The 70,133-nt window shown below is 32.5% G+C and overlaps 8 protein-coding genes and 1 long non-coding RNA gene across 12 annotated transcripts in view; 5 read left to right on the top strand and 4 right to left on the bottom strand.

Annotated features, from left to right (window-relative positions):
- Window positions 1-2,122: 2,122 nt before the first annotated feature.
- On the bottom strand, window positions 2,123-2,965 carry LOC118029956 (uncharacterized). The gene has a single exon (XM_035033957.1). The coding sequence runs from the start codon at window positions 2,963-2,965 to the stop codon at window positions 2,123-2,125; it is 843 nt and encodes a 280-aa protein (XP_034889848.1).
- Window positions 2,966-7,637: 4,672 nt separating this feature from the next.
- LOC118029957 (ubiquitin domain-containing protein DSK2a) lies at window positions 7,638-12,050 on the bottom strand. 3 transcript variants are annotated; one of them, XM_035033960.2, is made up of 8 exons: window positions 11,603-12,049; window positions 10,528-11,283; window positions 9,834-10,045; window positions 9,644-9,757; window positions 9,206-9,264; window positions 9,044-9,072; window positions 8,143-8,226; window positions 7,638-8,044 (listed from the first exon to the last, which is right to left on the bottom strand). In XM_035033960.2, the coding sequence occupies exons 1-8, from the start codon at window positions 11,841-11,843 to the stop codon at window positions 7,896-7,898; spliced, it is 1,644 nt and encodes a 547-aa protein (XP_034889851.1). In that variant the 5' UTR covers window positions 11,844-12,049; the 3' UTR covers window positions 7,638-7,895. The 3 variants fall into 3 exon arrangements, with proteins under 3 accessions (XP_034889851.1, XP_034889849.1, XP_034889852.1); XM_035033958.2 differs by having other exon boundaries at window positions 8,143-8,232; window positions 11,603-12,047; XM_035033961.2 differs by lacking the exon at window positions 8,143-8,226 and having other exon boundaries at window positions 11,603-12,050.
- Window positions 12,051-17,361: 5,311 nt separating this feature from the next.
- Window positions 17,362-25,124, top strand: LOC118029958 (uncharacterized). The gene is made up of 14 exons (XM_035033962.2): window positions 17,362-17,582; window positions 17,704-17,785; window positions 17,972-18,085; window positions 18,572-18,669; window positions 18,786-18,869; window positions 19,018-19,154; window positions 19,348-19,420; window positions 19,539-19,584; window positions 19,703-19,812; window positions 20,038-20,145; window positions 20,238-20,297; window positions 21,202-21,263; window positions 22,355-22,667; window positions 23,504-25,124. Exons 1-14 carry the CDS (start codon window positions 17,517-17,519, stop codon window positions 24,698-24,700), a joined length of 2,550 nt encoding a protein of 849 aa, XP_034889853.1. The 5' UTR covers window positions 17,362-17,516; the 3' UTR covers window positions 24,701-25,124.
- Window positions 25,125-26,441: 1,317 nt separating this feature from the next.
- LOC118029959 (G2/mitotic-specific cyclin-2) lies at window positions 26,442-29,992 on the top strand. 2 transcript variants are annotated; one of them, XM_035033964.2, is made up of 11 exons: window positions 26,442-26,741; window positions 26,843-26,978; window positions 27,090-27,128; window positions 27,477-27,522; window positions 27,612-27,767; window positions 27,856-27,981; window positions 28,772-28,861; window positions 28,946-29,167; window positions 29,255-29,353; window positions 29,462-29,640; window positions 29,773-29,992. In XM_035033964.2, exons 1-11 carry the CDS (start codon window positions 26,684-26,686, stop codon window positions 29,900-29,902), a joined length of 1,281 nt encoding a protein of 426 aa, XP_034889855.1. In that variant the 5' UTR covers window positions 26,442-26,683; the 3' UTR covers window positions 29,903-29,992. The 2 variants fall into 2 exon arrangements, with proteins under 2 accessions (XP_034889855.1, XP_034889854.1); XM_035033963.2 differs by having other exon boundaries at window positions 26,449-26,741; window positions 26,840-26,978.
- A 2,779-nt stretch (window positions 29,993-32,771) lies between these two features.
- LOC118029960 (phosphoserine aminotransferase 2, chloroplastic) lies at window positions 32,772-34,444 on the top strand. Its single transcript, XM_073409557.1, has one exon. The coding sequence runs from the start codon at window positions 32,906-32,908 to the stop codon at window positions 34,187-34,189; it is 1,284 nt and encodes a 427-aa protein (XP_073265658.1). The 5' UTR covers window positions 32,772-32,905; the 3' UTR covers window positions 34,190-34,444.
- Window positions 34,445-36,084: 1,640 nt separating this feature from the next.
- Window positions 36,085-45,868, bottom strand: LOC118029961 (protein GRIP). Its single transcript, XM_035033966.2, has 22 exons — window positions 45,583-45,868; window positions 44,636-45,159; window positions 44,144-44,259; window positions 43,546-43,715; window positions 42,543-42,636; window positions 42,369-42,455; window positions 42,163-42,243; window positions 41,811-41,936; window positions 41,091-41,199; window positions 40,934-41,013; window positions 40,541-40,669; window positions 40,347-40,447; window positions 39,929-40,062; window positions 39,705-39,802; window positions 39,466-39,585; window positions 39,343-39,370; window positions 39,151-39,209; window positions 38,126-38,197; window positions 38,005-38,052; window positions 37,329-37,434; window positions 37,128-37,186; window positions 36,085-36,615 (listed from the first exon to the last, which is right to left on the bottom strand). The coding sequence occupies exons 2-22, from the start codon at window positions 45,084-45,086 to the stop codon at window positions 36,508-36,510; spliced, it is 2,376 nt and encodes a 791-aa protein (XP_034889857.1). The 5' UTR covers window positions 45,087-45,159; window positions 45,583-45,868; the 3' UTR covers window positions 36,085-36,507.
- Window positions 45,869-47,219: 1,351 nt separating this feature from the next.
- On the bottom strand, window positions 47,220-51,393 carry LOC118029962 (serine acetyltransferase 2). Its single transcript, XM_035033967.2, has 10 exons — window positions 50,931-51,393; window positions 50,056-50,253; window positions 49,897-49,956; window positions 49,581-49,676; window positions 49,455-49,479; window positions 49,054-49,148; window positions 48,362-48,528; window positions 48,167-48,240; window positions 47,724-47,790; window positions 47,220-47,484 (listed from the first exon to the last, which is right to left on the bottom strand). Coding segments are annotated over exons 1-10 (1,041 nt in total). The 5' UTR covers window positions 51,189-51,393; the 3' UTR covers window positions 47,220-47,483.
- A 4,866-nt stretch (window positions 51,394-56,259) lies between these two features.
- Window positions 56,260-58,657, top strand: LOC118029964 (uncharacterized). The gene is made up of 3 exons (XR_004684245.1): window positions 56,260-56,513; window positions 56,619-56,700; window positions 58,551-58,657. It is a non-coding gene; the product is annotated as an uncharacterized lncRNA (long non-coding RNA).
- Window positions 58,658-65,473: 6,816 nt separating this feature from the next.
- The window catches only part of LOC118029965 (isocitrate dehydrogenase [NAD] regulatory subunit 1, mitochondrial), a 4,817-nt gene continuing 157 nt past the window's right edge, over window positions 65,474-70,133 (top strand). Inside the window, exons 1-4 of the mRNA XM_035033968.2 lie at window positions 65,474-66,188; window positions 67,569-67,808; window positions 68,319-68,397; window positions 69,589-70,133. The exon at window positions 69,589-70,133 is cut by the window's right edge and continues 157 nt beyond it. Coding sequence (XP_034889859.1) covers window positions 65,673-66,188; window positions 67,569-67,808; window positions 68,319-68,397; window positions 69,589-69,863 — 1,110 coding nt within the window. The 5' untranslated portion in view covers window positions 65,474-65,672 and the 3' untranslated portion in view covers window positions 69,864-70,133. The remainder of the gene's footprint in view (window positions 66,189-67,568; window positions 67,809-68,318; window positions 68,398-69,588) is intronic.

Genomic DNA, 70,133 nt, shown 5'->3' with positions numbered 1-70,133 from the left:
TGGGAATATTGAAGTGAATTCTTTCCAATAATTTGTAGTTAATTAAATGTGAGTAGAGTGTTTAATTATAGCTAAAATATGGGATTTAAATGAAATGAGTTTGAATGAAAAAAAGGGGTTCCTGATTTTTTTTCTCGGTTTCTTGGTTAGTTAAATCAATCACTCTTTTGATTAAAATACATATTTGCGATAAGATTATTATTAATATTTTAATATAATTAATTTAGTAGTATTTATAAATTCATATTGATGTTTCTCCACCTAATATAAATTGTTAAACAATTACATTATCATCCCAAAATAAAAGTATTTTCAATGCAGTTCATTGTGTAGCCAGGTGTGTTGATGTGCTTCAAGAGATTCTATGCTTAGAGCAACGAATACAATCAACTTTTTAATCAAGTATAGTTGATTATAATTTAGTAATATAGTATTAGAAGAGTAATATAAATTTATTTATTATATTTTACTTAAAAATTTAAGTTTTTTAAATTAAAATGATTTTTTACATGATATAAAAACTTAGTTGACCACACACGTAGAAAAGTTTGATAATCAATAAGTCAATAAATAAAAAGTAAAAGAATTAAAATTATGTTTCCATAATATAATCGAAAACTTAGATCGGGTTGTAAGATATCAACAAATATAGTGTATATGACCATGATAATCAATAAGTCAATAAATGATATACGTAAGAAATTAATATTTTCTTAAAACATCCTATTAATTTTTCTATAACTAGAATTTTTTTTATAATTTTAAAGTTAGAAATATGATAGTGATTGCTTTTTAAAATGTTAATATTTTTTTATTTTTAAAAGAAATATTTTTAACTTTAACACATCTAAATAATTCAAAAATATATATATAAAAAAAAATAGTTGGAAACGCAATTTGATGAAGTGATATTTATAAGAACTTCACAAAACAAAGGTGGCTAATCACGCAATCCCTTGCCATAGAAGTAATTTATAAATTTATGGCATTAAATTAATATTATTTCTAAAATAAGATTTTATTTATTTATCGTTTTCATTTCTATATACTTGTGTTTTAGGGTAAAAATGGATGCTAGGAAACAGTTTGAACGAATTTTACACGGAGAAACAAGTGACTTAAAATTATTACCCCAACCTTCGATGTATTACTTTGTTTCCAATTACATATATGCAACTTTCTTAATTTCAGAGGAAATAAAGAAAAGAACAGACAAATACAAAGCATGAAGAACGAAGATGAAGATTGTCATCAAAATCTTAACGTTAGCCGACAAATCAATGATCAGTACTGTCTTTTCAAAGTCTAAAAGGTCTGTGTATAATCAAGAACTGTGATTGAAATGTCCAGATGCTAATCTCTGCACCGCTCCTACCTATAGCACGAATCGAATCGAATGGAACACATTTCTACTCTGGCAAACAAGATGTTTTCGAATTAAAACCTATTCTGTTGATATTCCCGAGTCGTTCTACGTTCAAACACGCAGTTTATCCAGTTGGACTGGCATGGCATGCCGGTTTCAAGAATTTACAAGCAGAAGCTGAAATTAGTACTCTTCACAATTCTCTCAGAAAAAGTTAATTCCCTTAATTTGTAATGCGAGTAATCCATCCGGGACTTCTTTGTTTAGGCGTAAAATTATCATGGCATTTAGAGTATTGCTTATTGTATGGTGGACTGTGGAGTTATAAGAGAGCATGCAGTCACCAGGATGCTTCAAGAATTAACCCTAACATCTTTTACATGATGTCTCTCCTTAAATATCATCACGTACGTTGGACAGGAAGAACAGAAAAGAGAAATGCACGTAACATCTTTGTTACAAAAGCATGGAAGGGAAAATGAAACAAAGAGATAATTTGAAGGAAGCCATATCGAGTACAAACAAGTACCCACCATTCTTATTATCTATATAACAAGAGTTTCCTTCAAGCGTTAGTTAAAACAAAAAAAAGAGAGAAAAGAAAATGAAAATGAACATCTAAATGCGATCATATGTCCACTAAATGGACAAATAATTTATTACAACTCTAAATCTCTAATACTCAAATGAGCATGATTTAAAAGCAAGTAATAAAACATACGTAAAAGCAACATCTTTGAGCAGCCTCATTATAATTTATTTGGATGCTCCCTCGTTGCCATTGTTATGATCAGCTTTCGGAGGTTTATTAAGATCAAACCGGTTTCCACTGCTTGGAGGAGAAGAGGATCCAGAATTACTTTCTGATTCTCTCGGTGGTTCCGTATTCAAATCAAAGTTTCTCCGATTTGTCGAAGAACCAGCAGCCTCATGACCTCGATCCTGCTTCATCTGATTTAGAGTGTCTATTGCCAGATTTAGCAGCCTTGGTGCTAACTGGCTTCGTAAAGCACTTTGATCTCCCTGCTGGTCATTAGGCTTTTCTGGAGACCATTGCGGAGGGGGGAAGGCACCTCTCCAGCCGCGGTCGGGGTGTGCACGCATGTGACCGAATACAGCCTTCCAGGAGGCAAATGTTCGGCCACATGTGGAACACGTCGGTTCAGAGTCGGGATTAATGTCCATCTCTGCTTTAGCCTTCTTGGACACATGAGGACTGCTCTCTTCACCCTTTCCAGATCGTTTTCTCAAGGACGACCCCTCTCCAGCCACTCCAGTAGCAGCAACACTGGGATCAACAACAGTAGTACCACTCCCTCCAATACTAATTACAGGAGTTGATGGGCTAGCACCACCGGTTAAAGTCACGGCAGCAGGAGATGTACCAACTTCAGTTCCTGCCGGCCTGGCAGGACCAGAAACAGAAGAAGGTCCACCGGTTTCGACAGTAGACCGTTGGACTGCTGGCCTTGGTGGGGCGATAGCCTCCTCTTGATTGTTGAGGTTTCTTCTAGGACTGCTGGCTGCTTCTGAATGCTCATTGGCCTTATCAGGGATGACAGCAGCATCCTTGTTATTGTTGTTGTTGTTGTTAGTCATGGTGAATCAAGAAAAATGGGATTAAGAACAAAAGCAAAGAGATTAAAGGGCTAATGACTTGTGATTAATTGTTGTGCTAGGATCAAGCAAATCAAAGGCGTATTTAAAGAGTGGTGGAGGCAAAAAAATATTTAAAATGGCAGTTAGTTACAGTTACCTATGGTGTCTCTTCATGTTATGGTACTGTTTAGGTCTATGGCTAAATGATGTGATTCTTTATTTCTGGACGTACACGTGGCTTTATGTTAGTGTATTGGACGGTAATGATGTGGTGTATTCTTGGTTGTTAGGGGGTGGAAATTGGTGGCATTTCGAAGAGGAGGGAAACTATAACGTTGGTGCCTCATTGGTTTCTTAATTTACGAATGTGCCCTTGATGGTGGTGGTCATGAAAAGTTATATCATGCTGGTCATAGGTGTGCGAATTAATCAAAATAGGAAAAGTTTGATTTTTTAACTTTAATATTTTATGCCTATTTGGTAGTTCCAAACAAAAATTGTGAATAAAAATCTAGTATTTATATGAATTACCTTTTTCATCGTGATTATCTTATTAAAATGTTTGAACGACATTATTTTCCGATTATATTAATCATCGAATTTCGTTCATCAATAGAGAAGATTTCAAGATATGAATTCAGTAAAATTAGCAATACACTAAAGAATTCACTCATTTTAGATTTTTTATGAAACCATTTTAGAAAAAATAAAACTAGAAAATATAAATTTGGTATAGTTGTGAATTACCTTTTTAGTCATGCTAATCTTATCCAAAAATTTCCACAACAATATCTATCAAATATTTCAATATTGGATTTTATTAATGCTTTAATAAGTAATTTGGATATCTATTTAGAAAACACAAATCTAATATAGTTGTTAATTACCTTTTAAGCCATGTTAATCTTATCGAAACATTTTCACTACATCACCAATAGAATATTTCGATCATTAGATTTCATCAAGAATAGAAATTTGGTATAGTTGTGAATTACTTATTTAGTCATGCTAATCTTATCAAAAAATTTCACGACATCACTTACCAAATATTTCAATCATTGAATTTCATAAATCAAGTAATTCACAAGAAAATTTGAAAGATGGATTATATAATCCACCCGTTTCATATTTTTTTGAAAATATATATTTGACAATACATTATACAATCTAGTTATTGGATTTTATAAATCAAGTATTCATAAAAAAATATCTTCACAAGAAGTCTCAAACAAGTAGATTATATAATGTAGTGTCAAATATATATATTCGGCGATACATTATATGTATAACAAGTGCATTATCTCGTTATACATATAATGTACTGCCGAATATATACATAATGTACCGCATGTATATATTCGGCAATACATTATATGTATAACGAGATAATGCTCTTGTTATACATATAATGTACTACCGAATATGAACTGTCGAATATATATATTCGACATTACATTATATAATCCACTCATTTGAAACTTGTTATGAAGATATTTTAGGGAAAAAAAAACTATTTGGCCAAGTTATAAATATATCTTATAGATTGCTTGATATGGTTAATTAAACACATTACAATTTTAGTGCCACCAAGTTTACAAAGTAATAAGTCACATTTTATGATAGCATTAAGTAAAAACACTTTTTAGCTTAAACTTATATTTGTAATCACTTTCAAAAAATGACTCTTTTATAACTTAAATAAAAAAGTTATGAGACTAAGATTACCTCATACAAGACAAACACAGAAAAATCACAAAGTAAAATTCTTAATCAAAAACCCAAAATTAAAAAACAAAACAAATAACAATCAAATAAATGAGAATCAATTCTCATAAAAAATAATGAAAATAAAATAAAATAACTAGAAAAAAATGGAAGAATAAAATTATTCAAGAAAGGGATAAAAAAATAAAATATAAATAGCAATTAAAAAAATAATGACCAAATCTAGTATAAAAATTAAATCAAATAAAATAATGATGAATGAGATTTAAAAAATAAAACAAAGTAATTATAAAAACAATTAATTATTCAATAGTTTATATGGATTACAAAGGATGCTTGAGTGAAAATATTAAAGATAACAAACTTACATGGAAAAAATACACTAACATATAACCATATGATTTAAAGTTTTCTTTTTTATAAAATTTATTTTCAATTATTAAATTTAATAATCAAATAATTACAAATTTAAATTCTATCACCCCTAATTCTTCTCTAACTAAAAAATAAAAAGTCAACACAAGTTAATGTGGTGTTTTCAAGTTTCAAGTCAAGCAACAATCCACACTTATTTTTGCTGAAGGGATATATCTAGAAAAATTAACAGTAATACACTCTGAATTCCATTCGTATGAGATTTTTAATTAAATCACTTATACTGGGCAAAATTAGCAACACAACCCTATTGGTCCACTAATAAAAACATTCAACAAAAAAAAATAAAAAATAATAAAAATCATTATCAAATTGAATATATTTGATATCTCGTTTCCTCTCCTTTATTATGAATTCCTTACTTGTATATTACTCCATATAACCATTATGAAAACACAATTTATAGCAGCAGATTTGTGGTAATGTCTCCACAAAGTTTTGGTAACCATTGCAAATTTTCCATTCATACATCACTGCTTGATGATTAAAAAAAATAGCTGCTGCATAAATTTAGGGACGAAATTATTCCATGCAGGGAAACCATTAGAATCCCTAACTAGATTCACCACACGTACATGAGTGTAATTTGCCTTTCAAATTCGAATTATATACAATGATTCCATTTGTGTTCAATAGATACATCATGTTGTGAAAAACCTGCAGCAGTAATTATAGATAAATATTATAATAAAAAAAATTAAAAATAATACAAGACTTAACATGGTCCGACAATATAACTACATCTACAGAAACAAGGAGCTTTCACTTTTATTATGTTGAAACAGGGTTACATGATATATAGTAAACCATAAACCATAGTGACAAAACAGCACTGGATGTTAGGATCTCCGACCTCGTCACGACTTGTTCATACACATCTTCTGGGAAGACGACAATGGCGTTGCCATAATCATCTCAGCTCCAAGGAGAATAAAGGTCCATGGTGATTTCTTTTTCTCAAGACCTATACATATGATGACAACCGACAGAAATCCTTAAGAACTTAAAAACTATATGAACAGAAATTTCAAGCTATATCAACAGAAATGAAACATTTCTGAATCAATAAATGCGAAATATGATTTATCCTATTAATTAATTAATTATTCCAGACTCCAGGAAATGTTTATGATATCACACTTCCAAAGGACCAAAAGTTGATCTTGCAAACATGCATAATGAAATAATTTATTCTTCATTATGTAACTACAAATTACAATTACAAATAAAACTAAATTAATTCTTGGATTTTAATGTTCACTCGGGCATAAAATTATTGTGGATCGTAAGTGTGTTATAAGTTTTTTTTTTTCATCCTTTAATTTTTTTGGTCACTTTTTTTTACTATAGTTGATGCGTGTTTTTAGCATTTTTTGTCTAAAATTTTTTTTTCAATCCCTCTTTTATGAGTTTTTTACATTTTATTCTAATCTAAGACTTCATTTTTTTTCATGATAGAAGAGGGGGAGGAAAGAGAGTAGTCGTATTACGGTGGAGCAAAAAAAATGTTTAGAAACTAGCACTTTTCAGTGACAAGACTTGTCGTTTTTGTTATCAATAAATTTCATTTTATAAAGGGAGTTACATTCAAGTCTTCTTTGCCATTTATCTTGCCTTAAAATTCAGATCGGATTTTGGGTTTTGTTTTTTTATGGGTCATTTTTTTTTAACCAACTAAATGGTGATTTTATACCAATAATGGGTTTTTGAACTCCCTGTGATGTTTCTTAGGGTTTTTTTATGAAAAAAAAAGGGGTCAAAGTGGGTTTTTTTTACCTCTAGGAAATGAATATCTGATTATTTGACCACCTGTTATGGCTAGAAACTATTATAGCAGCTGATACGTTGTCTACTGTTATAAAAAAAAAAAAAAAAAAAAAAAAAAAAAAAAAAAACATGCCTATCCTTAAAAGAAAAATATAAAAAAGTCAAAGCAGGTTGGGGCCGTTGGGCCAAGCACGCTAGCTCACCTGAGCTTTTTGTTTTTTCATTTGAATTTTTTTTATTTGTAGATTTTTTTTCTAATTTAATTTTGATATTTTTAAATTTATCACAATTTAAAATAAACATGTAGTATTTATACCAAAAATTATAATCTTATAATTTTGGTTTCTATTTTTTTTTGGTAAAAAGAATTTGCTGCGGGAAAGACATTCTTTATATTTTCTTCAAAAATCTTGTTCAATTTTTTTTTAACAGGCCTGGGTGGGTTTTTTGTAGTTCAAAAAGTTTTTTGAGCAGGCCACCGCGTAACACGAGCTCCTAACCTAGTTCTATAATTTTGCGGCTTTCATTACTGTCACAGACGCAACAAGGGCCTCCTTCCTGCATTCACTTTCTTCTACCGTTGCCAAACTACCTTAGCAGTGTCTTTGTTGCACACCACGAGCCAAAATTAGGAAACACATGTAAAATTTAAACGGGCACTAAATACTTCCAACAAATGAGATTAATTGGGAAATTAGTGAAGAAAAGATAGAATTGGGGATGGTAGGGCTGTGAATTCTTCAAGTCCCGAGAAGATTTTCAAACAATTCATATGACAAAAAGTAATATAAGGTATGTACAATGACACATGCAGCCTGACACCTCACAAGAGACAGAGAAGAAATGAGATAATCCAACAATCATAGGCACACAGAGAACGTTCACAGCCCTTTACTACCATAATTGAACTTATTCATACTGAAAACTGCGGGCTTGAAGGTAACTCATGTCATAAACTGACCAACTCGACGCTAACCATGTAAAAAGATGGAGTATGAATCAACTATTGACCAGTGCTTCCCAAAAGTCGCTCCACTGCAGCATGGACATTCCCTGCAGTTGCAATTAGTGCTCGTATATTCTCTTGTGTGTCAAAGAAACCCATTTCTTGAAGCTGTGACAGCTGGGTCGCATATAGTTCTTCTGGGGGCACTGGGTATGCAGAATGTAATGAGTGCAAAGCAGGCAAAACTTAATAGCAGCATTACAAAACCCGAAAAGGAAAAGAAAAACACGGAAGGAATAGTAACCATTTGATCTGTTGGGAACAGCCAGGCTGCCAGCCCCAAGCCCACCAAACATATTCATTAACATCTCCAAACCAGCATTGCTGGCTGTTCCTGCAAATGCGGCAACAGTACAAACCCATAATTGAACAAATAATCTTCTCAAGACAAAAGGAGAGCTCCTTTTTTCTCCTTATTGGGAGGATCCTGGGAGGGAAATATGTGAAAGAAGAGTCCAATATAACCATGGACGCCCACAAATGAGGTTTAACATTTAAGCTACAGTTGTGGATCCAACATGGACCCCAGAGCAATCAAAGGCATTAACACAACACACGTATTAACCATTTATGGTGCAGCTATGAGCGAAAGATAGAATTCTAAAACCGCAGGTTCATTATGATAGACCTAATATATCCTTTTCACTGATAAAAACTAAAAAGTACATAAACTCAAAGGTTGCTCACTTGTGTTTTATCATATTTTTCTTTGTTAGAAAATAACCTGTGCTATCCATATTTATAACACCAGAAAAGCCACCACAAGTTCACAGAATCTTTCATGTACATCATATGCAAGCCCCGAATAGTTTGACATAGACACAGAGAAATGTTGAGACATATCATATACTAAAATTGTAATGCTGTCAATTTCCTTAAAAATAAGAAATAAAATCCTCTGCAGCCTAATATTTCAGAAATTAAAGATTTCAAGTGACGGAAAACTATGCTGTTAATGAAACAATGACAAAGATAATTAAACCAATTTTAAAAATTTATAAATTAAGGCCTGCCTACCAGACAATTTGCAGTTTGAATCATGTAAAAGACAGTTGAAAGGGGGGGAAACATATCAAAAGTAATAACAAGACATAGTTTCAACCAAAAGAAAAGACATGGTATATTATAGGTGATATCTTCAATACCTGTACCAGCACCAGTCTGACCTTGTGCCCTGCAATGGAGCATCGAGTTACCCAACCAAAAAAGAAGCTACTGATAGCTACTAATCAATATGAAATCTAAAACCATAGCTACCCCACACAACTTATAGACAAACTAAGAAAAGAAATTGCACCGTCACTTACTGGGTTGACTGTCGCTGACCAAGTTGAGACATAAGAGATTGCTGGAAAGTCAAAAGTTGCTGCAAGAAGAGAAATCAAATAATGGCTTAAGCTTATTTTTGAAAACTGTATGGGCACTCTTTTCCAGATTAAATATAATTCACAAAAAAAAAAATATTTGTTGCTATTAAGCTACTGGTTAAGGCTATTGACCAACAACAAAATGCAAATGCCCATGAACAGCATGAAGAAGCGAATAATACTCAATGTCTACTTGCTTCCAAGCCTATAGTTTGGTTGTGGTAGTGTCTGTGGCCGTGGCGCCGGCAGTGGTGTGTGTGTGTGTGTGTGTGTGTGGTGGGGGGGTGTTTTGTACAAGTGCTTTGCAGGCATCTACATGTGTTCATTAGAGAGGGGAGAATCTAAGGGCATGCACAAACAGCTATAAAGTTCTTATACCTGCAATGTCTCAGGAGATGTCAATTGACGAAGAAATTCTGGGTTTTGCATCATTTCTCTTAGTTGAGGATTGGAATCAAGCATGCTGCGGAGTTGGGGATTCATACCAATAATCTGAAACTTGATTGATATTGGTAAGAAGGAAATTTCACCCACAAGAATTTTACCAAGCAACATGATAAATTTATACCTGGTTCATGTACTGAGGGCTGGACATGAAGCTTTGCATCATTTGTGAAATAGCTGGATTTTGCATCAACTGGTTCACCATAGCAGCATCTGGCATAACACTAAACATGTTGTCAAGATCAGGGAGACCAAGTCCACCTAGCCCGGTAGGTGCCTGTGGCCTAGTATCACTGGTGGGATTCGACCTTGTGGTGTTAGTTTGGGCACCTCCACCTGTCAGATTTACATAGAGTGTGCAGTTATTTAAAACAAGCAATTAATATATAATCTGCATTATGAAAACAAAACATAAATGAAGCAAGAAAATATTTACTTTTAAGACCAAAAAAGTTGAAATTCCTCTTATCAAGCTGTTAAAAAAATCAACAAGTTATCTTGTAAATAGTTTTAGATTAACAAGAAAAGGATACATACAACACACTGACTAGCAACAAACAAGTTGTGCCTCTTGCATTGGTATGTAATTTTGCCATATACAAACTGAAATGTTACAGAAAAGTATCAGTAATTGCGATTTCCAACACAGTGAAATTCAAACGTTATCAGGTTAAAAAGAATACAAAAAGGGGAGATAGAGGTGAGCAAGGAGCAGAATAACATATACCGCACATAGGATTAAACTAAACTGCTCGATCTAACTCCTCCTAAATAGCTTCAATACGATAAGAAGAGAGAGAAAGGAAGAGAGAGCTTACTGCTCCAAGGGTTGGGAAGTGGGTTAGTATTTGGAGCAGGAGAGCCAGTGGTGGTTTCAGAACTAGTGGTTGACAAATTAGTTGATCCATCTCTGGCCTGGTTCTCAGTTTGGGTCCCTAAAAGCGCTGCAAATGGGTTTGCACTATCGCCTTCAGCATTTCCAGCCATTGTAGTTGCATTAAGAAATGGCTCTTGAACAGTTTCATACATGCGCCTCAGCATGTTGAATCCCTCAGGAGAAGATTCAATGTTGCTCATAGCTCTATCTGTGTTGCGCATCATCTCACGCATGAGCTCTGGGTTTCGTGCAGCTTCAAGTGTTTGACGAAGAGTGCTAGGATCATTAAGTATATGTGCCAGCTCAGGATTTCGGTCAATGATTTCACGCATTTGAGGGTTGTTCATTAGCAAGTTCCGCATGATTTCAGGGTTATTCATTAGGTTCTGAACAACAGGCGTGTTCATTATGTCTCTCATGATGTTGGGGTTCCGAGTCAGCTGTTGCTGCACTTGTTCAAACTCCGGAAGTCCAGCTCCAAGCAAACCACCACTGCCCCCCAAGCCATTTAAACCAAGTCCTGGAAACAGTGATCCAAAACCAGATCCTCCGAGTTCTCCATCATCAGTAGAGCCAGCAGCTCTGGTATTGGTCGGAGCAGTATTCAAACCTCCAGTATTGGTTGCAGCAGTTGCATTGACTGGTGCAGATGGTGCAAACCCACGAACCAAGTGGACAGCATGATCTGCCTCCAAGCCTATCAACCATTAAAGAGCAGCAACGTCAAGTTGCGTACCAGCATCCGCATCAAAAAACATTTTATTTACTAACACCAAAAACCCGTCAATAATTCCTATAAATAATGTCACCTCCGGCCAGCATCGTATTTCCGTACATCAACAACTACCAATCTGAAATGATAGCTACTTAATCCCATTAAACAGTTAATTAATCAATTAATTATCCAGATCAATAATTTTAGAGCACCAAAAAATTTAAGAAATTAATCAAAATAAAAAAGGAATTTAATTATAATAATAATAATGAAAATAATTATTGGCTTTTAATTTTATTACCATAGCTTTGTAGAGTTTGATCATCCTTTAAGATCCGACCCTTATAAATCAATCGCTGTTGATCAGACGGCACATCACACTGATTCGCGATAAGCTGCTTAAACGAATCAACGGTTGACGACAAGCTAATTTTGACAGTGAATTTTGAGCCGTTAGAACATCTGATGTTGACATTCACTTCGTCATCTCCACCGTTGGTATCGTTGCTGCCTCCTTCTACATCTCCATTACCGCCTCCCATATTCCCCTCTCCTTCAAGAAGGAGACGGCAAAGCAGGAGAGATATTATTCAATTTGGCTGTTTTGATAACCCTAACCCTAGAAATTGATTATTATTATTTTTTAATCGAAATAAGGATAAGAAATTGGGAGAATTTGTGTTTCTAGGGGGAGGAGGAGAGAGAGAGAGAGTAGAGAAGGGGAAAATGGAATTTATATATGGTGGAAATCGAGGGGGAGAGAGTGAATGTTGTTGCTTGTCCTGCTACCCCGGGGGAGGTCCTTTTGTTCTTTCGTGGTCAAACTACAAAATAGTCCCTTGAGAGCTTTTTAATCCTATGATAAAATAGGAATTTGGGAGAGAGGTAGCGATAATTTTTAAAATTAATTTTTTCTTTGAAATTTAATTTTTAAAATTTTAATATCATCACATCAATAAATCCAAAAAAACTAAAAAAATTAATTTCAAATAAAAAAATTTCAAATTTTCAGTAAACTTTAGTTGTGTTGCTGCCTCAAACAAACTCTAAGTATTTGTTTATCCGAGGTTTAACCCTAAATATAAACACTCTCTAAATCTTATTAGTAGTGTTTGGGTCATAAGAGATGAAGATACAAGAGACAAAAATATATTTAAATTGTTTCACATATACGCGCGGCGTTGTGGTGTCGAGATCAAAGAGTAGCTATCTAATTGTTTGATTCAGGGCCACTAAAAAACTTGAGTGGACTGGTCTTATCTAAAGTTCTAGGATAAGAGAATGATAGTGGCTAGAGAATATATTAGTACCTCTAGCATACCTTATCTAAGGTAAACCGCATTATGTGGTTTGATATGGTTTAAAGGTGTTGATGGATTTTTAATAAGTGGTTCATTTATGGATTAGAACAAAGATTTACGCTTATGAATAAATATTGCATTTTGAATTTATTATGGGCTCGTATGCCCAAGTAAATTCTTACAGAAAAAATCCATATAAGTGCATTGATATGATTTATCTATCCTAAAACACAAAAGTTTTTTCCATAACTCGTATATTATGATGAAAAATACTTTCAATTAAAATTGATAAATATCTAAAATAATTTTGAGAATTTTTTCGTCAATTCCTAGTATTTAAATGTCAACGTGCTGATATGTCTAACATTTATACTAGAATATTGACCATTACTTTTTAGGAATTGAAATTTTTAAGGTTATTGAAACATTGGCTAAATCCTTAAGGAAGTTTACAAACTTATTGTAAATTCCCAAAAAACACAAATTTTCTAAAACAATGCTAAAAATATTTCTCTCTCATTTTTATAAATAAAAGGTGATTTTTTGTAAGAATTGAGCCATATATAACGAGCAAAAATCATTTTTTAATTTTTTATATAAGGCCATATTTGGCAAAACTATATTTTCTTTCCCTTGAAAATTGGCCAAATAGATTTAAACGTGTGTTTGCTAAACACCCTATAAGCCAAAAAAAATCTTAAGAAAAAGTTGTCCAAACAAATAAAGTCATAAGTACTTAACCCAAAACAGAACCATATAGGTCAACTAAAAGACATTGATTTAACCATGAACTAAACCGAAAATCAAGGTTTGACCCAAAAACCAAACCAAAACAAAGGTTTAAACCAAAACAAAATCAAATTTGAAAATTAACACAAAACATAAATTTTTTGAAGAAAAACTAATCAAACACTCAAATCGTGAAGAACACGAAGAACATTCATCAAGAACCCAACAAACACAAATCTCAATCCAGACAAGTTTTTATGAAATCAAGGGCAAGGTTTTTTTCAAAATCATGCAGGGATCCATAATTTAACACCCATTCACTTCAATTATCAATAAATCATGATTTTATTAAAATAGGTTTCAGTTTAAAACTAAGACTTTAGAATTAAAACTCACATGAACTTGTTATTGATACAAATAAACCATTCATTATCTACTAGTCAAGTTTCCTGAATGATTTAGTGCACACAATTGGACTAAAGCTTGTCCAAATTATAGAATAAGTCAAAATAAACAATATCTTTGATATATTAAAGGATTCGCTTCAATACTTTGAAATGTGTTATAGTTAGTGTCTCCATGAATTTGCTCACAAGTTTTACTCCAAAGATAATATCTGGACAATTGCATGTCAAGTATCTCAAAGTCTCAACTAGACTCTTGAATGTTGTAGAGTTTATCTTTTCTCCTTTATCATTTTTTGACATCTTCACTCCACACTCAGTAGAAGTATTCACTTTTGCACAATCCTCCATTTTGAACTTTTAGAGAATTTGTTTTACAAACTTCTCTTGTTTCACAAAGATTTTATCTTTTCCTTACTTGATTTCAGTCCCTAAGTAATTTGTCATAACACCAATATCCGTCATCTCAAACTCTTTGATCATTGCTTGTTTAAACTTTCAAAATATCTTTGGATTATTTTCTATAAAAATCAAATCATCCACATACAAGCATACAATATGAGTATCACAAATCACTTTTATCTTTACATAAATAGCATATTCATGAAGGCATTTTACAAATTTATTCTTTAATGAAATAATCATCAATGCAACTATATCAAGCTCTTAGAGCTTGCTTCAATTCATACAAGGTTTTGTTTAACTTTAAAACCATGTTTTCATGTCCCTTCACTTCATAATCCACATGTTACTTAATGTAGATCTTTTTTTTTTCTTCAAGAAATCCATTTAAAAAAGCTGATTTGACATTCATTTAATAGATTTTTCCATCTACCTTTAATAAATGGAAAGAAATATGCTAAGTAAATATAATTTGCCTTAATATTTTTAAGCAGAAGTCATAAACACTTTTTGTTATGTTTCAAATCGGGTTTTCCTTTAACTTATTTTACATAAAACTCCATATAAGCTTTGGGTTAAAAGAAAACCTAATATCCCTTGTTTTCATATATTTGGATCAAAATATTTTATTTTGAATAACATAGACAGTTTTAGAAAGTTTGATACCAAATTTGATGAAGGTATATTTCTTGGTTATTCTTTTACTAGCAAAGCTTATAAAGTACATAATCATAAAACTCTAGTGGTTAAAGAATCTATACATGTTGTGTTTGATAAGTCTAACCCATTTGATCTTCAAAAAGTAAAAAAGGTTGGTATAGATATTATTCTTAACAGGTTAAAACTAAATGAAAGAGGACACTTCTAGAAAGAAAGATTAAAGAAACAAACCTTAAATGAATCCGTAATAACATGATCAAAGAAACAAACTTAAATGAATCCGTAATAACATGATCAACATAACAATTATCAACCTTTGCAAATTCTTCCCAAAGTAATTTAAAAACCAAATGGGCTTTCATAAGGTTCAATTATTGGTGACTTATTGAAGGCTTTTCCTCCATAACTAATCAAGTCAGTAATGTTTTTTTTCATATATAAGCTGAAACTAAAAATTATAATAAAGCCTTGTGTGATGATTATTAGATACTCTCAATGTAAGAAAAGCTTGATTAATCTGAAAGAAATCAAGTATGAGAATTAGTTTCTAAGTCCAAAGGTTATTTTATTATTTGAACTAAAAGGATATTTCTTAATAAACTTGATGAATCAATAGAAGTTGTTTGGAACAAAGATCATTTGGTTGCCCAAGGATACAATCAAGAGGAAGGAATAGATTATGATGAAATTATACCCCCGTGGAAATAATGGAACCTATTCATATGTTTCTTGCATTTGCATATTTGAAAATTTTCAAACCTTTTCAAATTGATATGAAAAAGTGCAACTTTTTTTAATGGTTATATATTTATGTTGATAAACCTTCAATTTTTAAAGCCACAAATTTTAAAACCATGTTTTTAAACTTAAAGAGGCTTTGTATGGTCTTAAACAAACTCTTAGAGCTTAGTATGATAAACTAAATAATTTTAATTTTTAATTTTTTTTTAACATGGGTAAAATTGATTTATAAAATATAAAAAAACATGATTTAATTATTGTACAAATTTGTGTTGATATTTTATTTGATGCTACTAATGAATCATTGTGCAAGAAATTTGAATATTATATGCATAAAGAATTTGAGATGAGTATTATAAAAGAGTTTACCTTCTTCCTTGTACGATCAAATCAAACTAGAAAAGGATGATATATTCATTAACCAAGCTAAATATACCATGGAGCTAATCAAGAAGTTTGATTTCGAATCCATATGTTTAAGCTAATATACTTAGTCTTAAGTTAAACCATAATATAATATTTTATGATAACATCAGTACTATAAATGTAGCCAAAAACCCCATCTAACACTTTTAGACCAAGTACATAGAAATTAGATATTATTTTATTTATGACAATGTTTAAAAAAATTGATATCTCCCTTAAATTTGTGTGGTTACAATAAGCAAATAGCGGACATCTTCACAAAGTCATTAAGTGAAGAAAGATTTTAAGTTTTACACATGCTAGAAAGTGGAAGGAGTCGTGCCTTTTGGGAGGCGCATGTGGACTCTTTTGGCAGCTAAACACTACTTTTCACGACAACGTTGTGAGTGGTGCATCAAGATCTTAACGATGGCAGGGCGCATGTCAACGGCTGAATGACGATGTGGATCTAGTGAACTATTTTTTTTTCCTATCCTCCCTATTTTCTCTCTCTTCTTCTTGGAAAAATATGAAAATATCTTTTCATTTGTTTTTTATATCCAATTTAGTCCTTATTCTTTTGATTGCTATTTTTATTTTTATTTTTATTTTATCTTCAATTTAGTCCTTTATCATTTAATTTCATTTCATTTTTATATCAAATTTAGTTATTATTTTTTTAATTGCCATTTATTTTTTTTTTTTCTAATTCAATTTTGTTTTCAATTTTATTCCTTAATTGGCATTTGAATTCTATTTATTTTAATATTAAATTTGATCCTTATTATTTTTATTGCTATTTTTTTTGTTTTAAATTGTTTTTTTTTCTATTTTTTTCTCTAATTTTATCCCTCAATATTTTATGATTGAGAATCTTACTTATTTATTTTTTAGGATTTTTCTTTTTGTGGTATTAGTCATGGGCTCATGATAAAGGTCACATGTTTCAAATATTAATATGGGTTGACTTTGATTTTTAAGGTTCTTTTTAATTTTTTTTTTTAATTATTAAGAATCAATCTTCATGTTTTTTTTTTTTTTTTTTTTCATCTATAAGGTTATCACAATCATATGCTCATATGGTCACAAACGAGCTAACCCGAGTTCATTTATATTTCTTTACTATTATTAATTTTTTATTTTTTTACCTTTAACATTGAATTATTAGATAATTATGTTTTATTTAATTTATTTTTAATAGGGTTATCTTAATATAAGTTTAACATGCTAGTTTGATGGGCTCAAATCAATTTCTTTTTAAAATTTTTTGTGCTGTTAATTTTTTTTGGTTGTTATAATATTTTATTTGTATTATCAAAATTATATATATTTATTAAATCTAATCAAATTAATTACCTGAATCTCTTGTTTTTTTTTTTTTTTTTTTTTTCTTATTTGAAAACACTTGCATCGTCTAGCACTATTGGCGAAAAAAATTTGAGCCAGCCGCAGGCGGGCAACCTATACAGTGACTAACTGATAATTTACTCGAAATGTTTTATACCATCATCAAAATCAAATCAAAAGATAATACCATTACGAACACTGTGGCGCCATAATTTTCCATCTTTTAATGACAATACTCCAGAGAGGCAAAACACACTTAATTTCCCGTCTCAAATTTCTCACCCCTTTACAGGTCTCTCTCTGATCTCAAATCCCTTTATTTTTTGTATTTATTTCTATTGAGGCATTTTGTCGAACAATCTGTAAACAATGAATTTTCTTATTATTTTTTCTTTTGAAACTCGATGTTACAGAGATTCAACCATACTTTAACTAAAGAGGGATTAAAATCACCAGTCTGCCATGAAATGGGTCGTGATCTTCTCGCTCAACAGAGTAAAATTTTTCAATCTTTGTTACTATTTTATGCGTTAGTGTTTTAAAGTTGTTAACGTTTGAGCAAGTAAATGCGGTGGTGAAGGAGAGTTTATTAGTTTTTGTGTTAATTTATGTTGGTTTTTTTGGTGTTCTGTTTAAGATTTGGGGTTTTGAATAAGGTTTGATTTATGATGATGGGTGTAGGATATGATGTTGATAGATCAAAATGGAGAAAAGTGAATGCTAGGTATCATGGTATAACTCGTTCAATGATTCCTGATGCTCCATGGACGGTTTTGAAACTCTTGCGTGTTGGAGGTAATCCATGTTTCTTTAAGCTTTTGTCTAGCTTTAATGTTCTTATTTTGCCTCCAGTTCATGTTTAAGTAGTTTTTATGATGCTTGGACTGACTGATGTGGTTTGGTGGTTGGTAACTGAAAATGATCATTGTTGAAATAAATGGATTTTTGGGTTAATTACGCTGTTCAAAATTTACATTCTCAATGCTGAAGAACGCTCCATATTACTAGCTATGCCAAGGGAGATATTTTTCACTGCATAGGCTGTTGTGCTTGCCCTCTTGTTTTCTTGTTGGAATGAAGGTAGGTACTGTAAGCGTGCCTCATTTGAATGTAAGAGGAGTGAGCATTGCACTGGCTCTACAGAATAATTTTTCATGATGCTGGTGCTATTTGATTCTGGTTTTTGTTGTTTAGCCTGTGTCTTCATCATACTGATCTTGCTTCCTATGAATGTTATACATCCTTCATGAACATGTGGTTTGATTACCTTGTCATTTGCAGGATTTGAAGCTTACTTAGTGGGTGGATGTGTGAGAGATTTGCTTTTGAATAGAGTACCTAAAGATTTTGATGTGATCACCACAGCTAACCTTCAGCAGGTCATATATTGCTGTTTTAATTTTATTGTTTATTCTTCTTGTTTGGTGAATTTCTATGACTACATGGGTGATTATGTTCATATTTTTTCTGTTCTTTTTTTAATATCTTATTACAGATAAAGACGAAGTTTCATCGTGCTCATATTGTTGGACGGCGATTTCCTATATGCATAGTGCATGTCAAAGGATCAGTAATTGAGGTTTGTTAGCACCTTTAGTGATTACAATTGGTGTTTATTTAAGTCCTTCTTTAAGCCATGATGTAAGCCATTTTAAGCATTCTGCTATCTTTGCAGGTCATATATTATCTTGTTTTTTGCAGTAATTTTTTTATGATTTTGGCTATAGGTATCCAGTTTTGAGACAAATGCACAACAGTGTCAGGAAAAAGAAAAGGTTCTTTTATCTCAAATGCGAAGGAGTTGTGACGAAAAAGACTTCCTTCTCTGGAAAAATAGTATGCAGCGGGATTTCACAATTAATAGGTGTAGTTTATTTCTTTTGTTAATTGTTTAGGGAGAATCAAGTTTAAAATTAATTTAGCATGATGGTTTATTATTACAAGAACTAAAACTCTCCAACCACTCTATTTATTTGTTATAGAATGACATATAAGATCTGAATCTGAGTTTGGTTGATGCCAATAACTTGTTATATTTCATTAAATTGTGGATGCAGTTTGTTTTTTGACCCTTTCATGAATCGCATATATGATTACGCCAATGGAATGGAAGATGTAAGGTCACTAAAGGTGATTCTCTTTTCATTTACCAATGAAATCTGCTTTCAGATTACTTCTCTAATTCATCATGTTAACAGAAAATTTTCTCATTTATTTTTTTTTTTTCTCACATTTGATATTGTCTCAGCTACAAACATTAATCCCTGCTCGACTGTCATTCCAAGAGGACTGTGGTATTTGCTTTCACATTTTATATATTTGATCATTTAGGTCCATGGAATTTTCATCTTCATCACTGAATATGCTATCACTTCAACCTGACTGGACTTGTATATGCAAACTGTCATGCAGCAAGAATCTTGCGGGGCATAAGAATTGCAGGTCGTCTAGGCTTGTCAATTTCTAAGGATACTGAAACTGCAATATGTAAACTTCAATCTTCCGTCAAGAGTCTGAACAAGGTACTTCGAGTTTCAAACAAGACTTCTCTATGAAATCTTATTGTTTAGAGGCTAAGTTTTTCTTGGCCTCCGTGCTGAAGATATTTTCCTTATTTTCTTGGGCATTGTTACTCTTTTCTTATCCTGTCCTCAGTAGCTGCATCTTAGGTTTGCAGGCAGCAAGTGCCATTTAGTTTCATCAACGACATCATATTCTTACCAAGATGGCATTCTCTGTTTATTCAGGATAGGATAAAGATGGAACTGAACTACATGCTGTCCTATGGAGCTGCAGAGTCTACTATCCTTTTGCTCCAGAGATTCCACCTGCTTAAGATATTTCTTCCCTTTCATGTTTGTACCTTTTCAGTGTCCAACTTACTGCATTTTCTTCTTCTTATAGTCACTAATTTACCTTGTATCTGAAATGCAAGTTTTGATTGCAGGCAGCATACCTTCACGAACAGACTGATGAAGTATCTGCTCAGGGTTCCACAATGTTGATGGTAGGATTAGCTTAATGGGAAAGAAAAATTGACATTGCAATTTTGTCAGTGATAAATATGCTTCTAAGGTGCATGAATGTCTAGGATTTGATTAAAGTAATATTCTAGTAATTGATCGCAATAATATAGGAAAGTACTGAAAATAAGGTTAGTTACTATGGAAAAGAATGAAATTGCAATTTTATCACTGATAAACATGATTCTAAGGTATGTCTAGTATGGGCTTAGCTAGTATATGGTAAAAAAAAAAAAAAAAAAAAAAGAGTGGTAATTGATTACACATTAATGTAGGAAACTACTGGAAATATTAATGGACATTTTTTTAGTCATTGTTGGAGAATGCTATGTTGACTCTTGCTTGGAAAGACCGTAGCATTCATTATTGTTGGAAATATATTAACTATTATATAATGTTTTGAATAGAATTGATTGAGATTATTCACTATCTGCAAGAATAGTACCTGTACATATTGTGTTCTTTTGGAAGTCATCTGGTCTGCTAAACATGAAGTTGATAATAATTATTTAAGTGAAGTATTGTTTCTTTGGGTATGGCAACTCAAAGATGATTAAATGAAACAAGAGCAGCCAGAATTTACTAATGAGGGGAAGATTTGGTTCTGTGGAGATCAAACGGGCTGTGTCCATTTCATACATGGCATCCTCTACCGCATGCACGTGACTTGTTGATAGAGGAAGTGACAGGTAGTGGAGTTGATGCCTGTCACTTTCAACTATAACAATTTCCACAGCAGCAGCATCTAGCCTCTTGAAACTTTATGCTGCTTGTGTGTGCTTTATCAATTCTAGTTACTCCAAGCTTAAGACAAGTTCAACTGAAACCAGTACATTAACTAATTTTATCTAATCCTCTTCATTGCTTGAATTTGTTTCTTTTTGGCAGAAATTGTTATACAGTTTGGATAAAATGGTTAGCAGTGATCAACCTTGTGATTGCAGTCTATGGTAAGCCAGCTGTTTACCTTTTCTGATTAATTGTCTATCTAAATGTGACAGTATAATTGTTCTGCCTTCACCACCGCCACAAGATATGGTTATTGCACCGCCAATTTCACTCCCCTTGAATTTATCCAGATTTGGGAAAGTTCTATCCATCCTGTACAGAGAGAGAGAGAACATGATGGTGATAATAAAAAAAATATAATAAATAACCTGTCTGGATATTACCTCTTGAAGTCAATTGAAAGAACCTAAATGTCTTTGCAAGGTAATACTATTGAGATAGTCTTAAGGGGGACAGCGAACAAATAGATAAGCAGGCGAGAAGCTGCTCATGCCCTGTTATAGATTTTGTATGACCAATGGTTCTAGCTGTACTTTACTATCAAAGATGGATGAGCCTGCTATCAAACCTCAGAACTCAACAGCATTGCCAGTGGCTGAAATGTGATCTTACTTTGCAATTGGTTTGAGAAACCCCTCATCCAGTGTAAAAATCATCTTCATTTTAAATACTTTGCAAAAAACTGATCCCCTTTTACTTCTTGGACCTTAATTTGAAGGTTTATCAGGCCGCGCTCTTTCCTCAAAATTGCCACCTTATTTTGATATCATAAATTCTACTGATTCATGCTTAATCTGTACATGAGTTCAAGGCCTCGTGTCAATTTATAGTTTATTTTTTATTTTTATTCATCCTGTTCAGTAAGTAAAGAAATTATTATGTTAGCTCTGCTCTGGTGGGTCTAAGGTGGATTCTGGCCAGGGAAAAAGTGGTATGGTCATGCCAATATCATGTCTAGTTCAATTTTCACTCATGAAATACACATTTTCTTTAATGTTTGGGAATGTCTTTCACAAGTGAGTCCACTCCCATGCACCCTTGGTTTCATTCACACTCTAGGATTCACAATGTTAGTGATTGGTGGGTGATATTGGGTTCCATCCTGTCCAAATAGCACACCACTAATCTTATCTTTTCTTCTATGCTGAACTGCACTAATAGTATGTGTGGCAGTGCACATATTTGTATATGTTTCCAATTAAGGTTTTCTGCTGGGGACATGGCTGATGATCATGCTTTGTATATGTAACAGGGTTGGACTGCTAGCCTTTCACCAAGCATTAGTACTTAATCCACAAGATGCTTTTGTAATCTGGGCCTTTGCTTCTATACTATATTGTGGAACATGGCAGGAAGGTGTTAAATTTGCAAGAGAAAATGCAAAAGTGGAAGGGAGATTTGTACCAGAGATCTCTGGGTTCTCTGAAATTAAATCAGATGAAAAACTTGCTGAAGAAGTTTCTCAGTTAGCATCTTTAGTTCAAGATGCTGTAAATGCTTTTACAGATGAAATTAGTCTATCTGAATCCCTGTCCAGATACCTGGACCCCCCCTTCGATGCTTTTGTAAGTGTGCATATTATGATTTAGTGTGTGCGTGTGTTTTGCTAAAAACTTCATAAAGTTTGTAGCACTTAATAATCCTTGGGGTTTTTTCTTTTTTCCCTGAGGCCCTTTAAACCTTCCATCATACACTGCCCTTGCCACTCTTCTGAATTAATAGAAACTGGCAGAATAAGCTGATCTGCATAGTTGATGTCTTTTACCATCACAATCTTCATCTTGCTTTTAGTATCAGATGCAAATGATTAGAATTGATATGTGGACTATCATACTAATGCTTAAAATTAGTATCTTGTTTACCATAACATGCAAATGTGTTTAGCTTTACTAGCGCGGGCATGAATGTCAGACACTAATATATTTAGGAAATAACAATGTGCGTTGAACTTATGAATTGGATTAAAGTTGATACCTGACAGGACATGAAACAATTATCCTCTCTGAATTAGGTAACCAGATGTCCTACACTCGTAGTTGAATATTCAAGCCACTGGTATTTTCTTGGTTCATTGAATAAATCCACCCTTTATTGTTCCAAATACTGTATCTATGTTATATTTAATGTTAGGAACGCAGCATGTTTAGAATTTGGAGGAATTGATAAAGGGGGCTTTCTGACCTTGCCAACAACATAATGACACTAACTGCCATTTCTCAGCGTGGAGAGTTTTGCTACATGATTTAGTCCTGCCATTTTTTTCCTGCTTTGTGAGTCTCTGGATATGTATAATTTATGCAATGGTCACCTGAATGAAAACCTTTTCAACTAAGCAATTCCTCATTATATATAATCAGCATTGTTTTCTTTGTTGAGTAAAACTCTTTGTTTGGTGCTACAGGTGTTTGTATCAAAGAAAATAGGTGAACATGCCGCTCTTCTTTTTCATATGCAATCTTGTGAATATAGAAGAGAGAGTTTCAAGATTGACTATGATCTGCTTGTGAAAGGGGATCTGTATGAGACTAGATTTGTCCTGGGCAAGGTTATTTTGAAAACTTTGAGTGGCGGGCTTGTTCAAGGAGGAAAGAAGATTATCAAGGAGGAGTTAAAGTCCGTCAAGGAGAATCATGAGCCAACACTTTCTGATCTGGCAAAGGATGGACGTGTGGTCAAGAAGGTGAAAGAACATGTTCTATTATCATTTGATGAACAAAAGATAGAGAAAGTGAAGCAGAAGGAAAAGGTAAAGATGAAATGCTCTTCAGAACAGAACATAAATAGCATGAAGGAAAAGGTAGTTTTGAAAGATGCATCCATGGAGATAGCTAAGAAGCAGCGGAAGGTAGAGGAGAAATTTTGTTCACCACTGCAGGAGAGTGATAAAAAGGAAGTGGTTGTTGGCGATGAGGAGCACCAGCATAGGGCTAAGAAACATAGGAAGATGGTAGAGAAGGTGAAGCGCCACGAGTTATGTTATAAAGAAATGATAGATAGTATGAAGGAAGAGGTAGTTTTGCAAGATGCACCCATGGAGATAGCTAAGGAGCAGCGGAAGGTGGTTGACACAAGACAGGTTTCTGAGGAGAAATTTCATTCCCCACTTCAGGAGAGTGATAAAAAGCAAGTGGTTGTTGGCAATGAGGAGCACCAGCATAAGGCTAAGAAGCACAGGAAGATGGTAGAGAAGGTGAAGCACCACAAGTTATGTCATAAAGAAACAATAAATAGCATGAAGGAAGATTTAGTTTTGAAAGATGCACCCATGGAGAAAGCTAAGATGCAGAGGACAGTAGTTGACACAAGTCAGGTTTCCGAGGAGAAATTTCATTCACCGCCGAGTGATAAAAAGCAAGTGGCTGTTGGCAATGAGGAGCACCGGCATAGGGCTAAGAAACATAGGAAGATGGTAGAGAAGGTAAAGCACCAGGAGTTATGTTGTAAAGAAACGAAAGAGCCATTTAATGTAATTAGGAAGTGTAATCCAAGTGAGGATGAGAAAATTAAGGGGGGAGAGAAAAACGATAGGCCTCCTGTATTGCAGGAGATGGTCAAGGAAAAAAGTGTCCAGTCTTGTCTATCCAGTCTCTTCAGGTGATGGTTCCCGTTTTATTGCAAGATACATGTAGCACTGGGGGAAGGCATTGCCAAGTAACCAACAAATGACTGGCACAAGTTAGTGGATGTCTTTTGCTATCAGGCACAATTTCCTTGCCACTGCAGGTCTGCTGTAATAGGGGCTGGTGGTAGTTTGCCCCAGGTTACATTGGCTTATTGTCATTGTAACATCATCCAGTTTTGTAGTATTCTTTTGTTTCATAATTTAGAAAGAATTACAATTGTCGGCTTCAGCGGTCATCTTAACAGGCAAAGTATATCTATATGGTTTGTATTAGGTTATGTTTTGGGAAGGTGAAGAGCCAAAATGAGTAGCTCAAGCTAACCATGTAATTCTTTAGGTTTGGGAATTTCTGTTGTATACTTGGCTAGGAGTTGATGGCTATCAAAAGAATGTTGCTTCACTTGTTTGTCAATCCGTCTATTTGAGTATAATATGTGAGCAACCGTCACAAGAATGTAGCATAATCTTCTCGTCGTTTTAGGATGGTAAATGATTATTTGTTTTGTATTTTTTTAAAAAATTAAATTTTTTTTAAATTAATAATTTTTTGATATTTTTAAATCATTTTGATACTGAATATTAAAAATAATTTTTTAAAAAATATAAAAATATTATTTAATATATTTTCAAATAAAACATTAGTTAAAAAGTAATTGTACTACTACTGTATTTTCAATTATCTTTTTAATTCTCATGAAAATGAGATGTCATTATTGTCTCTTCACATAGGATATTTGAAAGAATAATAATAGTTATTTTTTAAAATATTTTTTATTTGAAAAATATATTAAAATAATAATTATTTTAGTTTTTAAAAATTATTTTTAAAATATGTGTATAAATATTTAATTTTTAAAAATATTAAAAAATATTAATTTATAAAATAAAATAAATTTAAATTTTTTAAAAATATTTTTTAAAACATACAATTACAAGCTCTAAAAAAACCTTTTAGGACACTAATGTGCTTTATTGGGAATCCAAATTTATAGCATATCGAAGATTGTCATTAATGATTGATGCATCTCACTTGATTATTTTGTTGTGGTTAGTTTATGGAGAGCCAAACTCTCCTAATATTTTTCACATGCGATTGAACTACTCAAACTACACAATCGATCATTGCTAACATATTTCTTATCTAATCCAAATTATCATCAATTTCGTATGAATGTTTGATATTTGATAATTATTATTGAACAATTTTACCAAATCCCATTTCAGAATCTCGAAAATTCCAGCTCCACCAGTCAAATGATGTAAAAACTTATTAGATACCGAATTGGATAAAATTAGCATTATCCCTCTTCACCTCCACCTCTCACCTTCCATAATTTTACATTTCGCAAGTAAAAATTGAAAGGCTCTAAAAGACATGCACAAATGATGACAAACACAAAAATCAAAAGGGTACTCATGGCTCCTCCGAGTGCTAAACTTGCGAGATCCTATGTGGGTGGGTGGGTGTGTATTAGCCCTACCATTAAAGGACCCAATTACCCAGGAGAGTCCCAAGTCAACTTGACCCTACAAGAAGCCCCAAGTGGGCTAGAGCCTAGAGGAGCCAGCAAACCGTACATACCCAACCACAATCAATCAATCCTAAGCCTAAAAAACTCCAATAATTTGAAATCAGATGTGGCAAACCCACATGTATTGACAACCAGAAAATGACCGTTGTTCAGACAAACAAAGAAAGAAAGCAAGCCCTTTTTTGCCTATCCCTAATCCAACGGTCATATTTCACTAGCCGTTAGTTTTGAAAAAAAGGGTTGGCTACACAAACCTCTCTTCTTTTATTTCTCTATCTGAGGTTGAAGATTCCAGTGCATTATTCCAGCCTCTTCTTTTAAATGCACTTATTAGTGTCAAATCTTTAAAGGAGAAGGGAAGAGACGAGGGTTTGCTTTTGTTGGCTCTTAATAGTTTGGTGTGATTAATTGTTTTTTCATTAACAAAATGGATGTATCTAATGGGAACAGTCTTAATCTCACTATCAAACCCACAGATTTTCAAGGTAAAGTAGTGAGCTTTATTGGTTCTGAACATCAAAGATGGGATGTTTTTTCAAGATCTAACATGGGTTTTTGTTTTTTTCTTTTTAAATAATGTTAGAAGGATTAGAGATGGGTAACAGAAAGTTTGGACAGCAGATTAATAGGCAGAACAGGAGAGCTTTGAGTGTGTTGAATCAGAATTTTGTTGGAGGACAACAAGCATACCCTTGCGTTGTTAACAAGAGAGGATTGCAAGAGTAATTTCTCTTTTCTTGATATGAATTTTTAAGTTTCAGTATTGGTGTTCTGTTGATTTTTTTGTTCATTTTTCTTTTTGAAAAAAATGGGTTTTTTATTTTTGTGCGCAGAAACTATGGTGTTTGTGAAGAACATCGACCCGTTACAAGGTTAGAAACAACAACTCTTTTCGTTTAATTTTTTTCTGTGTTGTTTGGTTGGTGAGAAAATGTAGGAAAGAGAAAGGAAACACAAATTTGAATCCTGGATCTTATAAGAGAAAACAACACTGCACCTACAGTACGAGCTCTTTTTTTTAATAAGCTACTTACAGCTAGAGCTACTACTTTTTTTTGGGTTTAGTTTTAGACTAACAGTAACAGATTAACACAAAAAAAAAAAAAAAAAAAAAAAAAAAAAAAAAAACCCTTTTTGTTAGTTTTTCCAGAGTTTAGCAACCCAATAGATCTAATATTTACTCGGAAACTTTTGATCTTGACATTTTGACCACTTTACAGGAAGTTCGCTGCTCAATTGTCAGGTACACAGCAGTATTGCCAACAGGTAGAAAATGGATTTGCATTTATATGTGATGATCTTCTTTATTTTTTCAAAGATAACGATGCTAATTTCTTGCAACATAATATTAACAGGAACTTAAGAAGCAGAAGCCATCGGTTCAAAGAACAAATGACTTTGGAGATTGCATATTTGTTGATGTGGATGAAAACAAGGCATCTACCGCAGACCAACCAGTACCAATGTTCTTAGAGCAGACAGAAGCAAGGCCTGATGAAATGAACAAAATGGTATTCTATTCCTCTCTAACTATTTCAAGTCCCATTAGGAAAATGTCTTAATTCTAAAACCCATAATTGATTTGCTAAAATCTATCAGGAGGAGGTTGAAATGGAGGATATAATTGAAGAACCAATTTTGAATATTGATGATTGTGATGCAAAGAACCCACTTGCAGTTGTTGACTATGTTGAAGATTTGCACGCGTACTACAGAAAAATGGAGGTAAACTCAACTTGGAAAATAAGATTTTGGAATGTTTATGCTGTGTATATCAATTAGAAGATTAATTTTGATATGGAAGGTTGATAAAAGTACATTTCAAGCAGTTAAGCTCATCTATTTTCCAACGAAACATAGGTTTAGCGATGAAAGACTCAAAGGTTGAAGCCTTAAGGAGTTCCTAGATTTGAATATCGCTATCCTTGAAATATAGACTTCAAGAGTTCCTAGATTCAAATAATAGGTTAAGGATTGAGATGTTTTTTGGTAGCTAATGCTTCCGAATTCAGTGATATGATCTTAGGGTTTCTAGACTTGAATCTAGGAATTTGGTCTAGTGGTTAAAAACTAGAAGTATTTCTATGTACCTTAAATAATAGGGGTAAGGAATGAGAGTGATAGAATGTGCACAATTGGTCTAAATAATAAAATGACTTAATCAAGAATTCATTGGAGATATTATTTGCGGTAGCTAAAGCTTCTGAATTGAAGACTTTATCTAACACATTAATTACTTAGCTTCTTTGTGATCTACCTTAAATGGCAGGTTTAAAGATTGAGAGAGATAGAATGTGCACAATTGTTCTAAAATATAAAAATGCTTTGGTCGTGAATTGATCAGAGTTGTTTTCCGTAGCTAATGCTTCTGAATTCAATTTTTGATCTAACACGTTAGTTACTTAGCTTTTTTTGTGAAGTCTTGTTAAGTGGTTGACATATATCTTTAATTGTTCAAAAAAATCTTCAATTTCTGTTTAAATTTGATTACTAAACACAACTTAAATCTGTGCAGAATTGTAGCTGTGTATCGCCGAACTATATGATGCAACAAGCTGACATTAATGAGAAGATGAGAGCCATCCTAATTGACTGGCTGATTGAGGTATATATATAAAGTTTTACCAAGTTGGTAATGTGCTGTACTTGGATCAAATGTTTGTGAATGACCATGTTTTTTAATCAACAGGTGCATGACAAGTTTGACCTAATGAAGGAGACATTGTTTCTAACTGTTAATCTGATCGATAGATTTCTATCCCAGCAAACGGTGATGAGAAAAAAGCTTCAGTTGGTTGGCTTAGTTGCTATGCTCTTAGCATGCAAATACGAGGAGGTTTCTGTTCCAGTAGTGGGAGATTTAATTCTTATATCTGATAAGGCGTATGCTAGGAAAGAAGTCCTCGAAATGGTAAGTGTTGTTCCCTGTAAAAATGCCATTGTTTTTAAAGTTTTACAAGCTCTCGAAAGTGGGTGGCAATAATCTCTTCTTTTGCAGGAAAATTTGATGCTTAACAAATTGCAATTTAACATGTCATTTCCCACACCATATGTTTTCATGCAAAGGTTCCTCAAGGCTGCCCAGTGTGATAAGAAGGTTAGCACATTTCACCTGTAATTTACTAGTGAAAGATCGGTACTTGAAAGAACATGAAATTATACATGTTTTGCCCTGACAATTGTGTCATTTATGACTTGAGAACAGCTTGAGCTGCTGTCCTTCTTCTTGATTGAGCTTTCACTTGTGGAGTATGAGATGCTTAAGTTCCCGCCATCATTGTTAGCAGCCTCAGCCATCTACACCGCTCAGTGCACCATCTATGGTTTCAAAGAGTGGAATAGAACCTGTGAATGGCATAGCAACTACTCAGAAGAGCAGCTCCTGTGAGTTTCTGCTCTCTCTCTCATGATACATACACATAGCAACTACTCAGTGATCTACCGTTAATTTCTTTATTGAGGTCGTTTATCTCATCCTTGGCTTCCTAATGACTTTAGTTTCATGCATGCTGACAGAGAATGTTCAAGGTTAATGGCTGGTTTCCACCAGAGGGCAGGGACAGGGAAACTCACCGGAGTATACAGGAAATACAACACGTCGAAGTTTGGATTTACTTCAAAATGTGAAGCAGCACAGTTTCTATAACAAGGAATATGTGTACAGCTAGCTACTAACTTTACTTGATTGGGGGCGGTGGGCATTGCACACAGTAATGAGCAACTTGGGTTGCTGCTGCGCTTGCTGCTTGGGAATTGAGAATATTTTGCGTTCTACAGCCATAGTTGGTTTTTATTATGTTCTAATTGAACATATTTCTGTTTCATTAAAAGCAATAATTGATGACAGTTCATAATTATTGACAGAAGTTTCAAATTCTTGATTGCTGCTTTAGCAATATGAGAATTTGTGTATTATTTAATTTAATAAAAGGATGGATCTTTAAAATTAAACAGTTTTTAGGTAGTCATTCTACAACATAATTTAAAGTGTCATTTACTTGAATTATTAAATGGCGATTCCATCGCGTGATAACATCATTTTATTTTTGTGACGAAACATATTCATAATGATTTGTGAAAAAATTATTGATTGACTAATAATCTTATATGATAAATTAAATTCATCTAAAGTTCTATCTCATGTTCTTAAAATTTAAAATTTAGATTTTTGAATAGAAATTTAAAGTACATGTTACGAGTTGAATTAATTTTGTTTTTAATGTAAAAAATAATATTTAGACATTGTTAATTTATTTTTTAGTTGAAAGTTTGTTTTAAATATATAAAAAAAATATGTTCTAATCAACTTAGCAAGTTCATACAACCCCAAATAAACTGCAAAAATAAAAAAATCCTTTTTAATATGAAAAAACTTAGGTTAATTAAAAAGAGCTAAGATACTCATGGATACATGACTAGTTTTTTTAAATATTTTTTTTTATCAAAAGTGAATGAATTTTTTTTTTAAATATACGATAGGTTGCCTATTGTAATAATATTTTCCAATTGTCAAAAAATTATAGTCCAAGTGTTTTACCCCTAAAACTCAAGTTTCAAGTAAATTTTATATGAAAACAACTTTAAAACACCATAAAAACTGTCACTTAAAAAAATGAAAATCAACTAAATAAAAAAAAATCTAAATAGATCTTGATATGCTTTTGGGCTTGTGTTTAGAAAAAAACATTCAACTATCAAGTTTTTCAAATAAAAATCATTGATATAAAAATTAATTATTTTGATTGTTGAATTGTATCTAGCCAACAATTTTCTTTGATCTATATACCATTCATTATTTTCAATGACTTTTTATTTCTTCTCCCAAATTAAAAAACTTAAAAACAAACAAAATAAGTTTTTAAACTAAAATTACACTTCAAAAAACTATAGTACTTTGAGAACAAAACTACAACTCCAAAACCAAGAAAGATAAAGGAACTAAAAAAACACTTTTTTTATATGAATTTAAAATTAGTCACATGGTTTTTCTTTTGTTGAATTTGTTCTGCTCTCTAATAAATCATATCAAGATGGTCAATAACTTGCGTTCCAGTATATCTCTTAATTGTAAATAGTATTAAATTATCCTAACATTTTTTTTTAATAAAGAAAGAAAGAAAAAGGACTCTCTATAGTTAAGTCCTTCAAGTAGACAAAGAAAAGGACTAAATTAGGGTTCATAAACATGGAAATAAATCCAATCAAAGTTGAATCTACCAACTTAATGCATGAACATGACACGAAATCCATCATCAAAGTCCAAAGTTATTTTGGCAACTTCAATAAGAAATTAATAAATAAAAAAAACAAATTAAAAGAACATTTATATTATTGCAAAATAGAAAATCCTAGAGAAGTTGTAACAACTTTTGCCTCTTCCCATGTCAACATCAAACACCAACTCTCTCACACTCTTACTGGATCTAAGAAAGGGCAACTTGTTAGCCCCTAGTAAGTGACCAAAAGATAGATCTGGAACCTTCCCGCCCACCTACCCCCGTCCGTAAAATACATGCAAAAAGACAACTAGACAAGTACACCATCATGCCAAATCTCTCAGAAGATTTGTACATTTCCCCTTCAACACCCTCACCAACTCCATGAAAATTTGTACATTTAGACCCAAAAAACAAAAAAACTTTTTTTTTGGGTCTATTTTCAAGGAATATTCAAATCCCATCAACCCGTAAATTATTAACAAATATTAAAAGATACAGTTAAATTATTGAAATCACACTCATAAAATATTATTTATTATAATAATATTTTGTATCTTCTTTTAATCTAACCCTTCATCATTTATTTTTCTGATTAAATCAATAAATACAGCCACATCACACCCCATGAAATACAATTAATTAGAATAGTATTTTATGTTTTTTATTTTTTTTTTTCCATTTAACTCTTTAATAACCTGATTTTTTTATTTGATTTTTTTATTTTATCATTTATATTGTTTTATAAACTATGCTTTGCAAATTTTTTATTTTTTGTTGTTGGTTTATATATCAATCTCATAATTTTATTTATCTTTAACGTTAAATAAAAATATATTAGATCAACTTAAATTAACTATCAAATTTATTATCCTCTAGTCAAGACCGTGATAATCTCATAAAAAAATTTAAATAAATTACAAATTTCAATCTCAATAAATTACATGTTAAATAATAAAATAAAAATAATTAAAACAATGACTCAAGTGAACTTGGACTAACATATTAAGTCTGTAATTCAAATCATGAGATAGAAATAATTCTAAAAAAAATTAAAATAAATTATAAAATATAATTTTTAATAAAAAAAAAAATAAATCCTAATTAAATAAATAAAATAAATAACTCAAATCAATCTAAATTAACATATTAACTCCAGAATTATAAAATCAAGATAAGTATTTAGGTAACTAATAACCAAAATTCAATCAATAAAATACAAATACAATAACAATTTAGCTGATAGATAATAATTATTCTATAAACATAATAAGTCAATCTAGGATTCACATGGTCATCCCTGCTCGTAACCCTTTTCCCTTCTCATATATATAAAACTCTTCTCAAAGATTCAGATCTTGTACTGCAGCTAGCCACCACCAACCCCTGAAAAACAAAGTTCCCCTCTTTCTTGCAAAAGCTCATTCACCACCATGGCATCAAAACTAATCTTGTCATCACCAAACTCTCTCCTTCTCCAAAATCCTAATCTCCAACACCACAACCATCATCTCCTCCTCAAACCCGCCACCAATATGGCATCTTTCCCAAATTTAACCAATAAAGTTAAGGCCTTAACAATCAAATGTGCAGCAACTACAGCAACCCCGCTTTCTCAAAGTCAAGATCTTGAAGAGAGAGTCTTTAATTTTGCTGCAGGGCCTGCTACTTTACCTGAGAAAGTCTTAAAAAAGGCTCAATCTGAGCTTTATAATTGGCATGGATCTGGGATGAGTGTAATGGAAATGAGCCATAGAGGGAAAGAATTTCTTTCTATTATTCAAAAGGCCGAGGCTGATCTCAGGGCCTTATTGAATATTAGTGAAGATTACGCTGTTTTGTTTCTTCAAGGTGGTGCCACTACACAATTTGCAGCCATTCCATTGAATCTGGTGAAACCTGAAGATTCTGTTGATTATGTTGTTACTGGATCATGGGGAGATAAGGCCTTTAAGGAAGCCCAAAAGTACTCTAAACCAAAGGTGATCTGGTCAGGTAAATCTGAAAAGTATACAAAGATTCCATCTTTTGATAGTTTGGAGCAAACCCCAGATTCTAAATATTTGCATATTTGCGCTAATGAGACAATTCATGGTGTTGAATTTAAGGATTACCCAGATCCTAAAAATGGGATCCTGGTAGCTGATATGTCTTCAAACTTTTGTTCAAAACCTGTTGATGTTTCTAAGTTTGGTGTGATTTATGCTGGAGCTCAAAAGAATGTAGGCCCATCTGGGGTTACTATTGTGATAATTAGGAAAGATTTGATTGGTAATGCACAAGGGATTACTCCTGTGATGTTGGATTATAAGATCCATGCAGAGAATAATTCACTTTACAATACACCACCTTGTTTTGGTATTTACATGTGTGGTCTAGTTTTTGACGATCTTTTGGCACAAGGTGGATTAAAGGAGGTTGAAAAGAAGAATAAGAAGAAAGGTGATTTGCTTTATAATGCTATCGATGAGAGCAAGGGGTTCTATAGGTGTCCTGTTGACAAATCTGTGAGGTCATTGATGAATGTGCCTTTTACACTTGAGAAGTCTGAATTGGAGGCCGAGTTCATCAAAGAAGCTGCCAAGGAGAAGATGATTCAGCTCAAAGGGCATAGGTCAGTGGGAGGAATGAGAGCTAGCATTTATAATGCAATGCCTTTGGCTGGTGTTGAAAAGCTGGTTGCTTTCATGAAGGATTTCCAGGCAAGGCATGCTTGAGTCCTCATTGATTGGATGATTGAACCCCAACATGGTGTTTTCAAGTTTTGAGACTTTGAATGCCTCCTATGAATGATTATTCTCAGAGATATGTAACAAAATGGTCGTGTTGTTTCCTTTATGTTTGGTTTGATCTCAGTGGTTGTTACAGTTGGGAATTGATGCAGTTTTATAGGCTGCTCTTATGGTCATGTTAGTCAGTGTCAAGCTCAATTTAGCGAGATCATATAGTATCTTTTTCGTGTTTTCATTTCATTCCCCAGATTATTTTTTAATGCAATGCAATGGAGCCTAATAAATTATGATATTACATGGCTTTCGACATTTGAGTGCACATCTACCAAACCTATTTTGGTAAAATGGAAATAAAGAACGAAAACATGATGTCTTAACCTTCTGCAAAAGATAATTGTTCAAAATGCAATTCGATGTTTGAGTGTCTGAATTGGAGCCTGGAGGAGATAATGACCTGGAACAGTGGAACTTGAGCACAGCATGCACCCATTGAACGAGTCACATGTTCGGTTTGATATCTGTGCTATCATTCATCATTGAGGCCAGTTCCGCAATTAAAACTAGATCCTCTAATCGTGTAGAGACAAGATCACATGTTGAATTGCATCTTCACAATCCGAGGGTGAGTTATTTTAATTTTGTTTTGGAAGCTTGACGAAGTCCCTCTTCCGTTGTATCTCGAACAATTGCTCCACCCTCAAATTGGTATTCACAAAAATTGTGTCTCTGTGATTTTGAACCGAGCTCCTTAGCACCCAGAATTGACATATCCATGGATTCGAACCATGGATAATAGATATGAAAGTGGCCCGGTTGTCACTCGGACTGTGCCTCCATAGAGGAGAAGTACACGGTCACGCTGCTAAGAGATGAAATGGAGGTCCACAGCTTGAATCTTAACCTTGAACCGGCTTATTTCGATTGGTGTTTCCCCATTGAAGTGGAGAATGACATCTTGCCTAATGCCCACTGAAGTGCATAATTATCTCCAGTCCACCAACTCAATGACCGACAGCCCTCAGTCGCACCTCGAAAACAATGTATAAACTATAAACTAAGAATCTCTTCAGAGTTTATTTTTGTATTTAAAAAAAAATAAAAAAATATTTTATTTTATTTTTTAAATCATTTTAATATGTTGTTAAAAATAATTTTTAAAAATTAAAAAATATATATTTTTTTAATATATTTTTAAATAAAAAAACTTAAAAAAATAATTATTACTATAATTTCTAACATCTCTTTAGAAAAACATCTTACACTGTAAATGTTACATTGGGTAAGCTCAATTTTAAAAAAAAAAATATCCACGTAAATGATTAAAAATTGTTATTCATGGAAAAAAAATTCCAATCAATCAAAATCTAATTTATTTCTAATTCCCTCTTCTTTTTCAATCAATCTCCAGCTAGTCCACACCAAATTTCACACGAAAATCACTAGCCACCATGGTGAACCTTTGATTTCATGTACGAGAAAGAGTGGGAAGAATAGCAATTGTGGCATCATCCTCTCAATCTTGACAGATTCATCAAATCCCAAATGCAAATCGCCGCTATTTCAAACCAGTTCTTCATAGCAGATCTTGTTGCTTTAACAATCAAATCCTATTATCTTGACTAACCCACTTCCCAATTTTTGTTGTCCTCTAAAAAAACAATCATAGACGAGGAAATTTGAATGCGTGTACGAGGCATGATTATATTGGGATAAGAAAGAGAAAATGCAGAAGATCCTTTCAAGTTTGAAAAATTAACAACGAAAAGGAATGAAGTTTTTCAAGAAAGTGCAGCGGAACCTTTTTTCAAAACAGTGCAAAAGATGACAGCCAAGAATCTGTGTATCAAACACATTCTCCAAATAGTTGCAGAATCTCTGTATTGAAACAAAAACGTGTTCCTCAATTACTGTTCTTGCATATTAGTTTCGAAACATGCTTTCACCTATACAATGAATAATAAAAAATGGAAGAAGAAAAGTATAGCAGAGGGGAGTTTTTAGCCTGCCTAGCTTCATGACAGGCCATCCGGAAAGCATAACTGGGTACTGACAGTGACAGGATGTGGTTCCTTTCCTCCCTCTCTTGATACTTAACGCGCGTCATTTTCTTGTAGCTGTTCTTTTACAATATCTAAACAGTATTGTTGCAAAAACAATTGCTGTGCACAAAAAGAATACATGATCCAGCCACGGCAACATCTCTGCTATGAATTGAATCTGCTGGCGAGCAGCCGCCGCCACTTCACTTTGATAGCAGTTGTGGACGGTTCAGTAGAAGAACTGTGTGGGTGTCATTTCAGCTGTCATGAAAAGGAGAATCTCGAGAAAAGAGACAGACCGGATCCTGGAGTGTCACTTGCTGGGCTTGGTGGAACATCAGTAGATGCACGGTATGCTTGACATTTTTGCACCTGATTTTGCAATCAAAAGTAGAGAGCGAAATTTGATAAATTTGTCCTTGGGAGTGAAGAAACCCATGCTTTTATTTGATTGAACACAACATCATTGCCCAGAAAATGGACTTTCCTTGACACAAGGACCATGTGAGCAATGACTTGATTTGGTCAGCAAATGGCCTATGTAGTACTTGCACATCTAAATTCTAATATGGACGGTTTTCAACTACCGTAAAGCTTTCCCTTTTTTCATCAAAGAGAAACAGCGAACCAAAAGGTTTGCTTCTGGAGTAAAGTAAATACACAACACACACAAACTTCACACACACACACACACACACATATAAGGCAGCTAGGAATAAGCACTATTTATGGTGATTCTTACGTAACCATGTGCATTAAAAAAAACAAGAAGAAACTGGGTAGCTAGTTTATGTTCTTCACACAGGTGTCAAGACATCACAACATTACGCTTACTAATTCCTGGACCAAAACAGCATAACAATAAGCAGAAAGAGAAATTTCACCTCTTCAGGACTAAATTGAAGAAGCATTGCCACAACAGGCAGGAGAGCTTCCACTTCTCCTGTTCAAATAAATTTAATAAAACTAAATCAATACCATTAAAACTTCCTAACACCACTTGTGTCTCAATCATTCCATCAAAAGGAGAGAAGAAAATGAACAAATTTAGAATTTTGTGATTGATGACAATTCAGCCCAGGTACCTGTTTCAAGAAGCTTCAAGATGACATTTTTTAGATATGTCAAATCTACACCGTCTCTTTTCTGCGTTCTTTCCATGTTGCGAAGCTCAGTCTTCAACATTGCTTCCTGCGCATCAAGTTAATAACATTCCATTATAGTAGCAGTAACAACAAACAGTTATCACAACAAGAAACAAAATCATGAACCAGCATATCTTAGCATGGTACCCAAGTATTTTCACTACACATATTCTCCTTTTCACTAATCATTTTGGCTTATCCAATCAACAAGGTTTAAGTGCAACTTACTAAGAATTGAGTGACAAACACTTCCTACTTAACATTCAGTTTTATTTGGGGTTGCATTCACTGTATATCATAAGCTATATAATCTTGTCTTTCTGACAATAAGAAACAACTTAGTTTTGGTATCTTTCCAAGTAACTTTTGCTTGTAGTCAGATTGCTCATTTGATGTGGCAGGCAAAATCTCACCACTGATTGAATTTTCAGCATACCAAGAACCTTAGCAAGCTCCGTAAATCTTTTCTAGTGTAACTTCTCATAAATGCTTTAAATTATTCTTGTCACCAGACCATTCACCATCTCAATACTTTCACCTTGACCATACAAATTTGATAAAGAAATCTATCAGCACATGTACCCAGTTAAATGAGCAAAATCAGACTTTTCAATACCTGTTGGCTGTGTAGACGATTCTCCCGTTCAAGTTCCTCAATCTCCTCCTAAATAGAAACAACTATCAGAAACTTCACCATATGATAATAATTGAAAAAATCCAGATTGGATATAACATACTTGAAGTGCCAAAATATGCCGCTGAGATTGTGCAAACTCTTCCTCTCTCTGAGCTTGTTGCCTTGCCAATAGCTGAAATTTAATAAGAGATTATTACAAAGATATTTAATGGGCACATTGAGTCCTGACAAGGGAAATGGGTGGAAAAAAAGGGCAAATGGCACATTGAATTGAACAAGAAGTGAATAATGGTATATGAAGAATAACATGACAATTCAAATATCTTGTTTAATCATCAACAAAATCATTACTACAAGTTATAGCTTATATTTTCCAGTCCTTCACACTTATTAACTGCGTAAATGACAAGAACAGGAAGATTGCTTTCCAGGTACCAGAAGTATACAAAATACATCACAACTATGCAAATTTCATATCCAAAGAAACAAAATAGTTAGAACTTTAAATGAGTTTCCACGGGAAGTGTTCATTTTCATGGATAACTTGTGTGTTCACACTCGTGCTTTGAATAATCAAGGATATCAAACAGTATCCACAGAAGTTGCACAAAAGAATGCAAGCACCAGGTTCCATCTAAGAAACAACCCTTGTGGGATAGGATAGTTTTCCAGTCTTCCTTGGGTGACATCCTTCTTTGGTATTCCATACAGAAAATTGCAGTGGAGTGTCATGATAGTCAGCAGGATTGCACTGCTCTTTTATGATATTCCTTTTGCTTTCATTTCATGGAGAACATTTTATTCTTCATCATGCTTTGGTAATTAATTTTGCTCTGTTTATATATTTATTCTTTTATCTAGATGAATACCAAGCATGGTAAAGAGCAACTCGTCAAGAATGCTAGACTGGGATCATGAAAAAAAAAAATGACTAGTAAATAGCACAAAAATGCAAGTAAATCATCACAAGTATGCAAATATATTAATCAATGTCCTCCAGGAATGTTTGAAACAAGTTTGTGCCTGTTCCAATGAAGTTTTACTCATGTCATGCTTGCCATGATATCACACTTAACAAGGTTAATGCGTATAACAATAACAGTTCTGAGAAAAAGAAGTTTCTACCACAATCTGCTGTTCTGCGATGGAGGTGCTTAGATTTCCTCCATCTTGTTTGTGCATGGCTGAAAACACCAATTCAAAAGGGATAGGTTAGAATCTAAACAACAAAAAATAATTGAAAACCTTCCAATTATGGCAGAAAAGTACAACTTCTAACTAAAATAAGCGGAAAAGGCGAAGGAAATATCTGTATACCTGTGATGCTATCATCGCTATGATCAACCTGAGACACATGGTGAGATTACAAATTACATAACAAACCATTTCATCAGAACAGGGCTAAGCTCTACATATATTGAAAGAAAAAAAGACACATACACGGGGCCTTGATTCCATTGACTGATGAAGATTCCTGTTGTAGTCAACAAGTTTAGATATTTCTTTATCTTTCTCCTCCATCATTCTATCAACAAGTTCCCGGAATGAATCATGCTCTTCCTACAATATATGAATCCAATTAATCAACAAAGAGAACGAATAAAGCTTACACCATCCCCCCCCCCCACCAACTGCCCCAAAAAGGGGGGGGGGGACATAAATATTGGAGTACAAGTTACCTTGAGTTTTTTATACTGTAGTTTGAGCTCTTCTAGTTCTCTCTGTATATCTTGTCCAGAGGGCACTTCTTTTTCTGCTTTCAGGGCTTCACATCTCACTGTCAATTTATCATTCCCAGTACAAATTTAATTTGAAGCTTAATCATATGCATCTTCTGAGGGCAAAGAAAACCATAGGAATAAAGCAGGGGAAAAGATTATCAAATTAAACATGGACATATTACATCGCCATGATTCTTCCAAATTCTGAAGGTTTATTTTCCATGTTTCTTTCTCTGATTGGAGATGAACATTGGCAGAATCAAGTTTTGTTTCTAAGCTCTTTATCTGCTGCATGGCATTGCTAAGAGCTGCATCTCTGAAACAGTTACAAAACTGAACAGTATAAGAAAAGTCTTCGCACTTGTGTACAGCAAAAGAATGTTGCTGAATAACATTGAATACAAAACCAACAAAAAAAAGGGATGGGGCAGTTTTTGCAATCAATCATGCCTATCAAGCATAAAGCAGCAGTTTGAAGAAACTGCATCCATTTCTGTGATTACACATTAAAATAAACAATTACAACAGTCACACAAATAGAAACGAGGCAGGGATTGAACAAAGGGAGATCCTATAATGAAGCTTTGAGCAACAGCTTACCTTATGGCAAGTTCTTTATCATGATTAGCCAATGCTTCCTGAAGATCTTGAAGAGCCTTGTCCCTTTCTACAGATGCCAATGATACTTCTGTCTCAGCTTCCTACAGAAGAAAAAAGCTTCATAATTTAATATCAACAGTCACCTCAAATTATACCGTCCATAATACTAATTGAAGAGAATCTTAGGCATGTACTTTCAGTGCTTCCTCAATAGCTTTAAGTTGTTCAGAGTCCATAGCCGCGGCTAGCTCTGCGTCCTTCTTCTGAAGAAGTGTATGAGCACGGACCTTATACGAGGAAAATTCACTTTCAAGGCGGTTGATCTGCAAGTATAATTGATGAAGTAATATAACAGAGGCCAGATACGAACATCAAAATCTATGCAACTTTATGTTACAGACAAGTTTGTCTCAGGAAAGTATAACTAATGTGATGATATTCCCACATGACAGGTTTTGCTTTCTGAGTTCTGACTATTAACTAACTTATGTTAAAAAGTCCAAATTCAGTCATCTCCCTCATGTATTACAAAAGTCTTACTAGCTGACTAGCTTACTAAGAAAGTCTAATGAAAAAACACTTGGTACCTCCTCTTTGACAGCCAATAGTTCAGCATCTTTTTTACTTAGCATCTGGCTTTGGACAGACACTTCTAATTCCAGTTGACCTGCCAGTTCACAAAGCATGAACATCCACTCAATCATCATGAAAGTAGATGAAATTAACCATAGCACTGAGATGTACTTTTCATTTTAGTTGCTTCAATTTCAGCACGTATGTAATTCCTCTCAGCTATTTCCAGCTTTGTTTTCAGTGCCTGGGAGGCAGCTTCCCAACTCTCCTTTTCTTTCTCCTGAAATCATAACAGTTGTGGAAATGAACTCAATTATACATAAACGTGTGTGTGTGTGTGTGTGTATGAATGTGCACTCACCCAATACAAGTACTAGAGAGAGAAGGAATGTAGTCCTAAACAAATGACATTTTGCCCCATTCTGATAGTTCATGCACCACATCTTCTTATGGGTGCCTTGCACCCTGGTATAGAAATGGGAACTTAAATGAAGATTATCAGTGCTTAACTAGTCTACTTAGAAATGGGAACTTAAATGAAGATTATCAGTGCTTAACTAGTCTACTTGTTCCATGGTCTCAACATAAGTACAGGCATTTTGATCATATGTGCAACATTAAATTATGATATAAACAGGCCGACAATGGAAAGATGCAGAAACAATTTTGAGGAGGTTAAGGATCTCAGCCTAATACATTTAGAACTCAATCAAGTTTACCATATGAGACTTGAACAAGGGAAGACAATTTGGAGCAATCCATCATGAAGACCACTAACATTTTACTGGATTTCACACAAGAGGCTCAATGGTTCATGCTATGGCATTTAGGGAGGGGGGGGGAATTAATCTTCAAGTTTCCTAATTGCTCATCATAAATTTCAGTTCATACATGCTCGAGTTTTTGATGAGCAAGCTCTCCTTTTACACTTTCCAAAGCAGCTCTTAACCGTGCTGTCTCACCACTTGAGGCTGCATCCATCTCTGCAATCTTAGACTCTTTCTCTGCAACTAGAACCTGCAAAATATATCACTTCTTAGTGGAACTCATCTTTGTGAAAGCCTAGATAAAACTAGTGCATGTTACACATTTTAAGCCAGATGTTATCCCTTTGAATGGTGAGTTATCACATGTAAAATGTGAAGATCAAAAAACACAAGATCATAACTCATTATATGCAGCTTCTCTTTGAATTCTGAAATGGAATTAAATAAATAAGAAACCATAAAAGGAGAAGTCTCACCTGCAATTTGGATATAGTTTCAGCAGCCTTGTTCCTATCTGTCAAAGCATCAGCAATTTGGCCTTCCAAGTTCTCTATATTCTGATGAAAAAATATAAACAGGAGTAAAGTTAAGACACACTTTGTACAAAATAATAGCACAAAGAAAACCATCCTATCTTTGTATTAAAAAAGAATTTATAGTCAAGGCATCTGAAAAAAATTACTTTCTGATGCTTAGCAGAAAGCTCAGTCATTGAAGCTTGTTTTTTTTCTTCTGCAGATTGTAGCATTCCTCGCATGTCTTCCAACATCTGAACAAAATGCAAGTAAACGGGTTTTCAAAGCCTTGCTTTTAGCATAAGCAATCAGGCAAGCATATAAGCATGTCTAACAAGTACCTGTTCTTTCTCTAAAAGCGTTTGTTGCAATGCCTCAAGAGCACTTTCTTTAGGTTGCAATGAACAGCGTAATTCCTCAATATTGTCACGGAGTCTGTACATCAATACATTTTATTTTTTTTTGGAAATATTTAGAAAGTAAAATTGCATAATACTAAATGTAAATGTTTTCAAATATCAAAAGTAGAAAGTTGTGCTCTTTAATCCGCTAATGGAAAGTTGTTGACTGAAATTTAATGCGGAAAGAAAGTCACGCAGGTTTCAGTCTAGCATGCAGAGGCATTTATGGTGCCTAATAATTTCTAATGAAGGACAACAAGACGATCTGCAATGATCATGCAACAGAAGTTATTTATAATATGTTTACAATATTCGTCATGTAATTGAACCTGGCTCAGAATGAGATGAATAGACACTCAGGAGAATTTGGGGGTCTTCAAGCAAGAGGTTGGATCAGCATGGGCTAAAATCAGCAGAGGCCCAATCCCAACTGCTGGGAAAACTAAAAGAGCACATGAACATGCACAAGCATACACAGATAGGAAGAGGGTTTTAGATCCACTGAATATTAATGGCTTTCTTTTCACAAGGAAAACTTCCCATGAGGTCAGGGGAGAGCAATTTGAAAAAAAAATTTTCTTTCCTAAGCAAGAAATCAAATCACTAAAAACTGAACTCAACAAAAACCTCCAGACTGCTTGGAGAAAGGAAGAAAAACATGTTCCTGCACATAATCCCAGAGAGAGAATTTAATTCAATTGGAGATAATTCTGCTCTTCATGAGCAAATAGCATAGGAAGTTTTGGGATGGAAGAACCACTAGATATCAAATTTAGACAGTAACATGCAAAAAAGTCAGGCTACACTATCTTCTCCCATAAAATACACCTACAAGCACATGGACAGTGCAACATTTTGATATTTATGTACAAATCAATCTCAAAATAAGTTTCCTTCCAAAAGGGATAAATAAACCTTAGAATGTAGGTGATTAAAGAATTACTTATTGTTTGCACTTCTTAATTGTTGTCTCTCTGCATCCATTGCCTTCAATGCTTCATTTGCTTGTTGTCTTGTGCGCTCCAGCTCTTGCTTTAGAGATGACTGTTCTGATGATGCTTGCTTAGCAGCTTCATTTGCATCACGAAAACGGGCTTCAAGGTCATCTTTTTCCTGAAAATGACAATCTCCAAACAGCATCTGGACTTAGTTTCTGCACAATTGCAGGTGCTCATTTATTCATTCTTTTCTCTCTTTTTTTGTCTTTTTCTTTCTTTTTTCTTTTAGAACATAAAAATCCAACTATATACATGTGTGCTTTCATGTGTTAAGTTACTATAAATTGCGCTTCTAAATGTTACCTATTAGCACGCATGCACACAAGAAAAGTAGACTATAAATGACATAGGAAAAATATGCAATTCTCATTGATGGGCATCTTAACATCTAAATTTGGAAAGATAACATTGCAAATAGTAGTTATCTATCTCTCCCTCTCTCCCCTTCTCTTTTCAAGATAAATGATCACATTATCTTTAAGAACAGTATAACAGCATCATAAACAAGTAAACCACAACAACCAATCCAAAGAAAGAATTTACCTTTTGAACCTCTTGAATGCGTTGTTTTGCTCTTTTATGAAGCCTTTGAAACTTTGAGTCAAGTTCAGTATACTTCTCCTCGCGTTCTTTGATTTCTTGATCCAATTTCTGTTGAGCTATGCAAAGAAACCATAAAATGTATTTAGATGAGGGCAGGTAAAGATATAATGATTACACAAACAACAGAAACGTGATCATGAAATTATAATAACCTTCCATTCCCTTTCTAAGATTTCTACAAGGCAAACCAGATCTCAAGCCTCTAGCACCTGGCTATTATGTTCATTTCTCTATCATAGAATTGGTTCTCTAAAGTTATTAACACAATTACAATGTGTTAAGAATACAAACAGTGGAGGAAGTTTTCACTATGAAACAACATTATTTAAGCTGGCAAGTTCTTCACTAATTGAGCAGACAATCTAAGTAAAAAGGACTCCATTGGATAGATTTTTAAAACCTCCAAATAAACAGGGGGGGGGGGAATCTGACCTTCAGCAAGCTTCAAGGAAAGCTCTTGGGCTTTTGCATCTGCCTCAGAGTACTCCTCACGGAGATGCTGCAAAGCAATCTCTGCTGCTTCCCGTGTCTGTTTTTCCTCATTAAGTTCTCTATTCAAAGACTGGATCTTTTCACGTAATTCTTTCACATCAGCGGACTCCCCACTTTCCTGACCACTTTCTTCTGCTTCCTGCTGGGACTTCAATCCCTCAAACTGAGACTTGAAGAACTCATTCTGAAATTTCAGCTCAATAACCATCTGCAAAAGCTGCTCATTCGTGCTCTCTTCCAGCACATTGCCATCATCACACAGCCCATTTTCCTTCAATACATTCCCATTAATATGCACACCACCAGCCAACTGTTTCTCCAACTTTAAGGGAGAATCTTCAGTTTTACTCTCCAGCATTTCACCAACACTACTATTTTCCTCTGTCGACATTATCCTACTCTATATAAATGACCACCAAGCAACGACTCCAAACCCTCAAATCTTCAAAAACACTCAAAAAAGCCTAAGCAAAATAGAAGTAGAAAAATACTAATGAGAACGACATAAACGAACGGAAGAAAAAAATAATCAATAAGAAGTTAGGGTCTCTTGAACTAAATAGCAGAAACACTAATAATAGTAGAAAACGTAAGGATGAAACATGAACAGGCATGGCATTAATAGAGATCCAATGCTTACAGAAACAAAAGTGGTCAATTATTATTATTATTATTATTATTATTATTATTATTATTATTATTATTATTATTAATCTAAATCTAAATCTAAACCTAAACCTAAATCCCTCAATATTACAATTTCACTCCATAAAATTGATGCCATCACTCTCTGTTTCATTATGTACTGTACAGTTGTTTAATAAAAATTATCCAAACACAAAAGAGAGAACCTAAACCCTAAACAAAAAAGAAGAAGAAAATTGTACCAGTGGAGGAGGAGGAGGAGGCTTGTTTGATTTGGTTCGCTGGAGAAGAGATCTAGAGAGAATTATGAATAAAAATCACTACTAATTTGCGATTTGAAGAGCACTGTCGAGAAAACTGACATCACAGAGGAGATGCTGTCGGTGGTGGTGATGATCTCACGCAAGAGTCCGATCCACGTTACCGTTTTATCCCAATCTCTGCCATTTTTTCGTTTTTAAGGTTTTCTTTTAGGAAAAATTGATGCTGATATCTAAGTGGGTGTTTCTTTTGGTTAAAACTCTTTTCTGAATGACTGACGTAACTTTTAGTTTTTGTTTAAAGTTGTTTTTTTTTTTCAAATGTATTAAAATAAGTTTTTTTATATTACTTTTTTATTAATTTTATATTAATATATTAAAATTATTAAAAACATTAATTTAATATAAATATACACTTGAAAACCAGTCAAAGTAATCTTAGATCCAATCTCAAACACCCCTTGAACTTGACATAACTTCATTACTGAATTTAAAGTAAAATATTTAAAAATATATATATATTGAAAGCAATGGATGGTATTAATATAATTTTAAATAATAGAGACCAGAGTGTAATATTGTAGAATTTCAGAGCAAAAATAAATTTATTACCACTGAATCGATGCGTCATTGTATAAATAAATATCAATAAAAAAAATAGACAAAATTTCGAGACCTAAACAGTAATTTGACTTGTATAAATAAATTTTAGTCTTCCAAGATTTATTGATGGAACGTTTATTAGAAGCCATCCTTTTCTTTCCTTTTTTTTTTTTTTCTTTTCGACCACCAAACCTTTCAGATGGGCTTATGGCCGTAGAATTGCGTGTCTGATTTTATATTTTTAAAAATATTTTTATAATAGTTTAAAATTTTTTATAATATTAAACATAAATTTGAAAACAATATAATAAATAAATAAAATTTAAAAAAATAACTACCATGCTTTTTTAGATATTGCTTGGAATATCTTAATACTAAACAAGCTAAAGTCTAGCACAAAAATGAATCCTATAGTAGTTATTTTTTTAAATAATTTTATTTATTAAAATATTAAAATAATATTTTTTAAAAAATTATTTTTAATATCAATACATCAAAATCATCTAAAAATAAAATAAAAATTAATTTAATTAAAAAAAAAATCAAAAGATTTTTCTTACCACAAAAACATACTCTTAAAAGTATTTATTTTTATAATTTAAAAGTATTTTTGAAAAAAAAAATTTAAAAAAAATTCCTTGTTTCAAATAAAAAAATTTATGTTCTCATAACATTATAACATTTTTATATAATGATATCATAAATAAATTTTTTAAAATTAAAAAAAAATATTAATTTAATATACATTTAAAATATATATATATTTAAAAACAATTCCTTTAATTTTTGGAGTGTCAGTCATCTGAGCCATTGAGAAATACTTCTTCCATTACTGGACCGTCATCTCTTAGGTCCAGCCACGCAGGTTGGCGGCCACCTAGCATCTGGGAAGCACAGCCCAATAGTGTTGTCCTCCAGTCCAGATAATAACCATACATTCAATTTGTTGCCTGATTCTTCTCCGCCGGAAGAACCTCCTCCGGCCAGTAAAACCATTATTCACGGTGGGGAGGGGGTTCAAATTGAAAGACAAAGTTCTTCCACGGAAAATTTGAACTACAAAGAATTGCAAGAGAACCTATATTATAAAGGCATATAAATGATAGCCTATTACAACTTCTATAAACTTGTCCTTCGATTATTCTGCAAGTAAATTGCTGTCTCTAGACTATAGTGCGTTTTCTCCAGCTGAGACAACGGCTTACATTGGCAGAGGAGACCTAAGCTAAGCCTGTGCGAATCTTCAAGTACCCTTGCCATTTTTCCGCTCATCCCGAGCTTCTGAAAACAAAGTAATTTAATTCAGTGATATAATCTGGAAAAGGAAAATCTTTATTGCTGCTTGAAATAATGACCTTGAGAAGTAGATGCTCAAAGACTACAACAGCACTTAAATACCAAATCCTCAATGGTTTTATGTCGATAATTACCGGGATGACCGTTAGATCAATCATCCAGATTAGTTGTTCGTAATTACAGTAAAACGATATGAAAAACAAAAACAGAAAGGTGGTGCTCACCAGTTATGACTGGATCGTCCATCTCTAAACGTGACGGCCACATGTTCAAAGAATTCTTTGCTAGCATCTGTAACTCAACATAAGAATAAGAATAGAAGATATAAACGTGTGGCAAAAATCAGATTGTCCCAATATTGACCACAACATGAACTTTCAATTCAGTCCTATTTAAAAGGTCAGCACAAATGTACATTCAAAAACATCAGATGCATACTTCTCTTCCAACAGGTGCTTCTGTCCTAACATCAAATTTCTTCATATTCTAAACCGAATTTGCAATATTGGGATATGGATGAACTGGGACTACTTAATCTGTTCTATAGCTTTGGCCCTACAAATGTATGGGTTCAGACCATTCTAATCTTTTGTTATATACTCCTACATGATTTGCTAATTAGAAAAGCAAACAGGTTCGTACACACTCGCTCATACACAAGACTTACCATGATTCATTGTTAGAGATGGATCTTTCTCATCCATGTATCCAATCACCTTTGCTGGTGTTCCTGCCACCATACTTGAAGATACCGAAACAAAAGGAAAATAAGCACATCAGGCGGGCAGATACAATTATGAGAAAACTAATTCCATAAACTAGTAATATCTGATACAAATATAATAGAAATTCCCCATCCTACCTGTGCGGGGGGACATCTTTTAATACAAGAGAACCAGCAGCTATCATAGCCCCTTCACCTATTTTTATATTCCCAAGTATTATCACACATGCTCCAATTAGTGCACCATCACCTACTTTTGGATGGCGATCACCAATTTCTTTCCCTGTTCCTCCTAAAGTAACACCCTGCCAAACATCTTTGCTATTATGATAACGCAAATATGCAATCGCAAATAAACAAGGCGTCCCATGCACATAGTCCTTTACAGAATCCATTCCTCCATCTATTGAAACATTAAATCATCTTTATTAGTCAGATACAATTTTCAATACACGGTTTTACTATTCAGTGCAAGGCAACTAAAGCTTTTGAAACTTGGCAATGCTTGGAAAAATTTGTCCTCTATAAAAGTGAACATAACCAAATCAAATTTACAAGTAAACCATATAAAATATCTTGACATTTCCCAATAGAATTTACAGCAACTTATCAAGCAAGACCTCAGACAACATAGAAATAAGAGAAAAACTGTAAACAAGAATCATGGAAATAAAATAGAAAGCTCTCAGGAGAGTGGGAAAATTGGTGCTGTGACTAGTAGCAGAACTTAACAGCACAATGCACCCAATTAAGCCAGGTACCAACATAATAGTACCCACATTAATTCTTACATTAAATAACAGTAGAAGGGAAGGATCAAGGTGGCTTACATGCATTATCGAGACTCTGTTTCCAACGACGGCAGTTTCACCGACAACCACACCCGTCCCATGATCCAATAATATGCCCTCTCCAATTCTGGAAGCTGCCCAGTGAATGAAAAAGGTCAAATATTGGGCTTACAAGCAGTCAGAAACAATATCTTCATTATTTGATATGAATAAAAAGGCGCAAAACATCTTCCAAGAATAAATTCCTCCAGAAGTATGATTTATCAGCAATTGGTTTTGCAGCCATGGAACATTAATATACTGCCTGAATATGCTAACATGCTTTCTAGATAATTTCAAACAAAAGTATATCTCTCTCCCTGATTTTTCCAGAATTAAGTAACAGGGTATTATAGAATACAATGACATGGAACATGCAATAAATAAATATATAAACATACCTGGATGTATGTCAATGCCAAAAACCTGGACAGAGTAATTGTGAAATTATGAGAAGAAAAAAAGAAAAACACCACCCTATAAGAAAAATGGAAAGAGAAGAATAGTACGGATTATCTTCCAACTACCTCGCTGATTCGGCTTTGCAATGCCAAGGCCAGTACTGTCCGTCCTTGGTTCCACAAAACATGTGCTACTCTATAGGATTGCAGGGAATGGTATCCCTGTAAAAGAAACATAACATGCGACATGATGCTTGTATTGCCTATTTCAATTCAAACACTTTACTTTCACATTAGTGCATAAGCTAGGACTTTGACAGATTAAGGGTGAACACATACTACTACCCTTGTTTCCCAACTCCCAAAAAAGAAATATGATCAACGGAAAAGCTTTAGCACAACAGTACCACTTGCAGCATCAAAGCATGAAAAAAGTAATTACCTTGAGATACAATAGAGCAGAACAATATGACAAACAGGCAGGATCTCGGTCTTTAAATGCCTAGGGGAAGGAAGATTTCCAACGTTAAGATAAGATCTTTATTCTTGTCAATCAAACACTGTGAGCATAGGCATGTATTCAGAGAATTTGATAAGTTACCTGCATATCTAGGCGAATAGAATGCTGAATACCTCTATCCTTCATTATTACATTAGAAATTGTATCCAATAATTGGGTTGCCAATAGAGTAGGATTTTGCAGCCGATTTGCGAGAACAAATGCCAATGCTTGCTCTAGGCAATCATGCGACAAAATACTAGCATACAAAAAGCTACTCAAAATCGGTTCTTTTTCCGCCTGCAGTGTTTTATTGCATATATATAAGTACTCAGTAGGAGCTTTTACTTTCGGGAAGAAAATGCTATTGCTGGACCTCAAAATAAAACATATTACATATTCATCCAACAAAAACTTCTTGAGTACAGCACAAACAGCAGCGGCGAGGAATTCCTTGTCTCCATGAATAATCACAAAAATAAAATCTTTACTGGGCATATTCTCCAAGGCTCCATTGAATTCTAAAATAACGCAAAGATAAACTGAAACAAACACAATTTCCCAAAATTGATTAAAATTGTTTCGATCGTTAATCTTTAAGGCAATCTCCCGTGTTCTCTCAATTTCTTCCACCGATCTTATGAAGCAACTAGATCATCATTGCACTTAACAATAATTAAGACAGCTTAGAAACCAAAAATTAAAGACTCTCCCACTTAGAAATACCAAAGCTCAAGCTTTTACTAAGGATATGTGAAAGTTCAATATCCATTTTCAGACTTAACAAGCCAGTATCAAGATTAAGCATTTTCCAGTCTAATCCACTATCCATCCACACAAGAATTTAACATAATTAATAATAATAATAAAGAAATAGCTTTGAAACTGAACGTCAATAACCCGCCAAGACAAAATCGTTGAAGAATCAAAAGAAACGAGTATTATGAATAAACCGGGGGGGGGGGGGGGGGGGTTACCTCTATCTTAGCCTCTTCTCTAACAGCATCCCAGATGGGGTCTCTGGAATCAGCCGGCAATAAAACAGGGTCTGATTCAGGCTTCAAAAACCCCATTGCATAAACAGGAAAAACCTTCTCGAATGGAAAATTTGTAGAGTCTGAAGCAAAAGAATTTGTGGTTTCCTCTTCCTTCACTCCATCTTCTTTTCCTTCTTGGATAGATAATCGTTTAGATAGCATTGATGAAACCCAACTCTCATCGCTTAGACAAGCCATGGGAGAAGGAGAGGGAGCTGAAATCTAAACAAAGGGTTGTAGTTTTTTATTGATATAAATTAATGAAATTATGAAAGAAAGGATTTATTGAAGGGAAAATACAAATAAAGAGACGTTGAATGGAAGACAAGTGGAGTAACAGTGGCCCTTTCAGCAGCCACCGCGTTGCTTTTTTATGATGTAGTTTTGTTTTGTCTCGTGAGAGAGGGGGGAGGTTTTATGTCTGGTAATGGAAAAAGAGGAGATGGTTATTATGGTCCATTAATGACATGTGATGTTTTGTTGATTATCACATGTGGTGGTTGTTTTTTGCAGGCCAGCCAAGGATTCTGGCTTTGTGTGTAAATCCATTTAACATCTCTCTAATTTAAACCAATGTTACCTTCTTCTTTCGTTCTTTCTTTTTCTTTTTCTTTTTTGCTTCTTGGGTGTAATTCTAAACATTTATAAAAATATTTAATTAAATAAATTAAGAATTATTTATGTCAATAAATATATAAAAAAAACCATTAACAAAAAACTAAAGACTAAATTAAAGAAATTAATTAATAGATATAAATCAAGATATTCAACCTCACACCACATGTTCTCTATTTAGTTATGTTTAATAACTAATAACTTTTTATTTAATAAAATAATATAAACATAAAATTCATTGAAAAAAAAAAAAAAACCCATCATGGAAGGTTACACATATTAAAAAAATAATATCATTTATATGAAAACAAAGAAAAAAACCAAATGATATTTTACCAAAGAATAAACTAAAAAGTTTAGAGATATAGGTGAATGTAAATATTTAATCTTAAAACACGTATAATAGATTTATTTGTATTTGATTAGAACCAGTGTATTATTTAATAAAGTAATAATTTTTAAAAAAAAAAAGCATAGGAAAACAATTTAATAAAATCAAGGAGGAAAAAAATTATTTAGGGCTACACATAAAGATTGCCTCCCAGGATTATTAAAAAAAAAATCAAAAATTTATTTGTAAACTAAGTAAAAACCAAATCATATTTTATTAAAAAAAATATTTAATAAAAACTCAAACACTAAAGGATAAAATTGAAAAGAAACAAGAAAAATAAACCAAAAAAAAAGAGGCATGGGCTCACTCACCTAGGTTAAGTTAATTTTTAAAAATAAGTATGTGAAGTGCCACCTACTTCTTCTTATATTTCAGCAATTATAGTGGTTGAAAGATTAAGAAAATATTTTTTTTACTTAAAAACTCATTTTCAATCCATTTTTTACCTAAAATATGACCTAAACACTATATATACCTTGATAAATTCATGTGTGGCATTAAATAACCCAAAAATTTTTCAAAGTGGGATCTATCATTTTAGGCATTTGTAAGGACAAATAACACTTAGATTAGATTCTCATCGTTGATGGGAACTCATTGATACCAAAACTAGTTTTATTTTTAGACTAAATCAGTTTCAACCAAAACTTTATGTCTCCGCCACAAAAATCTTGTGTCTTTCTCTTATTTCTTTTTTTCAAACTAAGAATTGCAAAAATAAGAAAAACAAAGTTATGTGCCATGATTGAAATTTTGAAATATTGAAGGGCTGAATGTTTATAATTTAAATGGACACCTTATTTCTCCTTGTATTACACTTTGCCCTATTCTGTTGCTATTATGATACGCCTTAACATTGTTGCAGTAGTAATTCTGGGTATAAAAAAGATGCAATTGAAGAAAAATAAATTTTGAGGGTGAAAATGTTAAAAAAAAATATATATTGTGCATTGTTGCAGTGAAAAAACTTATGCACTTTAGGGTTTTACAGGGATGAGCAAAAAACAAACAAAAAATAATTAAATCATGAAAACTGAAAAAAATAAATGAAAAAACCAAACTAAGAAAAAAAATAAACCAATTAGAAAAATAAAATAAAAAAATTTGATTCAGTTTTAGTTTCAGAAGTCTGAAACTAATTGAACCGAAATGATTCAAACAACACTAGACCGAGTTAAAAACCGGTATAAATACTAACTTTTATTCTCACACTAACCTGCTTTTTAGGCACAAGCATGCCATAACTTCTTTTTTTAAAATGACCCTTCATTTTTTTTCACTTAACTTTTTATTTTATTTTAAATCTCTATATGAAATGATTAAAATGATATTTTAAAAAAATCATCATGTCATAGTTTTCAAATAATTTATAATTTTTTTTTTGGTAAAATTAACAATTACTTTACAAACAACTATAAGTAAAACTTGATTTTTTTCTAAATTCAAATAGGAATAACTAAGACATTATTATTTTTTATTTATTTCTTAGTTGAAAATTGTTGTGTAGATGATGATAAGTTTTTTATATGAAAAACTAAACTTCTGGTAAAAAAAGAATTTTTCCTAAAAAAAAATGAATGAATTGCAAAAAGAAAGTTTAGTGGAAAGGAAAATATTTTTCTCTTAAATTTAAATCATCTGAAATCTCACAAATTGCTATTTTAATTATTTTTAAGTTTATATTGAAAAAACCAAGATGCTGATAAAAAAAATAATGTCCATGTGAAAAAAATTACATAAATAAGAAGATAAAATTTTAATTGGCTAATTTTTTTTTTTTGTTCAATAATTATTGTAACAATCACAAAATTGAATAAAAATAAGCCCACGATATTGCTTGAAAAAATCTACATCCAATTATATTATTAATTTTTTATGAGGTAACTATATATAGCTTATATCTATATAGAATGCTTCTTAATTTTTTCAATAATTATATATGGATCATATCTATATAAATTGTTTTTTGATTTTTTCATGTTAAATATTAAAATATCAATTATTTTATTTATTTTTTATTTATTTAACTTGAATCAATTCGTGATTTGAAATTTGGTTTTTTAGCCGGGCCGACCAAAAATTAAATTTAATACCTATGATAAAAGTTAAGAGCTTGAAAGAACAAAAAGTTGAGGTTAGTGTATAAAAAAGTGGAAGGGTCAGGTAGGAAGGAGAATAGGGGGCAATGGCCTTGTACATGCCCAGATACCCGGCTAGAGACATCCTCAATTATTTTTTCTTGCGAATCATTGCTTGTGAGATCACATACGCGTCTGCAGCTTGCTTTCCTGTCATATCATATCATTTTGTGAGTGCCCTCTGGTTCACATTTGGTACGGTGGTATTTTTTAAAAATAACTTTTAATCTATAATGCATTAAACAGTATTTCTTTTTCAAATCTTTTTATGCTAACACCTTAAAATTATAAAACAATATCTAAACATATTAATTTAATGTTTTTTTCAAATAAAAAATATCTTGAATCTATCGTAATGCTAGACAATTACTTTGTCTTTATGGGGGAGGATGTTAGATGTGAAGGTGATTGAAGGGAATATTCTTTTGAATGTCGTGAAAAGCATGCATCCAATGTCCTGTGCTCGTGGCTGCTCATCAATCTCATCGAGCCATGCAATGCAATGATTACTTTAACGATATCCCTAATCTTACTATTAGGTAGCATCCAATTACCGTTTGGAAAAAAACAAAAGTTGACATAAAAATGTTTTTATTAAAGATACATAAATAAAAATATAAAAATAAATATATTTTTAAAACTTATCTAAATTTGAGATGCCATGAAAATAAAAATAGTTATTATTACAATTTTAAACTTGATTTAAAAATCAATCTTAGACAAGACCGGGGTCACAAATGAGGTTAACCATTAACCCGTGTCAATATAAAAATAAAAATAATTACTATAATAATTTTAAAACTTAAATTAGGAATTGACTCAGGATAAGACTCAGTTCATATGTTAGGAGGATCAATCCAAGCTGATTCGGGTTGGCATAAAATAAAAGTGTTTTTTCATCAGAGTTTTAAAATTTGATTCAAGGGTTAATTCGAGACAAATCATGAATTAGGGATAAGGAAAATCAACCCAGGATGATCCGGGTCAATATAACAATAAAAATTATTTTATTGTACTTTTTAAAATCTGACTTAGGAATCAACTAGGGTAAGATTTAAGACATGAGTGTAAAGGGTCAACATAAGTTAACTCGAGTCAACATGTGGATAAACATGATTATTATTATAATTTTAAAGTTCAACTTAGAAATCAATTCACTGTAAAATTCAAGTCACTGGTAGGGAGGGTTAACATGGCTGACAACAAAATATCAAAGTAACCTTGTTTTAACCATGTTTTTTTTCAAAAAAGCAATGAGCTTTTTAACTCGTGTTTTATACCGGATTGGCATGTTTTTTTATCAGGTTAGGTTGAGTCAATTTTTTTTTTTTAAAAAAAATCAGACCAGTCCAAGCCCAGGTTCAACCAATAAAGTCAATTTTGATTTTATAGCAGAGTTATTATAATATTATTAATTTCAATAAAAAAAATAATATCTAATTATTTTTAAAATATAAAAATTTGACAATTATAACAGAACTCTAAAACGCGTGGGGAAAGTACTGTGCTTTCCCCACAAAACAATTTTTCTTTCTAAGTGCTGTGTTGTTTTTTATGGAACGATTTTCTATATTAGTTAGTATTATATTATAGAAAGAGTTGTACCTGGCAGATTTTAATGGGGAGAACTGTAGCTAGCTGCTGATTTGACTTGCAAAAGTTGCATCTAGCATCATATTAATGTATTAAATGCTTTGCAAATATACACTGTTTTATCTTTGTTTTTTTCCGTCGAGTCTTCTCTTCTTATCTGCAGTGGGAAATGCAAAGGCGAGATCATGATGGTGCATTAAATGTTTTAAATTCTTTAACAATTTATTGTAGTCTTTTCTTTGTTTCCTTGCGCAACTTGGTTGCTTTTAGATGAACATTTGTCTTTGTTGATTATTATTATATTATTAAAAGTACTATAGATTGAAAACTATTAAAGCAAGATCATGATGGTGCATTAAATGTTTTAAATGCTTTAACAATTTACTATAGACTTTGCTTTTTTTTCCCTGCACAAGTTCGTTGTTTGTTGATTATTATTATATTATTAAAAGCATTGTAGATTGAAAACTATTAAAGCGACATCATCATGTGTCTGTATTAAATGCTTTGAAAATTTACACTGTTTTTCCTTTGTTTTTTGCAATTCTGTCTTTTCTTCGTGGGAAGACATCATCATATTTCTGTATTGAATGCTTTGAAAATTTACACTGCTTTTTCTTTGCTTTTTGCAATTCAGTCTTTTCTTCGTGGGAAACAATTTTACTTGCACAAGCGAGATCATGATGGTGCCTTAAATCCTTTTACAATTTTCTGCAGTTTTTTTTTCTTGCCCTCTTTGTTGCCTTCCGTTTTGGTTTTGTTTTCCAGCAACTTCTCTAATTAGTATGCTTTCGTTCTTTCTCTTTTAATTATTATGATTTTTATGACTTCTTAATCTTATTTTATTGTAACTCATAGGATGTTGGTCTCTTTCCATTTGCTTTGAAGGGTTTGCTTCTTCCATTACATTCAAGAGGATACTCAGTTTTTGACAGCTTTTTGTTTGACTCTTGGTGATCAGAATTTCCAGGTTATTCCATTACTATTTGTCTTTCTTTTCAGTTGTTCTTTTTAATGTTGTGTGTTTTTTTAGTTTGCATGGGTTGTTCATTCAGCTACTGTTGATCGAAATTGCCTGCTTATTTCATTGCACTTTGATTTTCTTTTTATTCGGTGTTTCTAAAGTTTGTTTTTTTTTCTTCCTGGTTTTATTGAATTCTTCACATGTTTTGTGAAGTTTTCTTTTTTTCATTGCACTTTAGACAACCTTAGAAGGGGAAAATTTAAAAAAAAAAACTAATTTTGAACAAACCATCCTTTTTTTTTTGTTTTCAAAGAAAATGGTCTTCAATTTGAAGCAAAATTAATCTCAAATTTAATCGCTGAGTTTTGTAACATAAACCCATGATTACTTGAAACTTAAAAGGGATCTAGGGAGACAAATTGGAAAAAATAAAAATAAATATGCCCCAATCTTTTAGTTTAAGAAACAGATAAATTGGAAAAAAAAGAAATAAATATATTAGTTCTCAGGATTGCCAAATTTTGTTAAATGATGTTCGGCAGCATTACATTGTTAATGTTGTAGTTAAAAATAATATAATAATCTCTTTATAATAAGATTTTTTTCTAAAAAAAAAGTAATTATAAAAAAATTGCTCAGAGATTATTTAATATCTCTCTCTCACACACACATCATGTAAGTTAATCATCAGAGTCTAGAAAAAAATGGGTTTTGTGGCAGAGAAATCTGGTGAAATAATAGCAAGGGGACACAGATATTTGAAATTTATACAGCTGTCCAAGACTACAACTCATGGAATACTTATATTTAATTAATGACTATACGCAAATTCACATATAAATTTATGAATAATCTTTTGTCACTATTTAATTATATAAATTAGGCTAAAACAATAGAGATCCCCTGAACTGTTCTCGATTGACATTTCATTTTTCTCATTTTATTTTAATAAATTATGGTGAGTAGCCAATTAATTTTATTTAGTAGCTAATTAATTGTAATTCAACCTAATATTAGTGTTTTTAGTTGCTTAAAAGATCTGAACTTTGAATCTTTCCTATATAATAATATATATAAAAAAGCTATTCATAATTTAGGGAGTTTTTATGAGGTTTCTGGTGAGAATTTATTTGGTAGGTGTGTATTTATATCATCAGGGGTCCAAAAAGGAATGAAGTGCATGGATGCCATTAGTTTGTGTTGCAAAGTTTGGGAAATTTCAATTTATAAATACGTGTTTATTTCTGATGGTGCTTAATTAAATTATGTAATCATTTTTAATTAAAAGCAGCATCAGCTAGATATAAACATTACATTTTCCATTGTGCTTGGGAGGTGAATATTTTAAAACAATATCTTTTTACATGTAATATCAAAAGAAAAATTCAAAATGTTCGATGGCATATGCAAATTAACACTTTTCTACATGATTGCAATACATGTATTAATGGTATGAATAACATTTCAGGAAATTACATGAGTTTAAGAACATGAGCTTACAACAGATTTCACATGCCTGATGATCATATAAAGAGGGGAGGTCATAATTCCCTGTTTTTTTAGCAGTATTTACATATATCAAACTACGAATTACAATTGGGTTTTATAAATAAAAAAAATTCTTGCCCTATTTTTTAAAAGATTACAGAACATAAGACACTCTCATTAAATAAATAACAAAATTATTTCCCTTATTCTTTGCAGCTTATACAATTTTGCTTGGGCTTAAAATATGTTGGCTCATCTTTTTTTATTATTTTTTTTGTTCTTTCATGCCTGATTTTCCAAGTCTTATGCCCCACGTCTATTTGTTTTTATCCTTGCACATATTAATCAAAATTTCACGCTATTTTTAGGTCCTTTGAAGAGGTCGCTTTTATTTATCGTCAATATTTTCTCAGGTTTGTTTTGTGCCTCTCTTTTATTTACTTTATGCATTTCTATTGCCTTGCATGCTTAATCATTCTTATGGTATTCCAATGTTTAACAACATTTAATGTTCTGTTTTTAGTTGCTTGATCTTTTATTCTTATATCTTCATCCTTTCTTTTATTCTTATATCTTCATCCTTTCTTCGACATGTTAATTTTGTGGAATTATGTTTTTTATTCCTTAATTAAACCAATCAGTAGTTTTCTAGCTAAGCCTATCCATCATCATGTCTTATGACATGTTAAGGATTTCAATCCAATGTCGTTCCTTTTCCTTACAAGCCAGTTAATCTTTGCCCAACACCTAATTTCATGATGTTTTTTCTTTGATTGCTTATTATCCCTATGTTTACATGGTTTCTATAGAAAGTGCATGTCATTAAGATTTTCTCTATCCAAGTGTTTTCTTTAACTTAACCATCATCCTGTCCTAATGATGGTTTTTTTAGTGTTTTTTTTTTTTTTCATTTGCCTTGATATTTGTTTACATGGTTTATTTAGAGCAACGAGATGACAAGTCCTCACGGACATGTTCAGCCGGATGAGTATGTGCCATCTTCTCAATATTCACAATTTGCTTTTAATGACTATGAAACTCCCGTTGATAGAATCTTGCTATCCGATAACCCAAGTCGGATTACTACAGTGTTTCCCTTGCATGATTTTTGTTTAGTTGCAGTGTTTCCCCCACATGTTTATTTTTTAAATTATCTTTGTTAAATTTATTTTTTTAATATTGAGTTGGTTGAAAATTTAGCTTTAGCTTTAGTTTTCCCCACGTTTTTTTCATTATAATTATTATTATATTGTATTATATTATATGACTGTTTTTTTCTTTTGTTGTTTCTTTTTAATTTTTTTTAATGAATTTTTTTGGTTTGATTTATTTTGTTAATGTTAAATTATTTTTTTATTTAGTTATCATATTTTCATGATAATCTCGGGTTTGATAGGTTAACCTGATTTGACGAGTTATTTTTTTTCATTTAGTTTAGTTTGTTAAAGTTAATTTTCTTTCTATTTAATTATCAGATTTTCATGACACGTATCCTGGGCTTAACAGGTTAACTTGGTTTGATGGGTTAACCCAGTTAATTCTAGGTAAACCCGTTATTTTTTTTTTTCTATTTAGTTATCAAACTTTCATAACGCAAATCCTAGATTTTACGAGGTAACCTGGTTTAAAGAGTTAACCCAATTAATTCAATTTTTTTTCTTTTTCTTCATTAGTTTTTTCTTTTATGTTGATTTTTTTTTAATTACTCTATTTAATTATCACACTTTTATGACACGACCTTATAGCCAGACCCACATCCAATATTCTTGGGTCTGGTGTTACAGCCAGGCTCACTTAAACTTGGGCCATACAAGTTTAATTTTATTATTAATATTATAAATATTACTCTTAGGTCAGACGTTGCAGCCAAACCCAAGTTTCTTGGGTATAACTTTGTAGAAAAATTCAAGATTTTTTAATTTTTATTTTTTAAAATATTTTTTATACAAAAAAAATACCCGCGGCATCGCGCGGGTATCAAAGCTAGTTTGATATGATGGTTTGTTGGAAAATAGTGCTAAAGTATGTTAGGGTAAGATAACTTTTGTTTTGTGATACATTAAAAAATTATTTACTTTATATAATTTACTTTTCATTTACTTTACATGTAAAAAATTATTTCATATTAATATAAACCAAACACATATTTTTAAAAATTATAATTAAAAATATATGTTTTAACCATAAAAACTATCAAAATAACAATCACATTTAAATGAATGTATTTTAGTTTTTAACGAGATACATTGCACGCACGCTGCCATAGGCTTGCGTATCAAATGTGTATGGTGCAGAAATTGTGAACCGGCGCGAAATAAGCCAACAAGAATCGAAGGTGCGAAAGAAAGGCGTTGTCAACAGAACAAATTGCGAGCAAAATTTTGAAAGCATAGAGGAAATAAGGCATTGTTTATAGACAGGGGAAATATTAGGCTTGCGCACATGTTAAACTGTGAATGAATTGAGCTGGCATCTCTAGCCCATTTGAAAACATGGATTTTGAGCTCGTGTTCATGTTGATTTGAGTAAATGGGTGAAGAAATCAAACATTATAACAATCACGTGTAGGCAAAACTGTTGGTGAAAAATCTATCTGAAGTCATTGCATGAAAGAGTTAGGAAGGCAAAAGTCTTTGCCTGTGTTATCAAAGTGCTAGCTGTGAACCATCACAGCAGGTTTGATGAGGCTAGAGAGTGATTCTTATTGTGATAGCTTTGTGTTGTAATGATTGTGGTTTGAAAAAAATTATTTTATAAAGAGTATTTTTTATTAAGGTTGATTTGATATTTATGTATGTTTAGTTAAAACTGTGGTTGAAAATGAGGTTGAATAAAAAGTAGTTTAATGTATTTGGTTAATAATGTTTTTGAAATTAAGGTTATAAAATAATTTTAAAAAAATATATATTAATATTGATAGTTTTTAATTTAAATATTGTAGATTTAATTATTGTTATTACATCATAAAATAAATAATACTTTATATAAAATATTTTTTATTGTTCCATTAAACTATTTACAATTCCATCACGTGTGAAATACATCCGACAAGGACTACAGTTTTTTTTATTTGTTAAGCGCGCAATAACATCAGGTAAAATATAATCAGGAACAAAATTGGGATTACGATCAAATTCTGCAAATGCTACGTCATCAAGCGATATATGTCTAATTTATATAGTGTCATTGAATAATGTTTAAACACTAGTTTTTCAAATAAAACACAATTAAAAAATTAAAAAAATATATTTTTTATTTTACTGGGTTGGACTTGGTTTAGTGCATTTTGAGCTTTGAACCAGAACTGATCTGGCCGAAACCAATCCTATCGGAACAGTGTGCATACACTGTTCACGCGAACAGTGTATGCTACAATGTTCATGCTAATTAATTAGCATGAACAGTGCGCAAGAATAGTGGTTCTAGGCGCGCGATTGTTTATTGTTGAAATAAAAGCAACGGGAAGCTGCTTTATGAGACCCTGTGTTTGGAATGCAATAACATGTGGGGCCTATGAACAGTAAAACCTCTTTTTTTAAAACCAAACGTGAAAGTGCTGTGTTTTGTTTAAAACGTTGCAACAACCGCGTAAACAAACGCGACCTAATTATCTATTTATTTTTGCGTTTCAAAAGTGCTTTTGAAAAAAATTGAATTTTTTTTATTTTTTTATTAACTTTAAATTAATATATTTTTAATGTTTTCAAATCATTTTGATGTGTTGATGTCAAAAATATTTTTTAAAAAATAAAAAAATATCATTGACATGCATTTTAGTACGAAAAAGTTATTTAAAAAGCAGCCACAATTTATACTGCTAAACAAACTAAGCAAAATTACCTGATCACTAACGTGTTTAAAAGGATGATGGCGTTTGGTTATTGGATCATTTGCATACTAAGAAAAACATTCAAATAAATAAAATAGAAAACATTAGAATAATAGCTCTAAGAAATGCTGAGAGGACTGAAAATGACAAGATTATTAAAGTATCATCAACAACTTACTAATTGATGGTGAAAAATGTTAGAAATTTTTTTATAACATGGTTAATGAGCATATTTGAAATCGAGTTAAAAGTTACATTCACTTGTAGTATATATTTAGGGTCAAATATATATTTTTTATATATTTTTTTTTTGTCCACCATAACCAAATATAATGTAAAGATAGTCACTTTATTTTGTACATGATTACCAAATATAATTATGTTTCCATCTTATTTTTTATGTCCCGATATAGTAAACAAACACTAACTTAACTTAATGTGTACTTGAGAATAGTGTAAAGTGTTTTTCAAAATAAATTTTCACTTGAAATATATTAAAATAAATTATTTTCAGATTGTTTTTAATATTAACACATCAAAACTATAAGAGAAATATTAAAAACAAAAATCAATTTAATATATTTTTTTATTTTTTAAATTAGAAAACAGATGCACTTCCAAATTAACCCTTAATCATTATTAAACATGGAACTTTGTCCATGGGACCAATCCTACCTTTAATCGTGCTAATAATATAATGACCATCAAAATTTGTATTGGTAAGCTCACCAAAACTATTATCTTCTATTATTCTCCGTGATTTTGTTTTTTAAAAAAAACAAATTGATATTTATTACTATTATCATAACTTTAAAATCCGCCTCAGGAATTAACCTGATATAAAATTCAGGTCACTAGTAGGAAGGGTTAACTCGACTGACAAAAAAAAATCAAAGCAACCTTGTTTTGACAAGTTTTTTTTCCCAAAAAAGTCAATTAATTTTTAACCCGTGTTTTATCCCAAATTGATCTATTTTTTGATTAGGTCAGGTCGAGTCAATCATTTAAAAAAAAAAAAGATCAGTTTAAGCCTTAGTTCAACCAATTAAGTCGGTTTTAATTTTATAATAGGGTTATTATAATATTATTAATTTTTAATTATTTTTAAAATATACAAGTTTGACAACGTTACATGTTAAGAGTAAATTATAGTTTTATATATTTTATCTACCATAACCAAATATGATACAAAGATAATCACTTTATCCTGTACATCACCACCATACATAATCCTATCTCCATCTCGTTTTTTATCCCTGTTTTTCTCATGTTTCATGATAGTAACCAAACACTAATTTAATGTGTGTTTGAGATTGTGGTGTAGAGTGCTTTTTAAAATAGTTTTTTCACTTGAAAATACATCAAATTAAATTATATATATATATATATATATTTTATATTTTTGATATTAAAACATCAAACTATAAGAGAATACTAAAAACAAAAATCAATTTAATATTTTTTTTAATAAATAAATAAATAAATAAAACTTTGTAAAACACCCTTAATCATCTTAAACATGGAACTTTACTAATAAATGTTGCACGGTGCCCACGAGACCGATCCTACCTTCAATAATGTATTAATAATACAATGACCATCAAATTTTGTACTGTTAGGCTCGCCAAAACTATTATCTTCTCTTATTTTCCATAATATTTTTTTTAAATAATATAAATTGTTTATTTAGCAAGTCTTTGGTGATGGGTGAAAGAGGTCTTTTTAGGCCTCGTTTGTTTGTTGGAAAGTAGTTTCTTTATGGAAAGTGAATTCCGGAGAAAATAAATTCCGGGAAGGTGAATTCCGAGAAAAGTATTTTCCGATATTTGGTATGTAATGAAAAATAAGTTGAAAAACACTTTCTAGTGTTTGGTTATGTCATGGAAAATGAACTGGAAAATAATTTATTAATATTTTATTTTTCTTAAGTTTATTAAAATAATGAGGAATAAATCTTACAAATTAAAAAGTTAAATGAGAATGAAATTGAAAAAAAAATATAATTTCATAAATTATATCAAATAAAATAAATAATAATCAAAATAATAGAGATCAAATCTAAAAAAAAAAAAATGAAAGATGAAGAAATTAAAATAATAATAATCAACATTTCATAAATTATTTCAAATGAAATAAGTAACAATCAAAAGAATAAGGACCAAATTTGATAGATAAAAAATTTCAATAAAAAAATAATAAGGAAAAAGCAAATAGCAATTATAAAAATAAGGATCAAAGTTAATATAAAAATAAAATTTTAAGAGATGAAATTGAAAAATAAATATTCAAAACAAAATATATATAGCAATTAAAAGTTTGAGGATCAAATTTGATATAATCAGCAAATAATGACATTTCTAAATTTTTCACAACTTCCGGAAAGTGTTTTCCGTCCAAATTTTTCAGAAAAATACTTTCCTAAAAACCAAGCCAAATTTTTCTTTTACTAGAAAGTGTTTTCCGTTGACCAACTTTTCTAATGGCAAACAAACACAAGAAAGTTTGGAAAGTGATTTTTCAGAAACCACTTTTCGAAAAACAAACACAGCTAAAAAGGAAAACACTTTCCTAAAAATCAAGCTAAATTTTTCTTTGACTGAAAAGTATTTTCCGTTGATCAGAAAGTGTTTTATATTGACTAATTTTTCTAATGGCAAACAAACACATGAAAGTTTAGAAAATAATTTCCTGAAAACTACTTTCTGGAAATAAACATTTGCCTTAAAGCGTGTTTTAATTAAAGATATATTAAAATAATATATATTTTTTTAATTTATAATATTAATACATTAAAAGTATTAAAAATATTAAAAGAATATTAAAATAAAAAAACAGTTAAAAATAACTGGTTGTAAAGCGTCACCGAAGACAGCTTTAGAAGCAGCGCCTCCCATTAAGCAGGTCCCACATCTTCGCCCGTCCATTGGCAGCGCTGAAACGAGCATCTGTTCTTTCGTTAAAAAAAGAAAGACATAACACGGCTAAGCCCGTGTGGTCCTACCGTTTGGCGTTTGGTGCCATAAAAAACAACACGTCACAATAGTATTTTACAAGTACACCCATATTATTATTTTTTTAATAAAAAAATTAGTAGTAAAACTAGATAAATAATCTGTGTTATCTCACGGCTAGATCAAATTTTTTAGGAATTTAAACCGGAGAATTATGGGTTTTGTAATTACAGAACAAATGTTATTAGATGTTCTCTGTCAGAAAGATAAATCATAGTTCTTTGGTCTCCTTTTCATTCCAAAATTGCTGTTGTTGTTGCTGACGAAGAAATTGATATAATGCTGATTCTAAAACAAAAACCCCACTACAAGTAGGGAGAATTTATTTATTTATTTTTTATTACAGGTAAACTAAAAAAACCCTACGTATATAATCGAAAATTTAAAAATAAAAAAGGCAATAATTTACCCGACGCATTAGTTACCGAAACTCCGTTCCGAAGAAGAAGAAAATCTGAGCCAACCTTCAGTTTTATTGACCATAACTAAAAATAAAATAAAATAAAATAAAATTATGGAATGAGTCAGTCGCAGAGGGACTCACCTCTCTCCTCCTACTTAATTTAATTCCCTCGACACATTTATGCCCATTTGCACCTCTGAGTAATCATTCAATACCACAAACCCCTCCCTAAACCCGACCCGAACCCATGGCGAGACGCTCCTTACCCCTTCTTAAACACCTCCTGTCCTCCTCCTCCTCCTCCACCACCCCCACCCTCCGCCGATCCGTAACCTATATGCCACGCCCTGGCGACGGTGAACCACGGCCGGTAACCTTGATCCCCGGCGATGGAATCGGCCCTTTAGTCACCAACGCCGTCGAACAAGTCATGGAAGCAATGCACGCGCCAGTCTATTTCGAGAAATACGAGGTCCATGGCGACATGATGAGAGTGCCATCGGAAGTGATGGAATCGATCAAGAAAAACAAAGTCTGCTTGAAAGGAGGTTTGACGACGCCTATGGGAGGAGGAGTTAGTTCATTGAACTTGCAATTGAGGAAGGAGTTGGATTTGTATGCGTCGCTGGTGAACTGTTTTAATCTGCAAGGGTTGCCTACGCGACACCAAAATGTTGATATTGTTGTTATTAGGGAGAATACGGAGGGGGAGTATGCCGGCTTGGAGCATGAAGTGGTTCCTGGTGTTGTTGAGAGTCTCAAGGTATTTCCTTTTCATTTTCTTTTTTTTAATTGTCTGGGTCCCACATAGAGTGCCATATGACGGGGTCGAAGATTCTGGATGATTTGGAATTATATGATTGAACATATTGTTGCTGCTAATGTGATTATGGTTAAACTTTGGGATTTCGTGTGCTTTGCTATTACGTTGAAGAGTTTTTTTGATTAAAAATGTTTGGATGATATTTTTTTCAGATTTGTATTTTTATCTTTTACATCAGCATATTAAAATTATTAAAAAAAAAATCTGAAAAGTATCAATTGAATGCGCGAAAAGCATGTTGTATCGGAAAAATAAACACCAACACAAATATATACAAGTATTATTGTGGTTTGTGTTTTGATCGATTTTAGGGTGTTTGTGGGTCCCACAGAGGCTCCAAATCATGAGTGGAAAACTGAAATCTGGATGAATTGGTGTTAATTATTATTGATTTTTTTTTTTTTGTTAATGAGATTATGGTTAAATCCTGGGAATATGGAATTTTGGGTTGTGAGTTTTGAAATATGAATGAAACTGGGGTGATTAATTATGATTGAACATGTGTTATTGTTAATGTGATTATTATGATTGAAGCATGGGGAGTTCTTGTTACGCGTTCCTTTGTCCTAGCATGGTTCCACAATTTGCAAATTAAGAGCATGATCGAAATTGTGCTAATTAGGATTGGAATGTAATTGTTTAGGTGATTATCATTAAAACTTGGAACTTGGAAGTCTCTGTTATATATGTCTCTGCTTTAATTTTGTGTATGGAATGAAATTGGTGTTAATATTGATTGAATTTATGACATTTAAGTGACAATGGTTACTTTGATAAATATCTTTGCTTTTAATATTTAAGTGGCCATGGTAAAGCAGGTGTGATTTAGCTGTTAAGCCTTCGTTTCTAATTAGTGAATACTTTAACGTTGATTGAGCATAGGTGGAAGTTATTTCAGTTTATGGTTTTGAATTGGGAATTTGCTTTTCTAGCATTTAGGACTTTTAAACTTGAAAGCTGTATTACTTTGCACTACAATTCACTTTGGAACTATCACTGCAACTAGCACAATGTTCTTTTTCCACATCCATGAATGTGAAGTGAGGGACTATAAGTAGTCCCTCCTAATCATTATTGGATAAATTCACATATCTCTATGTTTTGTAGATTCGTGCTTTGTGGTCAGAGACTTGAAAGCAGAATTGAAATACATGAACGATAGATACCTTGTTATCCCATAATATCGCTTTAACTATGTAGTGTTTTTTTTATATTAAATTTGGACTGCGTGTTTATTTACAGAGCTAGTTTTCCCTTTACCTTGTCCAGTTTTGCATTTTTAGGGATTATTTCTGCATCACATACTTGCTAATTTGACAGGTGATAACAAAGTTCTGCTCGGAGCGCATTGCAAAATATGCTTTTGAGTATGCTTACCTGAATAACCGGAAGAAAGTGACCGCTGTGCACAAAGCAAACATTATGAAGCTCGCAGATGGTTTGTTCTTGGAATCTTGTAGGGAAGTTGCTACAAAATATCCTGGAATCAAATACAATGAAATTATCGTGGACAATTGCTGCATGCAACTTGTCTCGAAGCCTGAGCAATTTGATGTGATGGTATGGAATAAGCACCTGGAAAATTCTATATGTGACTTGCCTAGCTATATCTAATCAATTGCTGTTGATACTATAGCATCAACTGCATTACATCTGTTCACTTGCTTTCCGAGACTTGACTAACTATTGTGATCTACTTTATTTTGTTTATTACATCTTCTAGTTAATACAATTCTGTTTGGTTTTGAGTTTTCTTTTTAATTTTTTTTTCCGACTTAAGATTTTAAATTTAGATACCTAGTTTATAAACTTAGTTTTGTCTCCTGTGTCAACAAGTCTTGGATCTTTGGAGGCAACAGCAACAACAACATTTTCCCTTTATCGTAAGTTATATATAAGAAGAATATCCTTCTTGGCTGTCAGTAATCAATAGTGGTCTGTGAAGCTCTGCAAACTCTTCTTTCAAATCTCAATACTTTTCAGTTTTCCCTTTCCTTTTCTGAAATAGTAATGGGGAATAGTAACAATGGAGCATTCTTTAGCTGATACCACTGGATTTACAATTTGCAGGTGACGCCTAATCTTTATGGCAATCTCGTTGCAAATACAGCTGCAGGTATTGCTGGTGGCTCTGGAGTCATGCCAGGAGGTAATTTGTTGATATATTTTGCCTCATAACTTATTACTTTATTGTAGTTTTATGTGCTGTTGGAATAACTGATGATAGAAAACACACAAGAAGTAGGTGATTGTGAAGCCAACTTGATGAATGATTATCATAGATTTCCCTGATCTAATGTCTACTTCAAGGTCATGAGCTCATCCAAATGGATTGCTTTAAGTCACCTTAACATTGCTTGCTTTGCAATATATTTGTTAGAGGATCTCAACTAGGACATAATATATGAAAATAGGTGCTCTTTGTTGTGTAAAGGTTTGGTGTTGATGAATTTTAGCTGGTTTCTGCTTTTTAAAATTACCAGATAGCATTTGTGGATATTAAGTCAACACAACACTTGTATTCTTTCGATTATAAAATGAAAGGTTCATCTCGTGGCTCTGGCTCCTTTGAGAGCCCAGTAGTGTTGGAGCATTTCAACAGGAGATTTAAGGTCATGAATTGAGCTATCAGTCTATTGGGAATTCAGGACAGCAGTTAATGGCCCATGTTGGAATATTTTTTATTCTGTAGAATGTTGTGCTCAAAGTGACGTTTGTGTGATAACCTTTGAACATTTGATGCTTCAAATGTTAAAGATTATTCCCTACCAAGTCTGCTAATATGCCTAGATCTCTGGGTTGAATAAGTTTGCTGTTCACCAATCCTGGGTATCTTATGTCTTAGATGTAAAACTAGATGTTTACAACATCAGCACTCCTCTCCATAGCTAAATCCGTTCACATGATAATAAAAGTCCGGTGAATATATCTTATGTCTTTCATATGATGATGCTAGAGACAAGCGCTACTAGTTAGGCAAGCAGACAAATGTTTATAGATGCACTGTAAAATTCTAATGCATTGGATTTGCATTGTGGATGATGAATGCTACTGATAAACACATCTGTATACGTGCATATATTTTTGAGTGTGCGTCGGGTGGGGAGAGGGGGGGTGGGGGGTTGACCCTTGGTGTGAAATTGGATCATTGTTTGCCTTCATTCATTTTAAAACATCTCTTTGGTTATTAAACCACCCACCCCCCTCTCCTCCATCTACATAAGAAAAGAAAGTTGGAGGAGAAAATTATTTCTTAGAAAGATTTTGTTTCACTTGCCCAAAGTTGTCCTTTTACATTCAGAATCACTGGGAATGCTAAGAATGAGATTCATTGTTGCAGGCAATGTTGGGGCTGATCATGCTATATTTGAGCAAGGCGCTTCAGCAGGAAACGTAGGAAATGAGAAACTATTGGAACAGAAGACAGCAAACCCAGTTGCGGTGCTTCTCTCTTCTGCCATGATGCTAAGACATCTCCAGTTCCCTTCTTTTGCTGATCGATTAGAAACTGCAGTCAAACAGGTAATCTCAGAGGGCCGTTACCGAACAAAAGATCTAGGAGGATCCAGCACCACCCAAGAGGTTGTTGATGCAGTGATAGGCGCTTTAGACTGACTGGGTAGATACTCACTTCGCTGCTCCTCTCACTAAAACATTTGCTGGTGCTGCTCAGAAGTTTCACCTTCCAGTATTCTTTCTCACGCTTCTACATTTTTGGATTTTATGCCAACCGCACTCGAGATTTTATCTTTTATTTCTTACGTTTAATAAATCTCAATCCCATAAGATAAATGATGTTGCTATTTGAGTTATATACCTGTAAAGGCGAAAAGATGGTCAGATTCTGTGTTTGCTGCAGTCCTAAAGCCTAATTTGTATTATAAT

The sequence above is a fragment of the Populus alba genome, chromosome 5 (genome assembly GCF_005239225.2).
Source record: "Populus alba chromosome 5, ASM523922v2, whole genome shotgun sequence".
NCBI lineage: Eukaryota > Viridiplantae > Streptophyta > Magnoliopsida > Malpighiales > Salicaceae > Populus > Populus alba.
This window is presented reverse-complemented; position numbering and strand designations above follow the sequence as displayed.

Bases quoted from the DNA above. Each gene is read 5' to 3' on its own strand.
- LOC118029957 (XM_035033958.2), bottom strand. From the start codon at position 11,843: ATGGGAGGCGGTAATGGAGATGTAGAAGGAGGCAGCAACGATACCAAC. The intron at 9,073-9,205 runs GTAAGTGACGGT...GCTCCATTGCAG, and splicing joins GGTCAGCGACAGTCAACCCA to GGCACAAGGTCAGACTGGTG. The intron at 8,233-9,043 runs GTATTGAAGATA...CCGCATTTGCAG, and splicing joins TCAGACTGGTGCTGGTACAG to GAACAGCCAGCAATGCTGGT.
- LOC118029960 (XM_073409557.1), top strand. From the start codon at position 32,906: ATGGCATCAAAACTAATCTTGTCATCACCAAACTCTCTCCTTCTCCAA.
- LOC118029958 (XM_035033962.2), top strand. From the start codon at position 17,517: ATGACAATACTCCAGAGAGGCAAAACACACTTAATTTCCCGTCTCAAA. The intron at 19,585-19,702 runs GTATTTGCTTTC...ACTGTCATGCAG, and splicing joins GTCATTCCAAGAGGACTGTG to CAAGAATCTTGCGGGGCATA. The intron at 21,264-22,354 runs GTAAGCCAGCTG...TATATGTAACAG, and splicing joins CCTTGTGATTGCAGTCTATG to GGTTGGACTGCTAGCCTTTC.
- LOC118029962 (XM_035033967.2), bottom strand. From the start codon at position 51,188: ATGGCTTGTCTAAGCGATGAGAGTTGGGTTTCATCAATGCTATCTAAA. The intron at 49,957-50,055 runs GTAACTTATCAA...TCCTTCCCCTAG, and splicing joins CTATTCGCCTAGATATGCAG to GCATTTAAAGACCGAGATCC. The intron at 49,149-49,454 runs GTATGTTTATAT...TTCACTGGGCAG, and splicing joins TGGCATTGACATACATCCAG to CTTCCAGAATTGGAGAGGGC.
- LOC118029961 (XM_035033966.2), bottom strand. From the start codon at position 45,086: ATGTCGACAGAGGAAAATAGTAGTGTTGGTGAAATGCTGGAGAGTAAA. The intron at 42,456-42,542 runs GTACTTGTTAGA...CATTTTGTTCAG, and splicing joins CGCTTTTAGAGAAAGAACAG to ATGTTGGAAGACATGCGAGG. The intron at 36,616-37,127 runs GTGAAATTTCTC...TTGCAAAATCAG, and splicing joins TTCAATTTAGTCCTGAAGAG to GTGCAAAAATGTCAAGCATA.
- LOC118029956 (XM_035033957.1), bottom strand. From the start codon at position 2,965: ATGACTAACAACAACAACAACAATAACAAGGATGCTGCTGTCATCCCT.
- LOC118029959 (XM_035033963.2), top strand. From the start codon at position 26,684: ATGGATGTATCTAATGGGAACAGTCTTAATCTCACTATCAAACCCACA. The intron at 26,742-26,839 runs GTAAAGTAGTGA...AAATAATGTTAG, and splicing joins CAAACCCACAGATTTTCAAG to AAGGATTAGAGATGGGTAAC. The intron at 27,982-28,771 runs GTAAACTCAACT...AAATCTGTGCAG, and splicing joins CGTACTACAGAAAAATGGAG to AATTGTAGCTGTGTATCGCC.